The 72,089-nt window shown below is 38.6% G+C and overlaps 1 long non-coding RNA gene across 1 annotated transcript; it reads right to left on the bottom strand.

The window, feature by feature from the left end:
- Window positions 1-30,928: 30,928 nt before the first annotated feature.
- LOC145996457 (uncharacterized) lies at window positions 30,929-55,306 on the bottom strand. The gene is made up of 3 exons (XR_014442774.1): window positions 55,218-55,306; window positions 48,411-48,529; window positions 30,929-31,044 (listed from the first exon to the last, which is right to left on the bottom strand). It is a non-coding gene; the product is annotated as an uncharacterized LOC145996457 (long non-coding RNA).
- Window positions 55,307-72,089: the final 16,783 nt, after the last annotated feature.

Below are 72,089 nucleotides of genomic sequence, written 5' to 3'. Positions count from 1 at the left end.
TAGCAGTGTCCATTCGGACGATATTGATAATGAAATAAATGCACAACTGGTGTGAAAGTGTAAATCTTCCCCTTAACATTATTTAATCCCCCCCCCCCCCTACTTGGTATAGTTGCAAATTAAGAAAAATATGTATTTTTATTCAATGAAAAACCCCTACGACAAGGGAAACCTGATGCTTGTACTTTAACAAGAGATTGCTTTAATTATTAATGCATGTAAAAATTAATGCAATGCTTCAGACTTCATCCTGGAGGGAAATTGCCATGTTACTTTATTTAATCTTTTTACAAAACTTCACACATACAAGAATGTAATTCTTAAGAAACAGAGTGAACAAATCTTAACCACAACTCCAATACAATTTTAGATTTCCAAGTATTTAATTTTAACAAATCCTAGTACAGGTATAAGTCCTCCTCCGTGGCTGTGTGGTCTAAGGCACTAGGGCCATTCCATATCAAACTATCCAATGGTGGTTGCATGACCATTTTAGAAAAATTTCATTTTTAGTACATACATTTGTACATGTTTCTAGATATCAAAACCAATGTTCAAAAAAAATTATTGTCTTTAGTTATCCTGGGGCAACCATTTTTCCAATATGGCGCATGGCTTTTATTGTTCATGTAGCAGTTTATGGAAACCTTGATATCTCAAAAACCGTTCGAGCTAGGTACCTGAACCAAAATTCATTTTGTAGCTAATAAAGCATACTTCCTGTGATATTCAAGTATGTTTTGCTTAAAATTGCATCCTAAGTATGAAACTTATGGTGGAAATTTGGGTAACTATAGTTAAAAATTTGGATTTTTAAGCCTAATGTTTTTAAATGAAGGAGTTTAGTTTAAGACTTCAATTTTAATTAACGTGTAGACCTACCTGCAGTGTGTCTGTAAATAAAATATCAATGCTTATAATTGCACCCCTTTTTTACAGCATGGGCTCAAACGTGGCCATTCATGGTATTTTGACTGTTTTGGGGGTTAAATCTCTCAGATGGGTACTCTTTAAAAATTCTGAAATTTGGCACAAAGGAAGCCCTGCATGAACCTAACTCTCAGTAAAAATCTCAACTTTTAGATTCAATAGATGTTGGTCAATATGAGGTAATGTATATCACCAGCTACATGTATAGCTAGAAAATGATCTTTTTTTCTTTTTTAAAGTTGGGTTAAAAAAGCCTCAGAAGATATCGTAACCTAGGATATTAATACTTGACTTACCAGAAATTAAAATTACAAGATATGACAATTGAAGATCTGCAAAATCTCATTGCAAAGGGATTGATTTATTTGCTACTCACATCCAGTTGCTTGTCAGCTCCAATTTCCTTTGTGAAATCATGCAGAAATCCTTTTTCTTCACTAAGTTCTTATTCTTACTAAATGATCAGAAACTTCCAGTTCATCACGTATATTTTTTCTTGACCAAGTGGTAGTAATCAAACTGATGATTCTGACCTTTTCACCAATATATTTTGCAAATTACATTTTCCATTTTAACATTTCAATTAAATGATTGTACTCTCCGTGCAAAGGTTTGTCACACTTGCCTTCTTGTTCTTCAGTTCTAATACAGGGTCCGGCAGAGGAGTTAGACTGTTTCGAAATGTGAATAACACACTTCATTTTCAAATGTACAGAAATGTACTGTATTACTACAGAAATACAGGTTATTGTATGCCATTTTTATTTACCACGACAGTTCGTGAAATAAAGAAATGATGCCTTCAATTTACTTCTATACACATTCGAAGGCCTTGAGTCAGCGCTTTGTCCATTTGAACAATTGAAAGAAATTCAAATCAACAATCGGCGATCCGGTGAGAAGTTGGTGGCCTGCTTAATTGTTTGTCAGCCCAGTAAGAATGTGCTGCTGCGGGTTTTCGTTTGACCAATATCTAAAGTTTTGCTTGTTTACAGATCCATTTAAATGGAAATGTGCCTCGTCACTCATAAGAATAATCGTTTCCTCGGACATTTGGAGCATCCGTTCAGCAAATCTTTTACGATTGACAAAGTCATCATCATGCAGCTCCTGCACAAGCATAATCTTGTAAGGGTGAAATTTTAGATCCAGATGTAACATTCGTCATACAGAGCGATCTGAAATCCCCAACGCTACAGCATGTTGGCTGGCAGACCGTCTGGGCTCTTAACGATAGCTTCCCTTACTCATTCTATGTTTTCTGGTGTTCTTACGGTTCGAACACGGCCTATTCATAGCTGATGCTGTCAATCTGAAGTTCTGCACCTACCTGAGGATAGTGTTGTGGCTTGGTACACACTCATGGCGTGCCACATGAAAATGACGTCAAAAAAGATGCTGCGTTTTCAATACAGATTCTCCAGTCTTGAAGAATCCCTCCACAACAAACACTCGACATTCCAGGGCTCCATGCTTACTGGGCTGACAAACAGTTAAGCAGGCCACCAACTTCTCACCGGATCGCCGATTGTTGATTTGAATTTCTTTCAATTGTTCAAACGGACAAAGCGCTGACTCAAGATCTTACGTAGGTCATTTAAAAGGAAAGGAAAAAGGCCTTCGAATGTGTATAGAAGTAAATTAAAGGCATCATTTTTTTTATTTCATGAACTGTTGTGGTAAATAAAAATGGCATACAATAACCTGTATTTCTGTAGTAATACATTTCTGTACCTTTGAAAATTAAGAGCCCGTATGAGCGTCGCTCGAAAAAAGCAGCGGACAGATGTCATTTATTCTTCCTAGTCTTACCAATATTGATTCCATTTCCCCCTTCGAAGGCAAATCCATTGCATTGAGACTTTGCTGGAGGGAGGGGTTGCTCTTTCGAAAGAAGCAGACCACAAGGTTCCCTGTCCGCTACTCCCCCCCCCCCCCCCGCTCAAGAGTCTGACCATAACAGGTTTCCTGTTACAAGACAAAACTTTTTCCGAGTGTCTGAAAGAAGAAAAACACACATTGACGAACATCGCAATACAACTAAGAGCCAAGGACTGTTTAGGGGAGGCGAGGTATCCAGGGAGTCCGAATCTTCCACGAGAGACTTACGAAATACTAAAATTAAATAATGTAAATATGCTTGTTTTGTTTAGCATCTGTCGTATAATCGAGAGATGTTTATTTCCGTCAAACATATTCTAAGGGAAGGATTACATTGGGGTCAAACAACTTTGGATGACTATCAAATAAGATTTATGCACACCACTACTTAAGTAATATGATTAAATATTAAATTAAGAGCTTTTCATTTCGTCAAATGGATCTAACATCCTTTTTCGTTATTCAATAAATATTCAATTCTTTATCTGTTTCACAATCACCTTGCCAGGGCAGTTGTTTTTATACAAATTGAAGCAATCTGAACTATTCATGAGCTAGATAATCAATACGTGCGGTTATATTCCTATTCATATGCCGTCTTTTTCCCATTCATGTAATAACAATATTAATTAATATTTTAATTATTAATTTAATATTACAGTTATTTTAATTTGTTTTTATTATTAGAAGAAGGTACCAACATCATAAGCGTGCGCAGACTCTCACATAAAAGGGGGGGGGGGCAAAAGCCTTGAAAATTCAGTCAGATCGGGAAAGAAAAACCTCATTTTATCTCACTCTTTTAGTTTTTTGCATTGATGTGATATATATATATACGTGTGTGTTCGCGCGCGTGTATATTTATATATATATATATATATATATATATATATATATATATATATATATATATATACCTAGGTATTAACATATTATTTAAATACATTACGTAATCTATTCATCCGCCCCTTAACAAACCAACAGCAAAAATTATATAGATTGTTTCTGAAATGTGAGCGCTCGTTTTCCTCCAAACCAAACTGTTATAGCAGCAACTGTCTGAATTACTTATTTGTTCTTACTTTCTCTCTAGTAATTTACAATGTATTGGAGAAAAGAAACTGCGAGCAAGAAAATTTTTCGATCCAAATTTTTGAAAGTTGAAAACAGTATTGATTTAATAAGGCGCAAAAAATTTCATGGGATGGCATGGCATTCTCTTTTACAATTTTTCTCAATCAGATTGTTAGGTGCCCAGGGCCAACTCCCGCTACTTCCTAGCTACGGCTCGGAAGTTGACAAGACTGCAAGAAAAGCAGGTACCGCGAGTGAAGCGAGAAAGAAAATTTTACGAATTGTATTTTTATTTGTATAAAATTTAAAGTCGAGGGGACAATTGTCCCTCTGTAACCCCCTGCAAGTGATCCTGACCGTCTGGAAGAAATAATGCAAGATGGACGTGAAAACTAATTCCGTCTTGAGTATCCTTTTGTCCTGCTACTAGTATAGATTCTGCTAGTCTTGCTTTTTTTACTTCAATGTATGCCCCCCCTATAATTGATTTCCGTCCAAGGTTGGAAAAAGCCATAAGGCAATGCCTCCCTGTTCCCTTGTGGTTGCGCCATTTCCTTTTAGAGTATAATATTGTTTAATAACAGCGACAATATTGCTCTCCACTAAATTTCTAGGTGAAAGTATAATAATATAGGGGCATGGAACGTCTGGAAGGGGGGCAAGGGTTACCACACCTCGGAAACGAAGGTCAAACTAAAAGTATATATTTCACAAGTATAATTATATTTCAGTCATAGTAATTTACATTAATTATTATGTAATGGGGACGCAGGAATGCGATAATTTCAAATTCAAGTGGTGTTTTTAGAGGGGACAGCACTAGTATCGGGGTAATATGCCCCATGAAAAAAATACCTTTCTTGTCCCTTTGTGGAAAAATCTGCGAACGTCCGTGATTAGGGGGCAATCCCCCCCCCCCGCCCGAGCGCATGCCTATGACCAACATATATGGAATAGTTTATAACATCGAGTAGCAGGATATATCTCCTGTATGGTGCTGTAAACTAGGGAAATAATGACGATGTTTTGTAGTAGTGCATAGCTATTCACCCTGTTGCGACACATGTGCAGAACAGGCGGAAGACATTCTTTTGTGTTTTCTGCAGTTGGTGGATTATCCTAGGTGAGATGATTTTGATGTTCTTTCTTTTCTTAACGTAATAAAAACGTATCTTACAACCTAAGGCATTGTGCTTTGTGCTCTGCCTGAGGATGAATTATATGATGAAACTGATGAACGGACACTCACAAAGAGCATCCATGCCGGGATTCGAACTCCCGGATGTGCTAACCACTCCATCACAGAGGCCAGTGCTAATGCACATGAATATCACTTCAAGTTAGCCATTTGGAATCATTGGGAAAGTCGTGTAGTTAATAAAATGTGTACTTTTAGCATTTTTGATACAATTAAAACTATTTACAGCCAATGCATATTACTCATATTGAACCGGAACGACGAATTTGTGAATTTACTACAGGACTTTTCAAACATCCGCAGATAAGGCTAATACAGTTTCTTGTTCATATCTATCATAGTTATCCTGAAATACACGTATGTCAGTTTTCACGCAGCTTACTAGTTTCCAGATATGCTTGATTCTGTTAACTGTACACTCCTATTATTCATAGTTGCGAACTATCTCTCCGGATCCGAGCATGCATGTGAAAAAGAACTGAATCACTCCGCTCCGGAGGGCTCCTTTAGTACCACCGCGACCTAGCTCCGAAACCCTGCCTGCTGGCAATCGTATAATTGTCAGCGATGTTCTCTCCATCCTTTCATCCTTAGGTTCGAGTCCTCGTTGAGCCTGCATTTTTCACTGAAAATTCTACGTAAGTTATGGTTGTAGCGAAATCCAGGTTGTCTCCGAAATGAGGAGATTACCTCCGAAATCCGGATTCTCTCATTTTTCCATCGGATTCCCGAATAGTAAAAAGAAATCTGGATTTGGCCATCCCTACTTCACACGTCTTGCGCGAACACTGACCTGCTGATGTGTAAGTGGAATTATCAGTGTGATAATTCTTAGTAATTCAGACTTCATAACATTCTGGTAGAAAAATGTGCAGAACAAATTCTCGAGTTAGTAACCTCAAAGTTGTCTTTTCGACAGCACTTGCTCTTTTTTTTTAACTTCGGACGGAAATGCATGGTAAAAAAATCAGAATTTTCAGTTTTCATGAGATAATTTGGAAATGTGTTTACAGGACAATAATACATCATCATCACTGGCACTGAGATATGGATCTCATACAAAAATAATTTAAATACACGAATACAAGAACAGGGGAAGAACACAGAAACGAGCACTGCCGGATCTACAAGCCGCAAGACCCCGCAGTGCGGGGGTGGGGGCAGAGAAAAGTAAGTCTCTAGAAGGCCCTCAGTGATTGACATAGTATAGGGTTCGTACATGCGTATTTAAAAACTAAACTTAATTACTCAGGGGTTCAGAAACGAATACAAGATATACATGTAAAGGCAGTGGTGGCGAGGGGGACAGTCGGCCCCCACTTTTCGCCACTTTTGTCCCCGCACTATTCTAAACCGTACAGTATCTACAATGGGAAATATACTGTTCCCCCCCCCTCGGTTTTGGAACCAAATCGCCGCCACTGGGTAAAGGTAAAGTTAAAGTTCCCTGTGCATATAGCACCATGCCATGACGTCCACTTGGAACACACCAATGTGTTTATATATGAGTTGTTGAGGGACTTTTGAATCACGCTCTAGGCTCTTAGATGTGACTTTGTCAACATGAGATCAAGAACTTCACACACACACATGCATTATAATATACATACAGACACACAAACACACACACATATTATATATAGAGCGTAGAGGGTATGTTTGTGTTTATGTTTGTGCGTGGTAGGTTGGTAGAGGGGAGCCTTTGGTCCGTTGTTGATGCAGATCTGCAGCTGCCACCTCCAACCACGATTTTACGTACAACACGTTGTAATAATCTTGCGATCTTATAAAAGCAGGAAATGTACTTGAACATTGCAATGGCCTTGCCCTAAGGGAAGTTTTATAATGTAAAATATTACATAAGATAGCTTCTACTTCTTTAATTTTCGATAGCAAGGCGTCTACCGTACTATAAAAATCTGGGGGCTACAGGGAGCTTATATCTGTTGTTGGGGTTTCATCCCCCCTAACCTCCTTGTAGTGCCATCCCTGGCTGTATGTATTTCGTCCAATGAGTACAAGCTAGCAAAACTGTGAATTTCAACAAGTTTGTAGATAATTCTGCAGCTGTTCATAAAAACAGACGTATTTTATTAGTTTCTTGCTGTGGTTCATTTTCCCATTTCAGCAAAAAAGTATTCACACTCTTTGCATACGGTGAGTAAATGGGGGGGGAAGGGAGAAGTTGCCCCTTAATAGTCTCACTTAGAAATTTAGTGCAGAGGAATCTAATAACCGTTCTTAAACAACATTATGCTTTTATAGAAATATAATAAATGTAATAAAAACAGTGAGATGGAATGAGGGCTTTATTTCGTCAGCTGAACTCTTATCAAGGCCCTTGCTCCCCATAATCGGAGGATCTGAGCATGCCTAAAATTCCTTATACAGAAATAGTGTTATTTGTCGTATATCCAGAAAGTTGATTGATTTGCTTTATTTTACTTCGCTTTTTGTGCCACTTTTGGCCAATTTGCGAAGATGGGGATGAGTGATGATATGATGAAATTGATGAATGGACACTCACAAACATCCGTGGCCAAGCCGGAAATCGAACCCGGGACCCCTGGCGTCGTAGCGCGATGTGCTAACTACTCCCCCACGGTGGCCGGCCCCAGAAGTTGAAAGTGAATGAAATTTTTATGGCGTGTTTTGTATGGTCATTATCAATAGTAAGTCTGTCATTATTCCACTAAATAATGTCTTTGGAAAAGAAAAAACAACATATAATTAATGTATTTTATTTTACATAAGACCTATGCCTAAAAGTATTTTTGTATATGATGACACAGAACTATCTTATGTTGTGATTTCTTTGGGTCTGACTGTAATATATATATATATATATATATATATATATATATATATATATATATATATATATACAAATAATGAAGGAGACAGTAAACACTTACCACACGAATAGAAATAATTCAATATTTCGCGATCAGAGTCGCATTTTCAAGAAGGTAGATAAAAGATCGACGACACTTTGTCAAAGTGTCGTCGATCTTTTATCTACCTTCTTGAAAATGCGACTCTGATCGCGAAATATTGAATTATTTCTATTCGTGTGGTAAGTGTTTACTGTCTCCTTCATTATTTGTATTTATCCGCCCTTCTGGCACCATTTCAACCCTATTCCTGTGCTTATATATATATATATATATATATATATATATATGTATGTATGTAATTGGTGATAAAATAACGCAGTAAAGTATTAAGTAAATATATATTTTATCCCCCTACTTACAAATCATGAAAGGAGTCAAATTCGAAATTAAATTGAACGGACGTTCAAAATGTTTAAAAATAGCACTATTTCCATAACAGATCATCAAGTATTTTTTACCATTGACCCTCAGAAATATCTCAAACTGACAATGAACGTTCATTGAACTTATTTATGATCGACAGCTAAAAAGTCATTCATTTGCGTGGCTGGTTGATAATCCACCACCAGATAGAATTTACACTATATTTACCTAAAAACTTTGGGTAAAGTCACCTTCCCCCTAAAATATCCCTTTCGTGTTCTCACAAAAAAAAGTTATAATTTGGCACAATTTTTCTTTTGCAGGCAAACCTTTTGTAAAGGTGTACTTCAGTCTGTGCAACCAGCCCTTCCCATTTGTGAACAATATACTGGGGAAATCCCCCGTCCTTCACTGTTGTCATTGCACTACAACCCCATCGTGATTTAGTATTAGGATATCGCGTAGTGAATAACTGTTTACAAGCATCGCCCAAACCATAGATTCTCCCCCAAAACCTTTCCCTGCCTTCTTCTTTCTTTTCCTAGCTCTCAGCATGCGGTTTTCTTGGAAGACTGGCCGATTGTGAAAGAAAAAAGGGACGGCGGAGGAGTGTGGAGGGGGCGGGGTTGAGCGCGAGCGGTACAGAGGGGGAAACGGCTAGCGCGACCAGCTTAGAAAAGTCGAAGTTAAAATTTACATACATTGCTCTGTACGTCGACAAACTACAGACATTCTAAAGAAAATTATGTAAGATCAGTTTCATTTCTTTGCTGTAGAAGAACAGTTGAAGCTTTCTTGCGCTTTAAAATGTTGATTTAAGTTATTACATACAATTGGCGAGCAAGTGAATTTTACGAAATTGAGATAAGGAAAACTACGTAATAAATAATATATTTAAAAAAAGGCTGCGCGACATAACTAACTTCATATTTGATCTTTAACTCAGTAAAATTTAAATGCCACACACTTGACTGTTCGAGCACAGAACGTCGACGCAAGAACCTATTTTTTTAGGTATCGTCACCAGCGGTGATACGGGCTCTTAAGTGTGTTATTCACATTTCAAAACCGTCTAACTCCTCTGCCGGACCCTGTACTTGCTGGAACACAACTTACCAGTTTCCTCTGAACTCCTTGTATGATGCAAATAGTTTTGTGAGCAAGATCTCTTTAGAATTTTTCTGCAATCAGCCTCCTCTGTTTTGAAACAGGAGATACTTTGAAAACAGAACAGACTTCATACACCACCTTCTTGTTGTGGCACAAAGACATCCTTTCCATTCTGGCTTCTATGTGAGCCGCTTTCTACAGAGATGAAAATTTTACTGTAACATGGGCATATTGATTTACCTGGTACAAGACTTACTTGACACTTCTTTTGTTTTGCCATGTGATGCAATTTGTTTGATTGATCGATTTAAAATTTTTGGGTGCATTATTTTGCATCCTTCATTTTATATGGGGAAATATTGCTTGATCTAATTTCAACAATTAACTTACTTATCTTTTTCTGTGAACGGCATTTCAGAAGATCACAGTGTTCTTAACCAAATAAAAAATTATATTTAAGAAAAACATTTTTGATTGGCATTCGCATATTGTCTCTAAGTCATCTATCTGTAACCTCGATCTAAGAAGTGTTTTATCATTTTCACTAAATTGTTTAAGATTAATTGCATAATTACCAAAAGTGTCTGTGACAGTTGTCTCCAGTTAAAAATCCGGCAGAACCCTCCATTTCTAGTCACAAATAACAAACATTCACAAGTCTGTACCTCTCAGCACGTTAGGCAAAGGAAGAATGACAGAAAGGATTATTCACGCACATATCAATTTGACTTGCCTCAAATTCTATCAAACACCACCAACTAGGTGTGGGTACCAAATAAATCAATTCCTTTGCAATGAGATTTTGCAGATCTTAAATTGTCATATCTTGTAATTTCAATTTCTGGTAAGTCAAGTAATAATATCCTATGTTACTATATCTTCTGAGGCTTTTTTAATCCAACTTTAAAAAAGAAAAAGAAAACATTTTCTAGCTTTACATGTAGCTTAACCTTACTTTGCAACATCACAAATTAGGTCACATACGTTACTCATATTGACCAAAACAAGTTGAATCTAAAAGTTGAGATTTTTACTGAGAGTTAGGTACATGCATGGCTTCCTTTATGCCAAATTTCAAAATTTTTAAAGGGGACCCATCTGAGATAATTAACCCCAAACACAGTCAAAATTCCATGAAAGGCCATGCTGTAAAAAAGGGGTGCTATTATAAAAGCTGATATTATATTTACAGACACCCTGCAGGTAGGTATACACATTAATAAAAATTCAAGTCTTAAACTAAACTCCTTCATTAAAAAAATTGGGCTGAAAAATGCAAAATTTTTAACTTGTTACCCAAATTTCCACCATAAGTTTCGTACTTAGGATGCAATTTTAAGCAAAACATACTTGAATATCACAGAAAGTATGCTTTATTAGCTACAAAATGAATTTTGTTTCAGATCTCTAGTTCTAACGGGGGGTTTCCATAAACTGCTACATGAGCAAATAAAAGCCATGCTCCATGTTGGAAAAATTGTTGCCTCAGGAGAACTAAAGACAATATTTTTTTTTCCACATGCAACCAATTATTTTAAAATTCGTTGATTTGATATGGAATGACCCACTGTGCTTTGGACTCAGACTGTAGGATGGCATGGGTTCAAGTCCACCTGGGTCCTCGACCTGTGTATAGGACCGGTGGCAACCCACCATCGTGAGGAAATTGGGGAGCTAAGAGGGAGTAGTGTGACCCGGTCTCGGAAATCTCCTATAATGACTGGGAGGGGGTCAACGTACTGACCCCATGTCACTCCAATATCGGTCAAGATCTCCACACCTCTAGATAGGATTCTGGCAGTCAAGCCGTTATTTATTATTAGTAGTAGTAGTGGTACAAGTATATAACAATGTAAATTCACTATAATGTAAGAAATAGCAAAATTCCTTGACATTCTTTACTGGTAGAGACCCTGTAATATTTAATTTCAAGAGAGCATTTATTAGTGTTTCAAGTTTTAAAAATTAGTTACATGGTGTCACTGTTCTCATAGTGTGTGTTTTATTTTATAAGCATTGTGGGGAGTTCACCAGGCCTGAAGCTACAAGAGGAACTGGTAGACCAAGGCGAACATGGATGGACCATATTGAGAATGGAAAAAACAAAACAAAAACCTATGGATAATAATGGAGGATGCTGCAGAACAAGAATATTAATTCAAAGTGAAACAATGGACATGAAATAGTCATAAGGAATGGGAATACATGTACTTAGTATAATTCCATGACACCTTGAACTTCAGACATTGTAAAACTGCAAAATGTTATTTACTTACCTGTAATATGTTCAGAATTTTGTATGCTCCATTTTCATGTAAATTGGTACATTCGAGAGAGGTCAAGTCTCATTTTGGCAATGATCGAGCCTGTTGGTAAAGTGAAAGGAAATGTTTGGGATAGCATTCTGAACATTCCTTTTCGATATACCAACATTATACTTTAACTCTTACAAATGCATCACTTTATGTGAAGGGAAGCACTTTGGTTGCTCACATCTTGCATGTCTGTTGAATTTGCTAATCAAGTTCACCCACATTACTGCAGTCTCTTATTATCAATATTTGGCCATCAATATTTGGCCAACAGTGTTCAGTAGGGGGGGGGGGGGGAGGTTAAAAAATTTCTTATGTTGAGGGTTTTTTGGGCCAAAAACTGACCAAAATAAGTAAAAAATGCTAAATTTAAACAATTTTCTTACTATATAAGTCTAATATTTTATTAATTTTTTAAGATTTTTTAAATTTAAGTCTACAATTTTCTATTTCAAAACAATAATACAAATTGTATATTTGCAACATATTTTATTAGTTATGAAAATAGATACAATAGAGAATACCAAATGTTTTCCTTCAATCAGATATACTCACTAAGTACGAATAACCTGCATGGATATCTGCAACCACTAAGCTGATCGGAGAAAACTTTGTGTTTCTTCCAGATTTGGAATCTTGCTCTTCGAAAATCCACTGATGCTTCCACCTGAAAAATAAAATTTTTGATCAGTTACTAGAAATTAAAACATTTCGACAAATTAAAGCAATCAGAAAAAGGTTCCCTACAGATTGTGCATGTAACATCACAAATTAAATTATGAAAAACCAAAGGTGCCACTCTCCAAAAATTAACTGACCACCATGAAATATTTCTAAATCCGAAATCATTGAATTGGCATCATAGATCATGAGCACCAACAGAAAGTAGCCAACCTTACTCTAGACCCAGTTACTAGAAGAACATCACAATGGGATAACTACATTCATCCAACATACTAATAGAGAACAAAACAATAATATTTGCAATGAAATTGGAAGCCAAGAAACTTCGGCGAGGTTGGAAACACTGCAATCGGCAATGGTCCATCTGAAAAATATTTTAAGTACTGTGGAAGGTGCAATTTTTTTTTTTCCAGAATCTTCAACAAAAGTGTGATTGTTACATGGGAAGTGTTAACTTGCACAGTCATACACATGCTTTCTGATTGTCTCAGAGCAATTGGTAAAATGCTTGAGTTGGAGCTTTGTTTTCTTTCAATGTGGGTTCAAATTCATAACTCTCTCTCAGTCTTAATTACTATGCTAAAGAAAAAAAAGAGTTATATTTAAGGTACAAATCATATTGTATTTTTAGCTGCTGGTTTATTTCTTTCTGGTGCTCAATTTAACCCTTTCCGATGAGCAACAGGCATATATTATTCCATTGTGAATTAACAATGGGCTATAATTGCACCACGTCTCTTGTGGATGTGTGTTGAAACCACCTCTTTCAAATTTCAATCGCTAGATGTTATGTTTTCTACGTTGCTGAATTTTACTTGCACTCGTGTCAAATTAAGTTGCGCTTTTGTTTATAATCTTGAAAATAGCATTTAATAATTTATAGCCAAATTGTTAAAATTTCTTACAATGATTCCACTTTGAATTTTGCAATTACTGATGATTCCGATTCTAATAGAGTGTTTTTAGACTATTTTTATGAATTAATTTCATATTACCTATTCAAAATATGTTTTCAATAACTTTGATGCAGTGTTATTTCTTTTTTACATTCGAAAATTTATTACAAAAAAAATTCATAAATGAGAAAATTTACAGAGATTTTAGAAAAAAAATGTTAAACATACTTAATATATTTTCTATGACTTTCTGAAAAACAAAAAAAAAAAAAAAAACACTGTCTCCTGGAGAAAACCCAAAATTCGAAGTCCCTTCCGGAAAGGGTTAAATTATATGCAATTGACGAGAAAGAAATCGTATGAAAGATAACATTTATTTCACACCATACTGTGGTTGTCAGATTTAATGTAACAAAATTACAATATGTTTAGAACACTCGGGTTTACACATCAGTTTCCTCAATATACAGTATTTTATCATATAGTAAAAAGAACATACAAGTTATTGACTTTCCTGCAGAAATGACATTTTTTTGTTAAAATACAGAGTTTTCAAATTTATGTATTTTTCCTACTTTTGTGTCCCTTTTCTGTAACTTTTCTAATCATGGCAATGAGGATGCACTGTTTATTTAGTTATTTTCTTATCTATGACCGTTTTCTGCCACTTTTGGCTAATTGTGGGGATGGGGAAGAATAATGAGCAGAGTGGGGAATGGAAAAGCAGGAGGATCCATCTTCTCAACTAGGGAGTCTTTCCTAGTGTTTGTTTTGAGTTCACTTTATGCACAAATCAGCTGATCAAGACTGATACGAACCACCATGTGCCCTCCGTCGGGTATCTAACCTGGGGCCCTTTGAATACAAGGTGACAATTACAATTTCCACTGTGTCTTCGGGGAAGCATTTCCAACAGAAAAACTTACGTAAAGCATTGCTCCACCTGTTTCTCATTTATACCATTAGAAGCATCCCCCAGCTATCTTCAAGGTTTGAGCAAATATCCGCCATCCCCCAAATAACATTCTGTTTAAGTTAAGAAGATTAAATTGCTAAATATCACATTTTTAACTTATTCCCATTTTGTGCAACACGTTCTAGTTAATGTCGATACATGTGATATTCTTCCAATTAATTTTAAAAAGAAGTCTTGTCACATAAATATTTTTCAAATGACAATAAGAGCATCACGGATACGTGTAAGACCTAGTTTTTTGAATTGATATGCCACTTACAAAGGTACTTTATTCTCAAACACTTTATTAAAAATATGTAACTGAAGTAACACTGCTATAAAAATTATACAATGAAGGGAATCATGGTAATAAATAACAATCTATTTTTCAGTACGTACAACTATCATACATGGGCTTCTGAATAGCCATATAGTTGTTTTAAGTTTTTAATACAGAAATAGCGCAAAAGTAGCGAACAGGAGTAGCATAGCGAAGCTACATTTTGGAAGAGTAGCTGTAGTTGTAGCGAAGCTACTTATAAAATGTAGCGTTCTGATCACTGCCTGATTTGAACGGAAAGTTCATGCCTTAAATCGGTCAACCACAGTAGGGTGTAAAATAATTCTTGTCCCTCTTTTAATCACATATAATTTAGCATCACCATAAGAAAAACTAAAAGAAACTCAGCAGATGAAAACATAATTCAATTTCTACATAAAATTAATTATTACAAACAAATTCTGAAACAAAACTCTCACTTAATTACTACACTTCATGCTCAACAAATCGCAGTGAAAAATAAATTAACACTTTCCATTTTGCAATCACATTTTCGCTGACAATTCTGAAAAATATCAAGTTTTGCAACTTGCACAGTAATTCACAAAGTTTTGTTACTTATACTTTGTCTCAACTATTCATAATTATGCACCTCTGTGTTCATACTTGACAGCGATTTCCTTCAAGTGGACCATTACCGATTACAGTGTTTCCAACCTCACCAAAGTTCCTTGGCTTCCAATTTGAACATGTAGAATCGCAAATATTCTCTAACAATATTCCACATGTTTTAAGTTTTACATTTTGTTCTCTATTAATATGTTGGATGAATATAGTTTCTGATTTCACGTTATAAGAAAGAATTTAAATCTTATGCCACTGTGATTTTCATCTAGTAAAGGGGCCTATAGTAAGGTTGGTGCTCAAGAGCTGTTGCCACATTAACAATTTCTGGACTTGGACATATTTCAGAGCAGTCAGTAAACTTTTGGAGAAGTGTACAAAGGCAAGGAAAGATACTGCATATTCATTTCGTAATATCTTTCAACAAGGAAGAAATATTCCGCAAGGTATTATCCTTGCATTCAATCTTATTTGGCAAAATGGAAAATAATTCTTGACTAAAGAACCACAGAGTTGATGTTGAACAGGTCATGTTAAAGGATTGTCTGTAACTCGGGAAAAGAAAAAAAAGCCTCCCTGTGGAGAAAGTATATCAATATGTTGTCAACACAATCTCAAACCTCTCCCGTGACCCCATTATGCTAATTGATAACATGTTCTGTTCAACAACTTGGTGGTTAACACTGCAAAATTTGGCACTGGTGTACGAGAGGGATTGTACTGCATAAAACCAATCACCCAGTAAGATAACAAAGCTTGAAACCATAAGTATAGAGCAGTGGCGTGCGGTGACATTTAGACCAGGGTACACAACATGGGCCCACTGAAGGGAGGGGTTAGGGGAGTCAGACCCCCCAGTCCATCGTGCTATACAGAAAATTACTTTTTCCAAAATTATGTAATCAAAAATTTATCATCCTTGCATCATTTTTAAATAACAGGAATCACTTTTTGGAACGGCACAGCAGCATTTATCACTCCTTGCACCCTTTTGTAAGATCTTCATTCATCCCGCACAAAAGTTGTTGCTTGAGAATACCATATTTTAATTATTTTTTTTACGAGGAACATGTCCTGAAGATTAAGGGGAGCAGAAGTTATTTAAAGCTTCCTTTGTGCACACGGAAACTAATTGAAGCTAGTTTAAAATAGGATGTCAATTATTGAAGCATTAACGAGGAAACTTAGGAATCTCTGATATAATCTTAAACGCTACCAGAGAGATCCAAATGTAACGAGGTAAGATATATGTATGATCTTTTATTTTTTATATTCGCAAATATATTCTGACGTAGCCACGTACAGTCCAACAATTGACTTCGATTAATTCCTTCATGCAGTGCAATGAACATTGAACGCGAACGAACTGTCATAATGATTTTTCGTGCTTTCGTATAGCATGTGATAAATTTGATAAATGTCAGTATCCACCGTATCCTCTACTATTTGACACATCTTTCTCAGAGGAAACCAACGAACAAGGCCAACAATAAAGTTTCCGCTTTTTCCACAATGCCAGTTAACTGTATAGTTCTATTTTTTTTTTCTGAAAATGCGTAACATACTGCTTACCATCATTCATAACTCCTGCTTGAAACAAGTCCTGCAAATCAGGAACTCACACACCTACCATTTCGGATTGTTTGCACTTTTATTATTATTATGCCGATAATCCTATCTTCAGAATTGTCATCAATAACGCCCGAATCCTCTCCTCCTCCCCATTCACTAAACTGACAAACAAGCAAATAATGTGAACCAAACAGTTGCTGCAAATTTCACACCACAGCCCACGGTAACAAACAAGTGTCTGCCGACCCGAAAACAGCGCGACCTTGTGGATGAATGGCTCGGAGTTGCCAGTCGATGAAATATTTTGTAGAAAAAAGATAATCAAGCTCACGAGAAAAATGCGTCTCCATACAATGGTATTGATCCCAGCACAGTTCAAAAGCTAAAAAAGAAATGTTGGGCACAATATACCATCCATATACACCACATTTTTAAATGTCTTGGAGGGGGGCTCATTATCGAATCCCATAGTAGCATTGTGTTTACTTATGTTTTTTTGTTTTTCTATTCATTCATATTGTCGGGTCAACTCAACACCCATCCATCAACTTATAGGCTGAAATGCAAATGAACTTAAATAAAATGTTGATCTCTGGAATGGGATAAGCAGATACTCTGAGTATTGTGTGAAACTTTCAAATTGTTCACATAATTTCCCCCCGAGACAGTAACAACGCCAAAAAGGGGTTCACGCGCAAAACTCAATCCTCAGTCTGTCAGTCCATTCTGCTATCCTCGGCTCCCTAACGCAAAAACCTTGCTAGTGTAATTTTAACCTCACATAAATATTTTATATCTGATAGTTTTCCCGTATATTCTACCACAAAATATCCTTGCCCTCCTCTTAGCAATCATTTTTTTTATTGCAATCGAGCACAGTGATCTACCTACGCGTGACTGCTAAATGTGAGTAAGCTAAACATTCCAGAAGGAAATATATGTTGACTACTGCCAACACTGCAAACGCTGCCAAAATCATTGGTACCCTGGCTTCCCAGACCTCTGTGCTTTGAACAGGGAAACGCAGGATGAGGCGAGCGCGGGCAGACCAAAACATATGGTCGGGGCTGATCTGAGCCAATGGGGTTGCCTTCCGAAATTCTACGGTACTCAAGAGAAGCGGCTGCGTTTGCTCTTGGAAATCTGCAGAAAAGCGGATCAGGTATGGGATCGGGTGGGTCGCCGAAGGCACTTCGGGATCGTTCGGGACTGCATCCAGGAAGGCCAGATGGTGCAGACGACACAAGGCAGTCAGCAGCGTGTTCGTGTGGAAATCTGAATTTCTTCAGTGGAAGTTCGGAACGATAATTGTCGAATTTTTATGTTCAGGGAAGGCGAATAAAATATTTATTATTTTCTTATTGTGTTGTGCACCCAGAATGCACGCCGCTGGTATAGAGCAGGTGCGGCTCGTGCATTATTTTCCAGGGGGTTCACCGAAGTCATATGACACATATTTAGTTTCCGCAAATATACTTTCTTTGCGAAACAAAGGGATCGGGGGGAGGAGGCTTAAAAGATTGGTACATGTTTCTATGAAAGAAATTTCAGGTTTTATTAGAAAATGATGGACGTCCTCAGGATTTGTTCCAGGGATGGGAAGCAAGATCATTTTTTTCCAGGGTGGAACAAACGAGGCACATTTTTCCCTGTAATAATGTTGTTCTCTCAATAAAGCACTCCTTCAGTCCCTGTAATGCCTCTATAATAATTATCATAAATTATTGTGACTGAAATGAAATTATAGGTGGATAATAAATAGTTTTAGGTTGACATTAATTTTCCAGGTGGGTGTAGCCCCTTTTCCCCTTCGGATGTCCATGCCTTCAATTATAAAATGACTAATTACAATGGTCCTACAATTATTAAATAGAAATGACAACCAATGGCATGTGCGTACTAGAAACCTGAGACCCTTTCATTGAAACGCTACAGCATTTTTATTTCTTTCTTCAAATTTGGAATTGGTCAACCAGCACACACATTATCTATAATTTTCTTTCAACATACGAGAAAGTTTGTTTCCGTTAATTGTATGCATTTTATTTTCCTGTAGTTTACGGTTATTACAAGCACAAGAAAACAGTTTTTCTTTGTGACGTTTCAGGAAAATACACTCTCCTTTCATCAGACATTCAGATGTGGAAACCACAGGAATATATAATATAAGTTGTTCATGTTCAAAGGATTATGTGGGACAAACAGAAGGAAAATGGCAATAAGATGGCAAGAACACGATTTGGACATTATAAATCTAAACCCAAGAACAGGTTTGTCAACTCATATCATCGAAGAGAAGCATTTGATTAAAAAGAGAAGGGTTTTAAAAAGATTAACGGGAAACACAGAGTTGAATGTCTGGGAAGCTTCGTTCATTGCAGAAGAACACTGGAATAAATTAAATAATGAAAATGGTAACATAAATCCAGTATGGAGTTTTCTTTTTCACAAATGGAGTAATCCACCATCTTTAAAATTTAATGTAACAGAAAACATCAAGAGACTTTGTGAAAATAATGATGAATTTGAATTACCTGATGATATTTGGGATTCATAATTTTAAAAAAGCCTGAAATAATAATAAAACAGACTGCTTCTTTTCACAGTTACATTGCTATATTACAACAATGTAACATTGACAACATCCATTATATAATGGATTCTTTTTGTTTAAAAATTACTAACCATTGTTATAACTGTATCTTTAGTCAAAATGAAAATAAATGTCTGATGAAAGGAGCGTGTGTTCTCCTGAAATGTCACAAAGAAAAACTGTTTTCTTGTGCTTGTAATAAGCGTAAACTACAGGAAAATAATTCTATAATGCAAGCAATGCGTACATACAAGAAAAACTAGTATGCATTTTAGTGGCCACTTCTTACCTGCGCAGACAGCAACACCTACATTGCATCAAATGACGTAACGTAGTCCATCCTTTGGAGCATCAATACTTTGCAACAACTATCCAAGCACTTCGAAAACTTACAAACTTGAAACTTTGACACCGACAGGGTTTGTCACGTCTTCCTTTCTTGTCTAAGATCGCGCCATTCTTTTACTTTCACATATCTGAAGTGTTTCCATCTTTAAGGAAAAAGTCTGAATGCATGCACGAGTTATTTTAGTAATGTATTTATTTTATTTTAATTCATCGTATATAATTCCAGTTTTCATTCATTTCTACTCATCCTTCTCTGCCACAATTTTGCATTTATGCCAAGAAGTTTGGCACAAAAGTTATTCAACAGAGAAGATTGAATATGTAACGAATGCGCTTCAAACTTGAACCTCACAGGGCAACACTTGAAGGGAGAAACCAGCTCGGTCTCACTCACAGCGAGGACGGTGCCTTCCGGCTTCTGCTGCACCTTCTGAGAGAGCACGAACTGCGCATGACTGTTGGCTGGAGATCGAGGGTTCTCAGTATCCTCTGCCATGTATTTTGCCCATATAGCTACCCCGACCTTCTGCCTGCCGCCCAAACCTTCACTATGGAAGGAGCTCTCCTGTGTGGGTTCGGCTGAGGGCCTGCACGAGGGTGGCCGACTCGTGGTTTCTCTTTCTCAACAAAAGAATTTGCCGTGTTACGGACACAAACACATGACTTCTTGTGTAGATATTTTAGTGAAAAATTGTCAAAAGGAAAAGACATTGTTTATTGTCAATTCTCGAGGTAAATGCCGTATATTACTGGGGGTTCACTGATCCTGTGCGTTATAGGGCCAACCGCATCTGGTATAGAGTTATTCAGAAAGAATGGTGCAAACATGACTCTGATGATCATACTTAAATTGAGATCCTACAACCTTCGTTGTGTGAGTTGACGGAACAACTCTTACATGCGCATTGTAAGTATTTGATGGGGCACTGTTGGTCAAATGAACTTACTGTATTTCATTGCATCAGATAATGAAACCAAAAATAGCAGTGCAGAATCTTCGGACACAGAAGATTAAATTTTGTTCTGCACTTTGCAACACAGTAGCAGATTTTCTGGACTGTAATATTTTGAGTATAATAAAAGTAAAATAAAGTGCTCCCTTGTGCTTAGCACCTAGTCATGAAGGCATATGGGGGTGTGGGGGTAATGCCCCACACTTTCTTGATCCTGTCATGAGTGGGGGTGATGTGCTCAGCATCACGCCCCTGACCACCTTTACCCCCCAGGGTTTCCCCCAGGTACCCATGTCATTCGACGCTGGGTGGGTGCCGGGGCTGCTTCCGTTAGAAAAGTTCCCGGATTTGAACCATCGGGGGATCGAACCCGGGACCTTTAGCATGGTAGTCAGATGTTACCGACTGAGCCACCGTGGCCACACATTTTGAGTATAATACAAAAATCAATAACGACTACCTGGTAATGTGTTAACTTTTTTCTCAGACTAGAAAAATGTTTGCTAAACTGTCAAAGAAATTATGTGCATTGATTTGTACTATTTAATTTATTTGAACATATATTAATTAGTATTTTGTGAATTCTAATCTTGCACTACAGACAGTTTAGTAATAAATGTACACTGGTACAGTTTTTTCAATAAAGCTTCACATAATGGTTGCACCCAAACTTTTTTTGTAAAAAAAAATTGCATAAAATCTGTGATGATTATGAGGTGAAACACTGTATGTGAAGATGGCATTTCAGCATTGTACAAGCTTTTAAGTCCACTTTATGCACAGGTAAGCTAATCAGGACTGGACCTACAACTTAAAGTAGGGATCCCACTCAACCTGTGCCTCCACCAGGTTCCAAACCCACGACCCGTACATTACAAGGTGATGACGTTCCCATGCCACCGGGAGCTCCAGTACATCAATTCCTGGGACATTCGACCTGCTTTACCAATTTGAAATTAGTTACTATGCAGTGTACTCTTGCGCTGCACTGTCATGACAGCCCCTATTGGCTTCTGCTTCTTTGATGTTGCTATTGTACACAGAGTGCCACTAGCAGTTGTAATCTATACATGCACAGACAAGAACTTCAGTCTGTGAATAGCCAGTTTATAATTGAAGGGCTCGGGAGTAAAACACAGTAAGTGACATTTTGGTCATTATTGAGTTACAAAGTACTTCATGCAGTCCAACAGTACTCGTATGGTTTTGTTTCGTCAATACATAACAGAGATAAACGTGTTTTAAGTTATGGTATCTACAAGTTGTTCCGTGTAAAGTATGGTAAGTAGCAAAGATGGCGGCAAAAGCGTGGTTGTCTCAGAAAGTTCCGAGTATTTAGGCTACAGCGAAGATGAGAATGAGCTAGAATGTATATATGATTCACATAAAGATCCGGAATATGTACCACTGAAAAACAATGAGGAGAACACACATGCAGAGCTGAGTAAAACTGTTCATGGCCAAATATATTATATTTCATGTAAAATGTAGTATCTACTGTAGATACCATTGTTTACATGCAGCAGTGCTCATGATGGTATTTTTGCAATACATTTTACACTCGTACCTGGATGTGAACTGCAATCTAGTAGAGAAGCATATACTTTTCTTATACTAGATATACATAACTGTAGTCACATAGAAATTTGTTTGATTTTCAATTAGATATGCATATTTAATGCTGCTTTAAGTTACCATGCTTTACGTGCAACATCAAAAATGTATTGTACTTGAGGAACATGTGAAATGATTCTCTGATTGATATCAATGATTCGAACGATTCAAAATGTTTTTTTCTTTTCAAATATTTATTTCGTAAATTTGTAATGCACATTTTAAACATTACATTTTTATGGTTGACCTAATTACCTATTTGTAATTTAATTAACTTTCATATTTATGATATTTGTGACTTTGATGAAAGCAAATTATTTTATTGTTCATATTTAATTGCAATTGTGTGTTTTTCTTGGTTCAAAATTATAACTATTTTAATCGATAAGAGCTAAATTTCAGTGAAATTTATTAAAAACATAAACGCTATGGACATTTCAAATCATTCTTTACAAATACGTAAAGTTAAAGAAAAATATAACAGAAAGCTACAATGGGCATACTTGTTGTCTTTAAAATAGAAAAATCAACCTTATGTATAAATTGCCATTGTACACAATTTGGATAGTCTACTTAACAGCTATGTTTCTCTTTTGTATGTGTTTGGAGAATCACATTCTGGGGTAATAAATAGAGCCTCGATCTCTCTGTGTGTGAGGTAGATATGTGAAGCTGAAGAATCATTCATATACAAATATTTCCTTTCATTCAGAACTTATTTTTTGAAAAACTAATGTAATAAAACACAGAAATATACTTTTCTGATGGTATTCATTTCAATAATAAACAAAACAAAAAAACGTGACAGGAAAACAAAAACTTGTTAGAACAAGTAGCTCGTGTTATTGTGTATTGAATGAAATTATTAAAGGCTTTCATTTCTGTATTACAAATTCTTATGGTTGATATAAAAAGTCTAATGTCAAAATATTATTGAACTAACACCATAAGTCATCTTGAATAAAGCAGTATCTGATCACTCATTTTGATAGTATCAATGCATGTAAAGTATGGTAACTACAACAATTCCTTGAATAACCCTGAAACAAATCTCATGTGGCACCATAGAAAGAAATAATTAGTATGAAATATCATGTCCTGTGATGATAAACATACTCTATGTGATCAAAAATATCCGGACACTCACTGGAATTAGGGTGTGAAGTTCGAAGCATCCTCCATCGGATGCACTGTCAATAAATACCATGTGGGGCTACCCTTGGCCTTGATGACAGCCTCCACTCTCGCAGGCATACAGGCAATCAGGTAGCGAAAGGTATCTTGGGGAATAGCAGCCCATTCTTCGCGGAGTGCCGAGATGAGAAGAGCAGTAGATGTTGGTCGGCATGGTCTGGCACGAAGTCAGTGTTCCAAAACATCCCAGAGATGTTCAATGGGATTCAAATCGGGGCTTTGTACAGACCAGGCCATAAGTGGAGCGTTGTTCTCTTGAAACCACCGTCCCACACAGCCCGCAGTGTGGATGGGTGCATTGTCGTGTTGAAACACGCAATCATCATCCGCAAACTGTTCTTCGATGGTAGGCAGCATGAACGTTTGTAAAATTCAACGTAATGATGTGCCGTGACAGTACCGTGCAAAGCAACGAGTGGACCAAACCCCTTCCAGGAAAAACATGCCCACACTGTCACCCCACCTCCACCCAACTTCACTGTCGGCACAACACAGGATGCTAAATGTCGTTCATGAGGCATTCGCCACACCCACACACGACCATCGGATCGCCACATGGTATAACGCGATTCGTCACTCCACATCACGGATTTCCACTGTTCTAACGACCAGTTGCACCTATCCTTACACCATGCGAGGCAGCGCTTCGCGTTTCGTTGGGTGATGTGCACAGTAACGCTGCTAGGTTTTCATCCTGCCCTGGTTTGGAATTCCTGTGTGATGGTGGCGATCGCTGATTGCCGGTTCTCTCGTACTACCCTAATCAACACTCGGCGGTCTCTGTCAACATGGGCGCTTGGCCAGAACGTTTTACAGTTGTACACGTCCCATTACGTGTCCACTTTCCTATCACATCGGCGACAGTGGACTTGGGGATGTTTAGGAGGGTGGATATCTTGCGTACTGACTTGTTACTAGTGTGGCACCCAATCACTTCACCACGTTCGAAGTCTGTAAGTTCCTTGGACCGACCCATTCTGCTGTCTCATGCACTATGCTGCCTGTAGTGGTCCCTTGCTTGCCTCACCTCGCTGTAGATGGCACCACAGAGTGGCCTACTATGCGCAACACACATTTTGACTGGTGTCCGGATATTTTTGATCACATAGAGTACAAGTGAGTTACATTTGCTGTAAATAGTTTAGTAGTTTATTTTAATTTGTAACTCAGATTTTTTGAAACATCAAACTTTCAATATCTTGAAACCTGCATTTTGTCACTTAACATGTTTGAATCCCGAGCCCTTCCATTTTTATCAATCTTGCTCCTTTCACACCAAGCTTTCTGAATAACTCTATATTTGCACTTTCGCATTTAACAGTGATTATTTGTATCTTTAGGATAATTGTAACAATGAGGCAAAATGATGATTAGATCAATTGAAAAGGGTACGCTCACAAAGAATGCAAATGAACATCCAGGGCAAGACTCAAACCTAGAACTTTTGGTGGAATATGAAATACATGATAAGGGTACATAAAGTTAGAATCCAGGGAAAGTTTAAGAATGTGAGTGTCCTCAATCTAATCATCTACAGTAAGAAAATAAGAGAGCTTTATCGAATGGTATTACATTGACATTTCTCATTAATAACAAGCTGCAAAAGTACAGAAAGCAAAAATACTGAAAAAAATATATACACAATACTTCAAGAGGAACAGCAAAATACAGAAGTCGACTAGAGACCAGAATCAAGAAATATAATTCCGTAACAAGAAAAGTTGAGAATGAATGGAGTAAAACTGGTACCCTTGATCCTCTGTAACCTAGAGAAAGTGAAATATCTTGCATGGTTTATGAAGATGATGTTTATGAACGTTTTCAGTTCATTTTAGCCCTCGGAAATGTTATTGTGAAGTAAAGTACATATGTTGCCTTAGCATGTTACTTTACTGTGAAGCGCAAGTGAATATAACACCCAAACGACTTTCCACAACAGCAGCTATAATTTTGCGTAGTTAGGTTAGGATTGTTAGGTTTGGTACTGATAGCTATTTTTGGCATGTTCTTTCGCTATTTTAGTGTGCATAAAAACAGTTTTTAGTAACAAAAAGCTTCGAAAATACTCCAAAATTGCCGGTTTTAACTTACGTGGGCCATTCTTACATTATATAAAACATTGAATCTGTCTATTAAAAGAAGTTTCGATGTAATTCTCAAAGGGGTACAGTGGGTAAACGGCCCCGTAAATTTTAAAAGAGATGCCAGAAGTGGGGTATGAAACAATTGGGATATGAGAAAAGCAAAGCAACAGAAACTATAAACCACCATGAATTATATCAAGGATTGAGACAATAACAGTGCAGAATCTGTAAGAAAGAATAAAGTGTCTCTGGGACGTTCCTACACATCCAAATAATCTGTACCAGTACAGGTAGTTTTAAAAATGATCTCAGCACAATTTCCTTTGAGAAAGCAGCGTGATGATGATCTTGATCACCACCACTTCTGTGTGCATTGAGGTATGTCCCCCTAATGAAATTCATTAACAATTATGGCTAAAACGGTGCTTTCTAATCCTACCAGGTGTGCTGGTTAATAATTCTTAATTTCGTCGCTGGATGGCGCTGGAAGCAAGGGTTGGTGCACAGTCTCAACTGTTACGCCAGGACAGTACCTGTGAAAATGCCGTGGATGTGCAACCGAGTGCGAGTGATCGTGATATTGGGTTTGTGTGGGAAACAGGTTGACCTTCAGACGAAATAAGGAGCATGTGCGACACGTCCTGCTTTTCTTGTTCAATCAAAAGCAACTTGTTCAATCAGAAGCAAAACACGAGTAAAAGCCATCGTATCCTTGTGGAAACGTACGGTGACAATGTCCTAACGCAAGATGCGTGTGTGCTTTGGTTTCGAAAATTCAAAAGTGGTGATTTCGACTTGAAAGACAAAGATCGCCCAGGCCAGCCAAAAAAATTCCAAGATGCCGAATTGCAAGCACTGTTGGATGAAGACGACACGCAAACGCAACAACAACTGGTAGAGAAGTTAAATGTTGGTCGCCAAACCATATCTGATCATCTTCATGCCATGGGAAAGATCCAGAAGGCAGGAAAATGGGTCCCACATCATCTGAACGACAGGCAAATGGAAAAGCGAAAAACGGTGTGTGAAATGTTGCTTTCTCGGCATGAAAGAAAGTCTTTTTTGCATCGGATAGTAACTAGGGACGAAAAAATGGATCTACTTGGAGAACCCAAAGTGCAAAAAGCCATGGGTTGACCCATGACAACCTTCAACAAGACCGCAAAACTTAATCGCTTCAGAAGGAAGGCAATGCTGTGCATTTGGTGGGATCAGAAGGGTGTGGTGGTCCTCCTCCATAGCGAAGTGGGTTAAGGCGTTCACTCGTCTTGAGATCGTTCGCTGTGGGACGGCGTAGGTTCGAATCCGGCTCTGGTCGGAATTTATTTGGCCTACATATAGGGCCAGTGGCAACCCACCATCGTGAAAAAATTGGGGAGCTCCGAGTGAGTGAGCATAATCCTGTCGCAAAGTCCTACAATGGTTGGGGGTTGGTCGGGCTGACCACCCATCCCCCTAGTCTGGCTGCAGATCTCCACGCTCCCTTGGTGACTTGCGTGGGAGGGAGGCCAGCAGTCGGTAGTTAAGCCTTGGCCCGATATTGGGCTGTTGCGCTACTGGATTATTGGATTAGAAGGGTGTGGTGTACCACGAGCTTCTGAAACCAGGTGAAACAGTGAATGCCGTTCGCTACCGTCAACAACTCATCAATTTGAACCATGCATTGATCGAAAAGCACCCAGATTGGGCGACAAAACACAGAAAAGCGATTTTGCAGCACGACAATGCCTCATCACACACAGCGAAAGGCGGCAGACACACCGTTTCTGCACTTGGCTGGGAATTCTTGCCCCACCTGCCATACTCACCAGACTTAGCCTCTTCGGACTACCACTTGTTTTCATCGATGTCTCACTCACTTTCCCAGCAACACTTCAACAATTACGAAGATGTCAAAATGTGAACAATTTTTCTGGAATGGCATCCACAATTTGACGGCAGATGGGCACAATGTATAGCTAGCGATGGCGCATACTTTGAATAAAGCATTTGTTACCTCTCTCCCCATATACACTTGTTTTCTTTTGGATCTTAAAGAATTATTAACCAACACACCTGGTATGTCCATAAGTGTTTCTTTTGCTTCCCCAGAAATCAGGTAGTCTGTATAATACTAAAGTACCAAGCATAGCACTGACTACTAAAAATTGATTGATTAGGTTTGTTTTTCTGCCTCTTTTGACTAATCGCAAAGATGAGACTGAGTCATATGATGAAATTGATCAAGAAACACTCCCACAGAACACCAGTTTGGGATTAAAACCATGTAACCTTCCATGAAGTCATTCAAATGTTAATCTCCTTTTCCCGTAATACATGCTTGGCTGCATTTTTCGCAGGGGCTTGTATGCTGTCATCCATATTAATTGATTGATTGATTGAGTTGGTATTTTAAATCCATTTTATGTACAGTAAGGCTAATCAGGACTGATTTAAACATACAGTTTAAAGTGGGATCCGAAACACTATGTGCCTACACCGGGTATCGAACCCAGGACCCCCTGATTACAAGGTGACGATGCTATGACTACACCAACAGGGAAGCTACAATTAAGTTGTCCATATGTATTCTCACTTCATTCATTTTCTTTTATCATCATTCATTCCAATCGTTACAATTACCCAAAAGTGGCAGAAAGTAATGTAATATAAACTATATCAATGTACGACACACATGTCAAAAAAAGAGCAGATAATTTTTTACTTGGGACTGGCAACACTGACAAAGCTGTGAGTGCACGGAAGCATGCTTTTGTATTCTGTGCCTGCAACAGAGGTATATTTCTCAGTGTGGAGGTGCATACATGCGAGTAGCCGGTGATTAGATTTCTCAACGCAAAAGGTCTGAGTGCAGCTGACATTCATCGGGAATTGTGTGCCATTTACAGTAATGAGTGAAGGAAAGAAAGGTCAGACAATGGTGCCGTGATTTTCAGGAAGGACGTTCAAATGTTCACGACGAAGAGTGGATCAGCAGGCTTTCAGACGGACGACCTTGTACGTGTTGATGAGAAAGTGCGATCCAATCGCCGTTTCACCATTACTGATCTGGGCAAGGAGTTTACTGAAGTGTCTGATAAAACATTGCACCGAATTGTAACGGACAATCTGGGTTATCGCAAACTATGTGCGAGGTGGGTGCCAAAAATGTTAACAAACACAAAGATGGGGATGACTTCTTTTCTCACATAGTGACTGGAGACAAAACCTGGATATTGTACGTCACTGGTGAGTCGAAGCAGCAATCCATGCAATGGTGTCAATCCGGTTCTCTGAAACCGAAGAAATTCAAGCAAGATCCGTAAAATCATAGAAACCGTGTTTTGGGACCAAAAGGTGTAATCCTCGTGGAATTCCTGGAACCGGGACGAACCATCACAGCAGATGTGTATTGCCAAACACTGTCTAATCTGCAAAGTGCCATCCAAAACCGGCGAAGAGGAATGTTACGGTCTGAAATTCTGCTTATTCATGACAACGTCCGCCCACACACAGCTGTTGCAACAATTCAAAAATTCCGATGGGAACGTTTTTATCACCCACCACACAGTCCCGATCTTGCACCAAGTAATTACTTTCTGTTCCTTCACCTCAAAAAGTGGCTTGCTTCGCAACGTTTCGATTATAGTTAAGTTCTCAAGACATCAGTTCTCGACTGGCTGAGATCCCAGGCGGCAGATTTCTACGCAGAGGGTCTACGTAAACTTGTTCCATGGTACCAAAAATGCTTTGAGCATCATGGTGACTATGTAGAAAAATAGCCAGGCTATGCACTTGTATAGCATCAAAATAAAAATTTTCTCGCTTGATTTTATTTTCTGTAATAACCAATCAGCCCTTTTTTATGACATGCCCCTCGTATATGACAATGAATGGTGTAATGGTTAAGGAGCACATAGGATTAAACATCTCTGTCTTAATCAGGAACTGAATTTACATGAACTAAGAGAGAGAGAACTACTTTTCATAATCCCCAGTGTCATGAAACAAACATACCAAGTTGTTCCTTATTTTGAATAACACTTCTTCAATGTACCAACAAGAGTTGGTAGACAGTAGGGTTAAGATGATACCAGTGGAAAGTATGATGCTTTTCTTCGTCCATTAAACTCACAAAGTCCGCAAAATGTCATGTGACACTTTCGAGAAGTCTATATATCCTGAAAATTAGGAAAAATGCATACCTTTTGTAACAACATTATAGGGAAAAATGGATTGTGATTAAATGTTAGCTCGTGTGCATGGATGTTCGCAGGATTTTTTCCAGGGAGGGGCAAGGAAGGTATTTGTTTCCGGGGGAGGGGGCAACAAGGCACATTTTCCTCAACAATAGTGTTGTTTCCTCAAAAAACAGTGCTTAAATTTGAATTTATCATAGTCATGCAATAATTAACACATATTATAGTGGCTGAAATGAAATTATATGAATGAAAGTTATAATTTTTGGTCGACTTTAGTTTTCCAGGGGGGTGGGCACGGCCCCTCATTGCCCTTCCGGATGTCCATGCTCGTGTGAAATTATAAATATTGTAAAACAAAAACTCTATTAGATTGATATTGAATATTTGCAATCGAAAACATGTTTTTTAACTACTTTGAACTGTTACGATTTTCAAGTATTGGTATGAGTATTTGTCAGTGATGTGCCTAAGGGAAGGTTGGTGGGTGTCATAACCCCTTTGGTCCAGTATACCTAAAACAAAGAAGTCAAAGGCAGAAAAATATGGCAAAATGAGGACTGACTACTGGAAAAAGTATACATAAGCCTCCCCTTCCCTTTCAAAAACCTTGGGCACACCACAGGTATTCATGGTGGCATTAGCTTAACCCTAGGGCTGATTGTATAAAGCAGTTGATCATTGATTATACAGTAAAATTGATCTGCAGTCACGCTGAACTCTCATTTTGTGTTGTATAAAAGTCGAAATGAGATTAAGACCCTGCGATCTACAGTCAAAGTTAATCTGCAAATTTTCTCCAATCAGCAGACTTTGACCGTAGTTCAGCTGTTGTGACATGGCTGTAGTAACGTACATTTGCTTATAAAATGTGTTGCAGCCAAGTGAACGTATGCAGCAAGATTCATAAATCCTGTTTCCACAATAATAATAATAGAGATGCACCAAGCATGCACAAGATTAACATTCTTTCCATATTATCGTGTGTCATTCTTATTTACTGTTTGAACTACAAGAAATAATTCAAGAGACAACTGATTTTCTAAATTAATACAGATTTCATATTTTGGTGGATGTCAATTATTTCTTCAATTGAACTGTTTAATGAGTGTCCTCTATCTTAATTCACAATACCTAGGTCATGTTTGAAACTATAAATAAAGCCACTCCTATAAAATGAACATACTCACAAGCAAACTGAAGCTCTGATGATTTTAACTGATGAAGGATGCTGCTACCATTTTCCATCAAAACCAGCTTCCACTTGAGGGAGTCCTTGGTGAGCCAGGTCAGAGAACATGGTCCTAGAAAATAGGAACAGTTTTTTCTATACATTTCGATAAGACTTTATTTTAAAGTATAAAAAATCAGCTACAGTTGTGTACCATTGAATGTGAGCTGACCATGGACGTCCGGAAGGGGGGGGGGCATGCTCCCCCCCTGGAAAATGAATGTCCGGCAAAAAGTATATATTTTGCACATAATTTCATTTGTCAGTAATTTATGTTAATTATTATAAGGGCGTTGAAGGAACATGATAATTTCAGACTGAAGCAGTGTTTTTTGAAGGGACATCACTATTATGGGGGAAAATACGCCTCCTTTGCCCCCCCGGAAAAAAATTGCCTTACTTGCCCCTCCCTGGAAAAATCCTACGGACGCCCATAGAGTTGACATGTTATAAATACAGCATTCTGGGAATTATTTTAGTATTCTGATTACCTGACACATAAATCTATAAATATTTTAAGATAAAAAGGTACACTTGTTTTGGCATAAGAATAGAATATACCTAGGTATATTAACATTTGTCACTAGTCTAAACTTTACTACCATGTTCAAGCATTTGTATTACACACTACCAACATCGAAACACCATGCCTTACCCTGGGTTTAAATCTCGAACCTCTGACTTCACAACAGAAATCCATACTTTACATGTTGAAATCCATACTTTACAATGTGCTGGCATGCAGTTTAAAACGTTGTTGAACAATTCTTTTCACATGTCCATAAATTAAAGATCAAAGGGTCTTAGGGTCAAAAATTGCAAGACACATTTGTCCTACTTGAAAACGAAAATTGAGGCTGTAATACTCTGCTGCACTTGATGCTTTCAAGGAACACGTGATGACACTAGTAGTGTGATAGAAGATAGTTAAAGGAGCAAGGTAGGAATCATATCTGTCTGGTAGTCTGGGGAACGTGCATGTTGGGTCCGTGAATGCTGTGTAGGTAGACAAGTGGGACATGGCATACCACACCCATCTGGATGGCGTTTGACAAGGTGTAAAACAACAGACAGTGGTCCAGGAACTTCACATTCCAAAAAATGTGTCTGAAAGGATGTGGCAGAGGTTCCACGACTGGAAATGTAACCCGACAATACAGTGCAGGTTGACCACAGAATGCACTACTAGGAGTACTACCTTGGATTACTTGCCAGAAGACTGCATAGTACAGCAAAGGACCCGAGTAGAGATCTTGTAGCTGCAACCAGAGTACACATGTTCCGGGAAACCACCACTTGATAACTGCATGAACATAGTGTGTATAGCACTGCCAGGTGACATAACAGACCATCTCATAGGGTGAAGGGAACATAGTGTGCGGCTCACAGCATGTATACATATGGTGGACAAGTGTAAGTCAATATAACTAGGAGAACATCATCAAACATGATCATTCTGTGATACTGGGATCCTTTTGTGGACTGGCATTATGGTGGGTTTCCATGTCTATCCTAGGGGTTCTGTCACTGGCAGGATATATCGGGATGTGATTAATCCAACAATACGTCAATCTCCTTAACACTGCAGTGATTGTGCAGATCACAATAGTGATCCATTCATATATTTTCACATGCTACTGCAGTTTCACAACACTCTTGACCTTGGCTCCCAGTCTACCTTCCTGGAACAGTCCAGGAACTATGTTCATGCAGCCGTTACTTCAAATTTACCCATTGTTGACTTGTTACTAGTGGTCATATTTCAGTGCATCACAATAGTGATCTGCGCGACCATTGACGGGAGTGTTTTCGGATATGTATGTGACGGTCAGATTTACTGACGTCATTATTATTATTATTGTCCATAGCAGTAAAAAATGTGTTGATTCAAAGCGTTGAGAGTTTTAATTTGTAAGAATACATATTTGATTTTTGCCAAGCCGACGGGAGGAACGAGACGTTCGCGTGTCTTAAGGGTGAGCACCTGAAGGGTCACGTTATGCATCTAAAGGTTAGGAAATTTGACCGTAGTGACAAACATTTAAATATCTCGGTTTCCAGCTGTCAGATTCATGTGAAACTTATACCAGCGCAGCAGCATGTGTGCAAGGACGGATGTGTGGAGTTTCGTCGCGATCAAGCAACAATTACGGATGCCAGATCAAATCGGTTGTAATTGATCAGTTTGTGGACACCGGTTGCAATTGAGCTATGGGCGACAGCGAGGCTGAGGCTTAATCCGCAGAAACTCAACTTCGAGCACGGCTCGTCCCAGTTGGGAGACAATAGAGCAAAGTGGAATGACCTCTTCGGAAGCGTCACTTCAACGAACGCCTAGCGTCTTTTTTCAAAATCTAAATAAAACGAAGGACATGGTTTTTCGATACACAGTCTTACCGCGATCCTTGTAGCGAGAGCAGCTCCGTGCTACCTTTCCGTGTACAGTTTTGCCGCGATTCTTGTAACGAGAGCACCTTCGTGCTACCTCTTCGTGTACAGTGGACTTCGTTGTGTTTTGCGAACACCAGTGTGTGATAGCCAGTAAGTCTATACGAGTGTGCCTACCTCAACCGCTGGGAGAAGTTGAAGCGAGACCGTGTTTCTGTGATTACCTTACGCCGTTTATAATTTTTGAGAAACGAGGAACACCGGAAACTATGGCAGGCTAGAGGAAGAAGAGAGATGAGGGCGTTACCGTCGATTCGCCCGATGTCAGAAGAGACTACGCCACCGATGCCTACCAGCCGCCGCGGAGAGAGAGAGAGAAACGACGAGCCACGCCGATGATGCCTATCCGCCGCCACGGAGAGAGAGAGAGAGAGACATCGAGCGCCGCCCTGTCGACACTCCGACGACGCCTACCAGCCGCCACGTTGACATCCCGACGCCCAGACCACGGAGATGTTCACCGATCCCGAGGGGGAGAAACTGAGGAACCAGTAGTATGAACACTTTTCGCATCTTCATCGTCGCGACCAAGGAAACCTTTCGCGTGAATACTATGTGTTTTCAATCACCCATAAAGATGCCAGGATGCACCTCGGAAGCTGAGAGATGGTAATGTATTCATCTGTGTGATGGTCAGCACGTGACGGCCCGATTGATTTAGAGAACGCCCTTGAAATTCGTCAACATTTTTGAAAACGCCCACTCAACTTGAAACTTCATATCAAACTCCCGTCGCGCTTGTCACTTGTAATCTATTCGTCTCAGGTCTATTTTTCTTATTCCTTGTGATATTATTTTTAATGATCTTAAATTCATTGTTGTTTGTGCTCCTTTGTATTTGTTTAAAGTGCGTACCATTAGAGTAAAGCGCCGCCCACTTAATTGTTTAATCTACTTGAGGTTTGTTCATTTTTATGTGTCAGTGCTGTGTCGCTGCTAGCTATGTCAGGTCGCATACGTGATTATTTGTTAAAAGTATTTGCCTGGTAATATGAATTGCTCGTCGCGGCGAAGTGTTTAAGTCCCGCCTGCTAGAGAGTATATGTTTTTGTCACTCAACGGAGGTTATTTGTTATGTTTGAACCACGTGATGTCTTGTAAAAGAAAAACGTCTGCCCACGTGAATGTAATTGCCGTTGAGATGCCTTTGTTTATGCTGGTCAAATAATGTATTGTCACCGCGCCGACTAGTTTCTTTTAAAAGGGTGAACTTAAGTAAGGGCTGGCTAGGATTTGAGTAGCACTGGAGCAAAATCACAAATGACCTGATTAGACAAAAATTCAAGGTAAATTTAAATACGAATGCAATAATTAGGGCTTATCGTCATAACACCTGTACATGTCATGTATCATTCTTTGTGTCGATGACCCCGTGAGGATTGATTCTGTGAGTGAAAGTGAGAGTGAAAGGTGAAAGAGGGGGAGATGTAGTAAATTGATCTTTGTTGATTATGAATAGAATATACTTTTTATTTTCATGTTAATTTTGGGCTATATCATTTCGTACGCATGTCGCTACCCGTGATTTTCAGGTATGCAGCTAGCCGCTTCCCGGCTACAGGTAAAGAGGTGGTTATTTGAAAGTACATATGTCTTTGTTTTTATTCGATATGGCTTATCACTATGCACTGTGGGTCACCGGTTCCTACACACGAACTTAACCTGGACCGTAACGCTATTTCGCTTGTCCGAGGGAGATTTTGCCGCCTCTATCTAGGTAGTGGTAGCATTTGTTTTCCCGGGCAAGGGAGGGCGTTTCACATTTTTGGTGCCGCGAACACAGGGACCGGTATATGTTAAATCGAAAGCACCCTCAGTGCAGAGGTATATGTCGTTTTTGTAAGGGCTACGTCAAGCGTATTTTGGTGTCATGTAACTGTGTTTCATTGTGAGATTTTATTGTTCTATTTTTGACGTGAGGTGGTAATGGAGATATTAGGCGTTTTTTTTGTCAAGGTAGTAGGGCAGCTACTTAAGGCGTTAGGCATTTTAAAATTTTTGTTTGGCATACGGCATTAGATGTTAAGTTGAGTTCTGGCAAAGGGGGAATCGACCGCCCTTATCTTTTTTCGTTGTGAATTGTTTAAATATATATATATATATATATATATATATATATATATATATATATATATTGGTATATATTGTGAGCGCTCACGTTTACGCTTGTCAGCGAGCATTGAGAATCGACCGAGGGTTGAATATTTGATTTCATGAAATTGCGCAACCGCCGCATCGAGAACTTAAACATGAGTGACGTAAGGGTGATTTGCGATGTCTGCAGCGAGGAGTTCCCAGAAAGTGAAAACGTCGGCACAGCTAGGCAGGTTTGTTCCCTGTGCGATGTCCCGTTAAGTCCACGTGAAAAAACCAGTCTACCGAACAGTGGGGGGCAAGTCAATGAGACCAGCGCGCAACAGGTATCTCTGGGAGAAGCAGAACGGGTCAACGAAGCAGCTAGCCTCAGTGGTACCAACTCCCAACAGATCATCGAGATGCTACTGCGGATGGAAGCCACGCGAAGCGGAATCGAAGCCAAGATGGAGGCTACGCGAAGCGGAATCGAAGCCTCGCTAGAATCAAAGATGGAAGCTACGCGAAGTGGAATCCAAGCCTCGCTAGAATCAAAGATGGAAGCCACCCAAAGCAAGATAGAGGCCATCAGCACCCAGATGCGAGTGACGGAAGACCGCCTCCAGGAGACCATCCGTACTTCCCGTGAGGCGATTACGCAGGAACTCGTCACGCTGGTACAGGAATGCGAATCCCGGGTCGAAGCCAAGATCGCCGGAATCAACGTGCGGATCGACCGGCAAGAAAACCAGATGGCAACACTGTTTCAGAGCGTGCAGCTGGAAGCGACATGTGACCGTGGCATAGACACCCTGGGGCGACAAGTGAGGGAAATTTCAGTTCGAGCTGAAGGAAATTCCGAACGGATTGAGGACCTCGAGATGAAAGTGCGTCAACTGAGCATAACTAGCAGCGGCACTTCACAGTCGTCGCGGGAGCCCCGAGTGACGTCACCACCGGCAGCCGAAATCGCCACGTGCTCGAACGGGGAAAGCGACCAGCGAGCTCCAGAAACGCCCCGCCCCCTTCGAAGAGAAAACACTGCGTCACCACGGTTGAGTCCGCGCCGCGAGCAGTGGGACGAGGATTTACAGTTAGACCCACCGGTCGCCAGGAGGGCTGTTTCCGCCCGAATACCGGAAGCACTTCAAAAAATTTTCGGGTGCTGACAGAATTCTTCCTTCCACGTACCTCGAGGAATTTAATTCTACCGCCCGAGAGTTAGGTCTGACGGACGAGGATAGGCTTCTGATTCTGAAAGGTTTAATGCAGGACCGGGCTAAGAACTGGATGGACAGGAACGAGGGGAACTTCAATTCATATGAAGAGTTCAAAGAAGCGTTTCTCACTTATTTCCAACGTCCCCTGCAGGTAGAGAGGATGCTGATGCAGGTGAGAAACGAACGATACGACAGGGGCGGAGGACTCACGTATGCCCAGTACTTTTGGAAACGGTACAATGAGTTCAAGTCTCTGCAACCCCAAATGACCACGGCGGAGATAATAGCCGCTCTGGTGTACCATTTCCCACACGAGATTCGTCGTCATCTCAATGGAGCATGCGTGTTTGACGCTGACGCGATGTCCCTCACACTGGAAAATCTGTTTCAGTGCGAGGAGGAGAGGCAGAAAACCAGAGGTGAGAAGTTTAGCAAGCGGCGCCGACCGGAAGATGATTCGTCGCACCGGAATAAACACCCGCGCGTTCATCTAGTCCAGCAGGGATGGAGAGGACAGCACCACGCTCCAGGTGCTGAAAGGAACCGCCAGCTGCAAGATCCACCTTCACCGCAACGAAGACGCCCGTTCAGAGGCAGGAGACGGCATGGAGCGACAGCTTCTTTCAGAACGGCCAAGTCCGAGATGGCTTTTATCAGCGTCACGCGGATAGCAGGTCGGTCAGCCCGGAGTCAGATCGGGGAGATGCAGGACGCCGTGGAGCGAGGACGCAACGGAGCCCAGCGAGAGAAGAGACCAGACCGAATTCCAGACGCGGTTCGCCCAGGCCAGGACCGTCGGGATACCAGCATCCGGGAAAATAATAAAAGTCTCGCGTCAGGGCTCGGATGCGGGGCAGACTACACCTGATCCACCTTCGCTTGAGCCGAACCACCCGGATGTAACAAAGACCACGCCGATCAGAATTCGTGCTGCTTGGCTGGACGAGGAGATCCACGCTGACGAGGAAGCCGAGGAAAGTCACGAGGACCGCTGGCCTTCGAAATCGCCACATGTACAACTGCGAGTGGTCGATGAAATTGTGATGGGGCTCCTAGACACAGGAAGTGAGGCAAGCTTATGCTCGGAGGCAACTTGGCGGCACGTGACAAAGGGAGTGCGCAGGCCACAACTTCGGCACGTACGAGACTTACTCATCGATTTCTTGGGCAAAGCGAGAGAGAGGCCTCTCGGTCACACCATTCTGCAGGCAACGCTGGATGAACATCATGTTGAGGTTGAGGTTCTGGTGGTCCAGTCATTGTCCGTGGACCTGCTGCTAGGAATGGATTTCCTGAGCCGGTATGCGTCTGTGCTTAACATCGGTCGACACTTTGTAACCTTGAATAATCGCGACGAAGAGTTTAACGTCGAATTCTGGAGGTCATGCGCAGGAGAAGAGGGCGAGTTCCAGCCCGTCGTCGCTTTATGTTCGGAGGTCGACCGCGACAAAGGAGTACAGGAAAGATTGCACGCTGCAGTTGCTTCATGTGAGAATCTCTCAGCGAGCCAGAAGCAAGTTTTCGCCAAACTTTTGAGGGAGAATGCCGTCATTCTTGATGAAAGGCCAGGAAAGTGCCGGAAGTATACGCATGAAATCCGTGTCGAGGGAGAAAGTCCAGTTGTCAGTAAGCCTTACCCGATAGCGTTTACACATCGACCGGAAGTGCGTCGGCAGCTGCAGCAGATGCTGGAGTGGGGCGTAATTAGGAAATCACGCTCCGTACATTTGAATCCTCTTTTCGTGGTGAAGAAATTTGACAATAGCCTCAGAATTTGCGGAGATTTTCGCACGCTAAATACGAGGTGTAAGCTGGAACGCGTCAGAACCTTAAAACTACAAGACACCCTACAACTGTTCCATGGCAAGCACGTGTTCTCAAAAATCGATATGTTATCTGGATTCTGGCAGGTCCCCTTGTGCGAACAGAGCATGCCTTATACAGCCTTCGGATTCGAGGATAACTTATACGAGTTTACCGTCGTTCCGTTCGGAATCTCTAACGGCGTGCAAGCTTTCACGAACGCCATGGCTGAAGTGCTCGGAGACGAAGTGAATGATTTCTGTCTGTGGTATGTTGATGACATCTTGTGCTTTTCAAGAAACGTGGAAGAACATTTTGAACATCTAAACCTGATCCTCACTAAATTACGAGATGCGGGAATGACAATTAAACTCGAGAAATCGGCTTTCTTTCAACCGGAAGTGCAATTTTTGGGCCACATCATAGATGCGCAAGGCGTGAGGCAGGACCCAGTGAAGTTTGACACGATAAGGAAGCTCGAGCCCCCGACATCAAGGAAAGGAGTCCAGCGCCTTCTAGGGATATTTACGTGGCACCGGCGCTTCATATAGAACTTCAGCGAACTTGCATCACCCCTCTTTGAACTGCTGAAACAAGGAAAGGCATGGAAGTGGACAGATCAACACCAAGGAGCCCTAGATAAACTGAAGGACACCGTCTGTGAACAGCTTCGCCTCTACCACGCTGATTTTTCTGACGTTTTTTATGTCCAGTGCGACGCTTCGATCACGGCCGTGGGCGCAGTACTGTATCAAGAAAAGGAGGGGGAGAAACGTGTGATTCAGTACGCCAGTCGTTCCCTGTGGGGGGCGGAGAGAAATTACACCGTCGGAGAACTCGAGTGCCTGGCCGTGGTGTGGGCCATCGAAACCTTCCATGTTTATCTGGCCGGAGGCCACTTTGTTGTGAGAACTGACCACAGGAATCTCCAATGGCTGCACCACGCGAAAAACTGGAGTGGGAGATTAACCAGGTGGAGCAATCGCCTTCAGCGCTACTCGTTTGAGGTGGAGTATGTGAAAGGGCAAGAGAATGTTGTGCCTGATGCCCTGTCAAGATACGTTGGAGGGAAAGGATTAACAAAAGTGCACGTAAATTTAATGCAGTTCGATTCCCCGTACCTGACCACCTTCAGCCGCGGGCGGTTTGCGGAGATGCAACACGAAGATGCCGAGCTCGCACAGTACATCAGTATCCTGGAAGACCAGCGACGTGTGAAAAAGCATTTTGTCGTCGCGAACGGGATCCTGTGCAAGACAGATGTCCACAACCCGGAGCGCTTGAGGGTATATGTGCCAGCTGAAGCGAGAAAGAAAATCTTGGAGGAAGCGCATGACAAATCAGGTCACTTTGGAGGGAGGAAAATGTGGATATACCTCGAGAGTACCTATTATTGGAAAGGGATGCGGAAAGATGCTAAGAAATGGATGCGCGATTGCGTCATCTGTATGCAAACTAAGCCTAACCACGTCAGAGCAGCAAAAAACCCAACATCGTTTGTGGCAGAGAAACCGCGGGAAGTGTTGTTCGCAGACCACTCCCGAAAATCAAGGACGGTATGAAGTACCTATTCACAGTCATGGATGGATGCAGTCGTTTTCTGGTTGCGTATCCAGTCAGATCAACCGCGACGAGTGTGCTGCTCCGTAAGCTTACGGAAAATTACTTTGTACACCTCGGAACTCCGCGTTACATTCTCACGGACCGCGGAGCTCAGTTCACTAGTAGCCTCTGGAGGGACACTTTGGAAGCATACGCAGTGAAGCCCATATGGACCCCGAGCTACACGCCGCAGGCAAACAAGGTCGAACGCATGCACTGTGAAATGAACCGCCTCTTGAGATTATTTTGCCATAAACAGCATCAGGAATGGAGCAAGCACGTCACCTCGATTGTACTCCTCCTAAACAACACAGAATCCGACACCCTTGGGTTCACACCAGCACACCTCGGAGAGACGTAATTCGTCACTTTGGGTTGAAGGAGAACAACCGCGACCCAACTGTCAAACAAAAGATCCTGATGGCCGTCGAACGGACGAGAGAAACCAGGAAGAAGGCCAATGAAAGACAGGCAAGAGACGGCGCCGAGATTCGAACTGGAGACCTCGCATTTGTAAAAAATCACGGACTTAGCTCTCAAATCGAAGGAAAAATCAAGAAGCTCTTTTTCATGTACGATGGTCCGTATTTCTGCAAGAGCAAGCTCGCCGCCAATATTCTGGAGTTAGTGGACTGCACGTCCGGGAAGACCATAGCACCCCAGCATATAGAGAACTGCAAGAGGTGGAACTGTTCCGATGAGAAGCGCAGAGAGTGGACAGCACTGTGCGAGAGTAAGAGCGACGTAAGAGTGCAAGCTGACACGTAAATGCTCGCATCTTGTTCTTGTTTTGTATATATAATCTTCATATTATGTTTATATTCAGGGTGTTATTATATATGTTATGTATCTGGAAGGTCGCAGTGTCCGTGCAGTTCAGAGTAAATTTTGTATACAGGGTGTTCATGTATTTGCTTGTCAATTTTTATATACAGGGTGTTAATGTATTTGTTGGTCAATTATATATACATTGCATTCAAGGATTTGTAACAAAAAATAATCTGTCCCTGCGTAGAGCGAATTTTTCACGCTTACGAAATCCTTGGAAGAAGAAGGGGGGCGAGGTTGTGACGGTCAGATTTACCGACGTCATTATTATTATTATTATTATTATTATTGTCCATAGCGGTAAAAAATGTGTTGATTCAAAGCGTTGAGAGTTTTAATTTGTAAGAATACATATTTGATTTTTGCCAAGCCGACAGGAGGAACGAGACGTTCGCGTGTCTTAAGGGTGAGCACCTGAAGGGTCACGTTATGCATCTAAAGGTTAGGAAATTTGACCGTAGTGACAAACATTTAAATATCTCGGTTTCCAGCTGTCAGATTCATGTGAAACTTATACCAGCGCAGCAGCATGTGTGCAAGGACGGATGTGTGGAGTTTCGTCGCGATCAAGCAACAATTACGGATGCCAGATCAAATCGGTTGTAATTGATCAGTTTGTGGACACCGGTTGCAATTGAGCTATGGGCGACAGTGAGGCTGAGGCTTAATCCGCAGAAACTCAACTTCGAGCACGGCTCGTCCCAGTTGGGAGACAATAGAGCTAAGTGGAATGATCTCTTCGGAAGCGTCAATTCAACAAACGCCTAGTGTCTTTTTTCAAAATCTAAATAAAACGAAGGACATCGTTTTTCGATACACAGTCTTACCGCGATCCTTGTAGCGAGAGCAGCTCCGTGCTACCTCTCCGTGTACAGTAATGCCGCGATTCTTGTAACGAGAGCACCTTCGTGCTACCTCTTCGTGTACTGTGGACTTTGTTGTGTTTTGCGAACACCAGTGTGTGATAGGCAGTAAGTCTACACAAGTGCGCCTACCTCAACCGCTGGGAGAAGTTGAAGCGAGACCGTGTTTCCGTGATTACCTTACGCCATTTATAATTTTTGACAAACGAGGAACACCGGAAACTATGGCGGGCTAGAGGAAGAAGAGAGATGAGGGCGTTACCGTCGATTCACCCGATGTCAGAAGAGACTACGCCGACGATGCATACCAGCAGCCGTGGAAAGAGAGAGAGAAACGACAAGCCACGCCGATGATGCCTATCCGCCGCCACGGAGAGAGAGAGAGAGAAAGAGAGACATCGAGCGCCACCCTGTCGACACTCCGACGATGCCTACCAGCCGCCACGTTGATGTCCCGGCGCCCAGACCACAGAGATGTTCACCGATCCCGAGGGGAAGAGAAACCGAAGAACCAGGAGTATGAACACTTTTCGCATCTTCATCGTCGCGACCAAGGAAACCTTTCGCGTGAATACTATGTGTTTTCAATCACCCATAAAGATGCCAGGATGCACCTCGGAAGCTGAGAGATGGTAATGTATTCATCTGTGTGATGGTCAGCACGTGACGGCCCGATTGATTTAGAGAACGCGCTTGAAATTCGTCAACTTTTTTGAAAACGCCCACTCAACTCGAAACTTCATATCAAACTCCCGTCGCGCTTGTCACTTGTAATCTATTCGTCTCAGGTCAATTTTTCTTATTCCTTGTGATATATTTTTTAATGATCTTAAATTCATTGTTGTTTGTGCTCCTTTGTATTTGTTTAAAGTGCGTACCATTAGAGTAAAGCACCGCCCACTTAATTGTTTAATCTACTTGAGGTTTGTTCATTTTTATGTGTCAGTGCTGTGTCGCTGCTAGCTATGTCAGGTCGCATACGTGATTATTTGTTAAAAGTATTTGCCTGGTAATATGAATTGCTCGTCGCGGTGAAGTGTTTAAGTCCCGCCTGCTAGAGAGTATATGTTTTTGTCACTCAACAGAGGTTATTTGTTATGTTTGAACCACGTGAGGTCTTGTAAAAGGAAAACGTCTGCCCACGTGAATGTAATTGCCGTTGAGACGCCTTTGTTTATGCTGGTCAAATAATGTATTGTCACCGTGCCGACTAGTTTCTTTTAAAAGGGTGAACTTAAGTAAGGGCTGGCTAGGATTTGAGTAGCACTGGAGCAAAATCACAAATGACCTGATTAGACAAAAATTCAAGGTAAATTTAAATACGAATGCAATAATTAGGGCTTATCGTCATAACACCTGTACATGTCATGTATCATTCTTTGTGTCGATGACCCCGTGAGGATTGATTCTGTGAGTGAAAGTGAGAGTGAAAGAGGGGGAGATGTAGTAAATTGATCTTTGTTGATTATGAATAGAATATACTTTTTATTTTCATGTTAATTTTGGGCTATATCATTTCGTACACATGTCGCTACCCGTGATTTTCAGGTATGCAGCTAGCTGCTTCCCGGCTACAGGTAAAGAGGTGGTTATTTGAAAGTACATATGTCTTTGTTTTTATTCGATATGGCTTATCACTATGCACTGTCGGTCACCGGTTCCTACACACGAACTTAACCTGGACCGTAACGCTATTTCGCTTGTCCGAGGGAGATTTTGCCGCCTCTATCTAGGTAGTGGTAGCATTTGTTTTCCCGGGCAAGGGAGGGCGTTTCACATGTAGTATTTCTATATACAGGGTGACGCATAAGTCTGTTGACCAATGGAACTAATGATCGAAATAGTTCACAGATAGTGTTTTTTCGTGATCACTTGATAGGTTGGGTTACCTTGCAATTTCGCTTTGTGAGGAATGGTTTAGGAAATGGTGTACAACTGACAAATGTAGCATCATTGTGACTGTTTTGGGAAACTGAATTTTGCACTGCCTTGTGTGTATATATATATACACACAAGTCTGCATATAACTGAGTTTTGAATTTTTTTGGAAAGAAAATAAAAAAGTATGATCCCAATATTTGTTTTTTTCGTTAGGTTTCATCACATCCAAACTGAATGCAATTAGAATTTCCTCTCTGCCATAATGTATTGAGTGCAATCACTTATGATTTTATGTTAAGTGACCCAGAATACTTCAAAAAGGACATTTTCGCTATAAAATCAGATACATTTTGAAAATAATAGGTAAAAACAATACTATTCTATGGATCACAATAGTAATCTGTGCGATCAATGAGTTTCTTTCAGCGCAACCACTGCAGTGTTAAGGTGCAAGGAGACCTGCCATCATGTTTATGGATGATAATGCACACCTGCATTGAGTGGACCTTGTCGATAAGTGCTTGCAATTAAAAGACAATCTGGCACATAGACTGGCCAACATCTAGATCCACCATTCTCAACCAAATAGAACATGCGTGATATATGCTATGTTGACACGTAGGAGGAGTAGGATGCCATTTCTCAGAAACAGGTCAATACTCTTACCTGCAGTATGCCACATTGTTGTACAGCATGCACTGCTGCTGGGGACATCATATTCCATATTAACATTTCTGTGGAGCATCCAAATTTGCTTTCGTACTGTGTGACTACATTTACTTTATTCTAAAATTTTTTTTTTTTAATAGTTTTTCTTGTATGTACGCATTGCTTGCATGATAAAATTATTTTCCTGTAGTTTACGGTTATTACAAGCATAAGAAAAACAGTTTTTTCCTTTGTGACGTTTCAGGAGAACACACGCTCCTTTCATCAGACATTTATTTTCATTTTGACTAAAGATACAGTTATAACAATGGTTAGTAATTTTTAAACAAAAAGAATCTGTTATATAATGGATGTTGTCAATGTTACATTGTTGTAATATAGCAACTTAACTGTGAAAAAAAAAAAAAAAAAACCGTCTATTTTATTTTTATTTTAGATTTTTTAAAATTATGAATCCCAAATATCATCAGGTAATTCAAATTCATCATTGTTTTCACAAAGTCTCTTGATGTTTTCTGTTACATTAAATTTTAAAGATGGTGGCTTACTCCATTTGTGAAAAAGAAAACTCCACACTGGATCTATGTTACCATTTTCATTATTTAATTTATTCCAGTGTTCTTCTGCAATGAATGAGGCTTCCCAGACATTCAACTCTGTGTTTCCCGTTAATCTTTTTAAAACCCTTCTCTTTTTAATCAAATGCTTCTCTTCGATGATATGAGTTGACAAACCTGTTCTTGGGTTTAGATTTATAATGTCCAAATCGTGTTCGTGCCATCTTATTGCCATTTTCCTTGCCGTTTGTCCCACATAATCTTTCGAACATGAACAACTTATATTATATATTCCTGTGGTTTCCACATCTGGTAGCGAGTTCCTCATTTTGAATTCATTAAATGTACATTCCAAACTTCTTGGTGATTTAAAAACAATTTTGAAATTAAAACTTCTAAAAATTTTTGCAATTTTATGTGAGAATCCCTTGTGGAATGGAATGCACACAAATTTCTTTTCAACAGATTTTTCATCTTTGTCTGTATTTCTCTTTTCCTTTAGTTTTCTTGCGACTTGTTTTTTGATTTGGTTTATTCTGTTAGTGTGAAAGCCATTTTCTTTTGCTATATTAAAGAGCCTTTCTTCTTCATGTTTGATATCCTCATTATTAGAACATAGTCTTTGTGCTCTCAGGAAAAAATTTAAAAATATGTTATCCATTGTTATACGCGAATGTTCTGATTTGGCATGGATGTATTTTTCCCCCGCTAATTTTTTTCTATGGACTGATGTTTGAATTGTTGAGTCAGTTGTCTTAATTTGCAGATCAAGGAAAGAAATTACATTGTTATTCATGGGTTCGCAAGTGAATTTTATGCGACGATGTGATTCATTTAACGATTTAAATACGTCCATGATGGTGTTCTCATTTTTAGCAATAATTAGCACATCATCTACATATCTGATGTAGAGTTTGATATCCGCACCTATCGCATTAACAATTGGAGATTCTATGTAATGAAGGAAAATGCTGGAGATGATTCCGGATACTGGGTTTCCCATTGATAGACCATTACTTTGCTGATAGATTTTGCCATCAAATATAAAGTAATTGTAATTTGCACATACAGTAAACCATCGAACCATTTCCCATGATTCTACTGGGTTAACCTTCATCTCAATAAGCCATCTGTGTAATGCATCTGTGGCACCTTCTATTGGGACACTAGGATATAAATTTTCAACATCAAAACTTGCAATACGATACTCACTATTCCAAACAATATTTTTTAGTTTCTGTTTCACTTCATATGCATTTTTAACACTGAATGGTGTTTGTTGTTTAATTATAGCAAGTCTTTCAACTAAATATTTGGATAGTTTGTATGCAGGATGTGTGAAAGTTGCAATGATGGGTCGTATTGGAGTTCCCGGTTTGTGAGTTTTTGGTAGTCCAAAGGCAATCGGCAGGGTTGAATTTTTGACAATGAGTTTTTTCTTCATTTCTCTTGGTATCGTGATACTGCTTTCAATTACTTTCTTTACCTCATTTATTATTTTAGTTATAGGGTTTCGAGAGGTTTCTGTGAAATTGTTTAATTTGAAACATTCTTCCATTTTTTCTTTATAGTCCTTAATTCGGATAAGGACAGGTTTATTTTCCTTGTCCGATTTTATTAAGAAAATGTCGTTTTCTTTCAACCAGATCTTGAAACCATGAACTTTTTTTCCCAACCTTATATGCTCTTTCTCCCGTTCTGTGTATTTTGGACCTCTGTTAGTTCTTCTGTTGTATTCAAAACTTAAACGTTCATCAAGAGCATCATGTGTGAGACTTCGTAATTTTCTTTTTTCCTCCTCATCATCTAAGAAATTCAGTGCTTTCTCTATTGAAATCACGAAATCTTCCTTGTGTATATAAGCACTACCAACTGAAAATTTCATTCCGAATTGAAAAATTTCTATATACTCATCAGGTACCTCAATATCCGTAAGATTTATAAATAATCTGTTGTCAATGTTCTTAGTTTCTATTTTACCAGTGACATTAACTGCTTCCCTTCTTTCATTGTTGTTTCATTTGTGAAAACAATGATGAATTTGAATTACCTGATGATATTTGGGATTCATAATTTTAAAAAATCTAAAATAAAAATAAAATAGACATTTATTTTTTTTTTTTTTTTCACAGTTAAGTTGCTATATTACAACAATGTAACATTGACAACATCCATTATATAACAGATTCTTTTTGTTTAAAAATTACTAACCATTGTTATAACTGTATCTTTAGTCAAAATGAAAATAAATGTCTGATGAAAGGAGCGTGTGTTCTCCTGAAACGTCACAAAGGAAAAAACTGTTTTTCTAAAATTTTGTTGACAATTGCTTTCCGCGACTATTGCTGGTTTCTTGCATTATCAATATCAATTGTATCATGCATATGTAAACCAAATTAGTGCATACTAAATAGCAGTATGTGTCCAACATGCCATGATCCTTAATTTATGTACATGGGTGCTAATATTCAATATAAAAGCTCGAGTTTGAAAGAACAAGCAATACAAATTATGTACATTTTGAAAATTTGTGCGTTTACTCATTAAATATATTCACAGTATAAAAAGTATAAAAAACTTACGTGAGTGAGTATAATAGTCGTAACACTCCTTGCAGACAATGTTTCGCGAAGCTACGCTTCGCTTCTTCAGGTATTTCTTTTCAGTATAAAAAATACTTCGTCATATATGTAAAATTAAATCCAGGATTAGGTAAAAGAGGGTATTGGGATATAGAATCTAAAATTACATGACGTTAAAAGTGTCATGTAGGCTAAAAGATAATTCTAAAAGAATGGTGTACTCATACTACCATACAGAATGAATGACTACTGTAGCGTAGGAGTGCTACATCCCTTCCAATGTGAACTCCATAGATTCCGAAGCAGCACGAGTCACTTTCGGCATGACAATGAATTTAACAGACTCTTCACTGTTTTTCCCCATCATTTAAACATTTTAATCCATGCCTCATCCAAGTTACCGTCATCACTATTTAGTTTTTTCCCCCTATCAACACAAATGTCACTTTTAACGTCATGTAATTTTAGATTCTATATCCCAATACCCTTTTTTACCTAATCCTGGATTTATTTTTACATATATGATGAAGTATTTTATATACTGAAAAGAAATACCTGAAGAAGCGAAGCGTAGCTTCACGAAACATCGTCTGCAAGGAGTGTTACGACTATTATACTCACTCACGTAAGTTTTTTATACTTTTTATACTGTGAATACATATTATGTTCCCCAGTAGTTAAAAGCCTAAGGCATTTATTGTCCATCTGTGTCAAGTGTTCACTTACAACTTCTAGAACTACAAGTAATTCAATAGTAAACTGATTTTCCAAATTGATAGAGATTTGAAATTTTGCTGGCTTTCAAATACTACTTACATTGAACTGAGTTTATTGAGTGTCCTCAATCTTAATTCACAATACCTAGGTTATGTTTGAAACTATAAATAAAGCCACTACTATCAAATGAACATACTCCCAAGCGAACTGAAGCTCTATGATGATTTTTACTGATGAAGGATGCTGCTACCACTTTTTCATCAAATTGGCTTCCACTTGAAGAATCCTTGGTGAGCCAGCTCGGGGAACATGGTCCTGGAAAATAGGAACAGTTTCTCCTATACACCTCAAATTCAATACTTTGCTTTGATATAAAAACAGAGTCGTGTATCATCGAATGCAAGCTGATACTTTATAAATACAGCATATATTTACATAAAAAAGCAAGATTTGATTTGACATAACTATAGGATACATATATACTGAAGTTTGTCTAAAGTACTATTTCAACCACTATGTGCCTTCATTGGGTATCACACCCATGACTCATTGATTACGTTACCCCTATGCCATCAGGCAGGAAAAATAATTAGAGCTGAGTGGATACCGATGTATTGGTATTGGCAAATGCCAGTGGTATCGGTATCAGAAAATATTGGTTGGAATTTATTCACAGATACTGGCTGATAATTTTTCGGAATTTTGGTCTTTCAAGGACTACGCAAAAATTATCCTGGAATTTATGCAAAATTCTAAGTTTCCTTTTATTTTGAATCAATTTTGAGTCAAAATCTGAATTTTGTATTAACATTGTAATATGTAATTTATAATCTGATTTAATTATTATTTTGAAGCAAAAAAAGTGTTCCTACATTGATGCAAATACGTGGGTTGGAAATTCAATAGTGGTAACTATTTATTCTCAAATGTAAAATGGAGCATTCTGCAGAAAGTGTCCCCTCTTCTTTCACAACGCAGGTCACACACAGGTTATGTTCTAAAAACAGTAATACTGAGCACTGATGGTCTATCCTGGAGGTACGGCGAGAATCAGCAGAACTTTCACATTAGTTGGGTTCTAACTACCCAACTTTAGACCGCCAACTCGAACGATACTCTATTCCTCTCGTCACTGCGCATGCGCCTAGTGTTGGAAGGAAGAGTCCATTTACTGGGAGGTAATTTAGGTATCAAACTAACATGTGGTATAAGTGAGAAGCATCGGTTCCATTTCATGGCGTATATACAACAATATTGCCACTATTAAAATCCAACCCACGTAGTTAGAGTGGAACACGTACACACACATATATTAATCAATATTTTGAACAACTTTCAATTTTCAAGTATCGGTACATGGGGGAAACTGTTCCGAGTATCTGTATCGGTTCCAAGTGGTATTGGCTCAGTCCTAAAAATAATACATACATACATACTAGGGTAAATAAAAAAAATACACCCCCCTGTATAAAACAAACAAAACACATTAGAAAGAAAATAATTATTGTACGAAAATGTATGAACATTTAACTTTTTCGATTTTGATTTGATTTAGCTTATTTTACTTCGTGTTTTGTGCCTCTTGGCTAATTTGCGAAGATGGGGATGAGTGATGAAATTGATGAATGGACATTCACAAACAACCAAGCCCGAGCAGAATTCGAACCCTTGGCGTCGCAGCGCGATGTGCTAACCACTCGGCAACAGGGTCTGGCTAACTTTTTTCATCAGCAAAGTATTCCAAGCACTTTTTGAATCGTGTGATCACTTTTTGTTATTTCTTGTGTGTAAAAATTCCGTCCAATTTCAATTGAGTTGACTTTTGTGATCATCGGTTAACAATCGCGGCACCCAGTGAGAGCACAGTTTACGATACACCCAACTGTTGATGAATCAGCATCGACACACTATCGTAGGATATGTTCAGTTCACTTGCAATCTCTTATAATTTTCACGTGGCGGGTGGCAAGGATGATTGTAGTCAAACGCTCCGTTTTGTTAATAGTGTTCACAGTTGCAGGCTGCCCAACACACTGTTCGTCTTTCACGTTTGTTCTTTCCTCTTCGAACATCTGGCACCATTTCCTGATCACTGGGTGTGACATTGCATTCTCACCATACACCTCGACAATTTGGGATGGATTTCACTCTGATTATGCCTTCGTGTCCACAAAAGTCGGACAACAGAGCACACCTTAATTTTGGATGCCACCTCAATATGATGTGCCATACTCATATGGTGACTACTCTCATATCAAAGCAGCTGCAGCATGACTGCTTTGGGTATGGGGAGATACATTCCAGACAGTGTTGCCACCAAACGTGATTATTTTATCTCTTTTAGTACAGGAACACGACTCGGGTGTAACTTACTTTTTGATTCGCCCACGTATATATACTGCTGGACAAAAAAAACCGGACACCTTAATATTTGACATCTGAATTGCAATTACTTATGAATTACGCTCTCAGTTAAGTATTGAACAATTGAACATTCATTATTGAACATTTTCCACAGTTTTCCCTTTATTATTTATCTATTTATTTATTTATTTACTCGTATTTACTTATTTGGAACACTTAGTAGGCTCAAAATTAATTTCATGCAATTTTGTTTTAATTTATTGATTTTCAATTCCTGTTGATGTTATTTTGTTTAATGTCTAGAGAGGCATGAATTTTGGTTCATAGTAACATATATTATTGACATTGTCATTGCTGGTATTTTTCTTGCAAGTGTATTGTAAGTTTGCTGCTAGCTTGAAAATGAGACGTGAAGAGGTAGTGTAAAAGCAGTAGCTCTTCGCGATGATGGTCGTAGTGTACACTATATTGCTAGGGTGCTAAATATAGCACGAAGTACTATCCATGAAGGTCTCAGACGGTATGACGCAACCGGTTCCTATGGTAGAAGACCGGGTTCTGGTCAGAAACGATGCACAACAGCACGGGAAGATCGTTTAATGCGTATCATAGTCTTAAGAGACCGTCGTACGACTTCAAATATTGTGGCACAGCATTTGAGAAATGTTCATAGAACTGTGGTTTCTTCACGAACAGTTCGTAGAAGACTGAATGAAAGTGGTTTATCATCTCGGAGGCCGGCTGCAGGTCCCAGGTTGTTAGCACGTCACCGGAAGCGAAGACTGGAATTTTCTACAAAACACTTACGTTGGAATGTGGAGCAGTGGGAAAAGGTTTTATTCTCTGATGAGTCAGAATTCAACCTACGTTCATCAGACGGGCTTGAACATGTGTATAGAAGACCTAATGAGCGTTATGCACAATGTTGTTTCGTTGAAATAACACCCTTTGGAGGTGGTGGTGTCATGGTCTGGGGAGGTATCTCTTTACAAGGACGTACAGAGTTGGTTCTTGTAGATAATGAGGCAATGGCAGCTTGCAGGTATATTACAGAATGTGTGGCAGATCATGTAGTACCATATGCACCATTCATAGGCCCTGACTTTGTTTTTATGCATCACAATGTGCATCCTCACGTTGCGAATATTGTCACGGAGTACTTGGACGAAGTTGCGATTACGCGATTAGAATGGCCACCACAAAGTCCGGACCTAAATCCGATAGAGCACGTCTGGGATCAACTGAAACGACATATCAGAAACCGCGCAATAGTTCCAGAAACAATTGAAGAGCTAAGACGTGCTTTTCAAGAAGAATGGGAGCAATTGGACCAAGAAGTGATTGCCAACCTTATTCGAAGTATGCCACGGCGGTTACAAGCTGTAATTGATGGCAGGGGAGGTAACACCCGCTATTAGACCCCACCAGTACCAGTTAACAATATTAAAAAAAAAATATTGCTAAGATTTTTTTTGGTAGTTTTCTGTAACTTTCGTTTATGTTCTAATTTAACTTATTAACAATAAATTTTAATTTGCTTTCTGTTGAATATATTCAGGATTTCTTATTTCCAATAATTTCTGCAACATTTACTTAGCCTTCGAATCAGAATTTATGCGTTATCACAAAAAATGCAAGTGTCCGGTTTTTTTTGTCCAGCAGTATATATTAACATTTGCAACTAGTCTAAACATTTATATTACTATCATGTTCAAGCATTTATATTAGTAAGATTCAGAAATAACTATTCGTACTGCCAGCCTATTTGTGAGAAATAAGCTTGAAAAAATTATGAATTCTGTTGTCTGACGAGTGTGTAGAAATCCTAGGCAATCAAACCTAAATATATGCTGTAGTACAGCGCATTCGGTTTAGCCTGAGCTTTGGCATGCACAAAGCGGGAAATGTTTGTCGTCTGCAGAAAAAGTCACGTGACTCATAGGAGCAGTGTAGCAATTAGCGGAAGTTACAATTCTACTAGACATGAAACTGGCAAAGACTATATGCTGTTGTCTCATTGAAAAGAAATTCTTATGAATCTAAAGTAGGTCGCTGTTCTTCATGATCATGAAATTTGTCAATTGTTCTACGAATAACACATTTGTCAAATTTGTCCACATAACTTTTACATTTCTTTCTTCTGCGTGGTTTGTTAGGCATTACTAATCCCTTCCCAGTTACATTGTTGCGATGATTTTCGTTAAAGATGCATTTCAAAGTACTTACTGACACATCAGTAGCTGCTGAAACATGCTTTTGAACTTGTTCAACATTACATTCAAAGCAGGACCACTGTCAGCTTCTTTCTTCATAAACGTAAGGTCCAATCACATGGAACTGGATATCCAGTTCGTTGGAGCTGAACTGGCTACCTGCCTGGATGTGATGGCTGCCTGCTTGACTGGTTTGGAGGAATATGACATGTTTTAATTGCTACTGGCTTTCCTCGACTGGCTCCTTCTTGATAAAAAAAAAAAAATAGTAAATAGATGACATGAAGTGCATTCGTGTTCAGTTCATTAATATTTAGGTATTTATGCAAAGCGATGAGATGTGTACATGACAAATATGATTAGCTGAAAATGAAAATCCTTATTATTACAAGTGTATGACTTTTTTTGTGAATGAATCCTGCGAATCTCATGTATGAATATGTATACCCAAGTTCATCAAAAAGCTTGTTCGGTACACTTTGATTACCATATTTTTTTTTCGAGCCAATCTCTAGTCCATACTTTTCTTTCCTAATTTTCAATAAAAGCACAAAGCAGTAATTCTCCTACAGCATTCTTCAAATTGCTCGTCCATCTTTACAGATTGTCTGCTCTGCGCAATGTCTTATGGGAACAAAAGTCTATCGACAAGTATGGTAACAAGTATCGTGTGAGGCGAAAACTAACAAATGGGTAGCCAGTCCAGCGCCAACTAGGGCATTCCTACCAGAAATCCAGTTCCGTGTGATTCTGGCTTTATGCACGTTGAGATAATTTCTCTACTCTGACGGTGAATCACTTTGATTTCTCCAATATTCTTTCTAGTTTTCACCTCAGTTTCCGTTGAATAAAAACACCTCAAGCAACCCAGGCCAACAATCACCTTACCGTTGGTAACACATTCTGCCCCCCTTCCCTCCACCCAAGAAGGAGAGGGAGGATGCCTCTTTCGCCGAGGGGACTTAATCAATGGGGGTTTCACTGACAAAAAAGAATCTTCTGTCATTCATTTCCTTGAACTATCATCATCTCAAACAGTCGCCAAAAAAAAATGAAAAAAAAAATGCAGACACCAGTAAGTACCGAACATTCATACCAATAAGCTCTGAAGTCAGATTATGGATATACGAGGGTCGTTCAAAGAAAACGTTTCCCTTATTTTTTGGAGCAAGTACAAGCCAATTAAATGAAATTAAACTAGCAATGTGTTCTTTCATCTTTCCTCTACATTTACACACAATGCAATGTTCGTGCGGACCACCGCTCATGTGCGGCACGTGATTAGTATGAGTCATGTAGTGAGAAACATGCCCTGGTCATAAGGAGTAGCAAGTCATGGCGGAACAATGTGTTTTGGTGGTGTGGAGTAAAGAAGAGATTCGTTCTGTGATCCGGTATGAGTGGGCAAATGGTCTTGCTCCTACAGACATGCATCATCGCGCTGGGTCCCATGACAACTCACGACGCGTATGATATGTTGCCTGGATTCTCTGACCCGGTACCATAATGAAGGGAACAACTTTCTCTGCTGTAATGTGACTCAGGATGAGAGCTTTGTTCATTACTACACTCCAGAATTCAAACGGACGTCGATGGAATGGAAACAGCAGTGAAAAGTGTTCTTCGTTCCCTGGACCCCGAATTCTTTGCAGATGGCCTTCAAAAACTTGTGCAACGATGGGACAAATGTTTTTGCCGCCTTGGAAATTATGTTGAAAATTGAGAAAGGACCATGCTACTTGGTGCAACTTGATTTTTGTCTGTAACTTAAGAAATAATTCTTTTGTAACATAGGGGAACTTTTTCCTTGTAGGTACTTTGTTAAGGTGGTTAGCAACTCTGATCTCGGAACTCTCGCTTCGTGGCGCTGACGGCAGGATTCTGCGCAGCTGAAGGCCAGAGCTCAAGCTAAACCGAATGGCCTGTAAATTGTGTTAATAAATTAATGAAAAAAATCAGTGCTACAACCATATTTAAAATTCCTTGGATTGCCCAGGTTTTTGCTTTTTAAAAAAATTTAAAAAGAACCTCAATGCCAGTTTGGGTAATGTATTAAAATTAAAAATTATTTGCATTTGTAAAAGAAATAATGCACATGACAGAATTCTGATCATCACATGTAGACAACAATACTGATCAAGCTTAATCGAGGGATGATGATGAAAAGCCTTTAGTGTACTTGAAGTTTGAAATAGTGACTGTTAATGTCATAAAACTAACATGATGAATACATGTTAAGATTTAATTTCCATGTGCACATGGCATTTCAAGTATGATAGAAGAGAATAATAATAATAATAATAAACAAGATTCTTCATGGTATAATACCATGTTAATGATGTGCTTAACTTTAGTAAGTAGATAGCTTAAACTGTTCCTAATTTGTTTATGGAAATAAATTCAAACATAAAAAGCATCACAGTTACCTAACAAACAGAACAGGTGAGTCTTGAAACTTTATAATGATTTATCTGATGACAATCCATTTCTGGTGTTGTGTTCTGGTTAATATCAGGTACCTGAAATGTAAAGCATGATCTTAACATTCTACACAAAAAAATATAACATTAATGCAGTTTTTGTTACAAGTCTCGTGCAATATTTCCAAAGATAGCTATTTGTTCATTTTTAAATGAATTTTACATGATTTGTATCATGGTAACATTGGTATTATTAAAAGTAAAAGTAAAGTGCTCCCCTGTGCTTTGCCATGAAGGTGTATAGGGGTGTGGAGTTAAAGCCCAACACTTTCTTGATCACGACCGAAGGTGGGGGTGATGTGATCAGCACCATGCCCCTGGTCGCCTTCACCCCCCAGAGTTTACTCCAGGTACCCACTTTATCCTATGCCGACCCAGCCAGAGGCAGGAAACGGCAAAGGATGATGATGACCCACTTTAGCCGACATCCATGGTGTTGTTTAAACTCCGAAATTATGTTACATACTAATAAATTGTTCTGGGATTTTCATATTATTAATATTAATTTATAGGGCTAGGATTTTGATGACCTAAAAATTCGTAAAAAATGCCCTTAAAAAGATGCATTTATGACCTAAAAATTGCCAAAAAATGACTTTAAAAATGACCTAAAAACCGTTAAAAATTCCAAAGTAAAATTTTATTTGCACTTCAAATTACAGCAACTCTAGCATGCAACTTTTGACAAATTATGAGAGGTTACTGTTCAGTTTTGAGTTGCAGTGTGTAACAAATATTTTCTGTAAATTTTCAAAAAGAAATGAATGACGATTGTCAGCTAGCACACTTTTATATATAGAAAAGCTCCTTTCAACATCAACAGAGGTAATAGGGGCATATTTAAAACATACAATGTCACTTGGTTCTAATTCGGTTTCAGAGTCTGGCAATGAAAACGTTTTGCCACACAATACATCACGAATAGAACATATTCTTGTGTATCCTGCATTTTTCCCTAGCACTTTCTGCATCTTTTCTCTCACTTGTATTCCAACAGTACCTGGAACTGCTTCCAAATTATCCTGAACTTTGTTAAGGACATTAACTTGATCAACCAATGTAGCTCCAGATGTCTAGAGTGAAGTTATGGCAGAAGGTAGGAAGCCGAAGTTGGACTTTATATAGCATAATTTTCCCTCCATTTCGGGATCAGCCAAGAGTTCCTGTGCTTGTCTTATACACAATGCTTCACTGCTGTCGAACGAGGTTACAACTTCTTTCACAACTTTATAATTTTCACAATAGTAACCACAAGCCTCTAACCATGTACCCCATCTAGTAAGAATAGGAGCTGGTGGCAAAGGCACATCAGGTGCATGAGACCTAAAAGCTAACACTCGTGATGGGGACTTGAGGAAAATCATCTTAATGTTTGCAATCAGTTGGTCTACATCAGGAAAGTGACTTCGCAGTTCTTCAGCAATACGGTGACACGCATGTGCAAGACATGTTACATGTACCATTTTCGAGTACAGACCTTTCAGAGAATTCCCTGCTTTAACCATGTACAGTGCCGCATTTTTTTACCATGAATTTTCTGCTGAATTTGATCCATTGTTTGGTTGTAGCATTTCTTGACATAATTTTTCCTTAGCGTGGAAGAATCTGGTATCGATTTCCCAGTATGTTTTTCCAAAAATGTCGAATTTAAGATTATTTAGTTTACTTAGAGGAATGTCAGCAGAAATAAAAGCGTCGCACAGTTCTTCAGAAATAACAGAGGATTTGGAGGAACACTCACCCATTACAGCCATTCCGGGTAAAGAGGGAATTATACAAAAAAAAAAAATAATAATCAAAAATATGTTCTATTTGCATGCACTGAGTAGATAAAACTTGTCATTTAAGCATTCTGCTAAGATATTTTGAAAAATAATATAATTGATATGTTTTATTGTTACAAGAAATAGCTGCTTTTAGTTGGCAATACATGGCCAGTTTCATTCACTAAAGTTGGCAGCTCCCTTCACATTCAGTTCAACTGTTAACTCCATTCTCAGGAAGTTTACTGCTGAGTTTATGTTTTGAGAGTCTACACACTGAATTTCAGATACCAAGGTGAGTAAATTTATGAATTAATTGTAAAACAGTAATCAGATGTACATGGTGTAACATCCATGACAAAAAAGAAGATACTTTTTAAAAATACAGAATTGAACTAAATTTGTTTTTGTCAAAAGTAGATAATGTTGACATTCTAGTAAAATACTTGCACCCTACCATCTTAAAGATATTATCTGAGTTTAAATAAGAATAAAATAGATGTCACGGATGTTACATTTCTGTCACCACTGATACTTTTAGGTTTGGGTTGTCTAACTTTATGAACTATAGTCCATGTTACATAACCTATTACTGGTATAATTCAGAGAGATTTAAAATATATTATTGATGTGTAGAACTTGATTATATTAAGTCATAGAGTAAAATGAAATTATTTTTCTTCGTTCCATCTAGAATTAATTTTTTATGTTATAATGAAATGTCCTTAAAATCAGTGGTAGGTAAACAGAAACATAAAATAACCTATAATTTGCTCCAAGCTTATGTTTTCTCTTGTTGCAGATAATGCCACCTGTAAAGTCTGCTCCTAGAATGGCAAAAATGAGAGCTAAAATGAAATCTGAAAACCCAGAGAGATGGGCTGCATATTTGGAAAAGGATACAGAAAGAAATAGGTTAAAAAGGCAAAAAGAAAAGGAAAAGTGTGTAAAAGACAAAAACCTTTTAAATTTGAGGAGAGAAAAGACTAGGTTGAGGGTACAGGAGTGGAGGAGGAAAAAACCAGAAGCGATGAAGACCAATACACCTTTAAACCCTTCAGCTTTGGGCTCATATTCTTCAACAAGCACACTTCGAAAAGCTGTCCACAAGGCACGTAAGGCTTTGCCATTTAGCCCTTCAAAAAAACAGGCTGTTGTCAGGCAGCTTTTAAAAGAAGATTTCCCGAAGCCCGACAACCAAGTTACGAAAGTTATAGTGTCTCCTAGGGGACGATCATACTCAAAAGAAGATTTGGAAATAGTGAAATCATTTTTTGAAAATGATGACATCAGTTGGCAAACATCTGGCAAAAGAGACTGCATTGCAGTAAAAGATGAAGTCACTGGGAAGAAGGAGAAAAGACAGAAACACTTCCTTGTAATGAATGTTGCAGAAGCTTACCAACGATTCTTGGAGATTCATCCTGAAGTAAAGATCTCTCTTTCAAAATTCTTTGAAACGCGTCCCAAACATGTGAGACCAGTAAAAGAAACTCCACACAATGTATGTGTCTGTATTAAGCATGAAAATGTCAGATTTACAGCTCATGCTATTTCTTGTTTCTGTGTTGATTATCAAGGATATATTTTAACACCAAGGGCACTACTAGAGAAAATGTGCTGCAATATTTGTGAAGAGCGTTGCATGACAAATGAATGCACAGTTTGTTATTATGATGTAAAATGTCTGCTGGAAACTGACTGTGACTTTTCAAAGGAAGTTAAATGGAGACAGTGGGTCAAGACCAATGGGCAGATGGTTGTTGAAGAGAGAACAACAAATCTAGAGGAGCTAGTTACACAAATAAATACCTCACTTCCCAAATTCAAGATGCACTTGTACGTGAAGAATAAGCAAGCAAGCTATTTTGAGGACAGGAAGAATAATTTGAAAAGGTGTGAAGCAGTGATGCAGGTGGACTATGCCGAGAATTACAGTGCCTTTTCACAAGATGAAGTGCAGTCAGCTCACTGGCAACACTCTCAAGTCGCAATTTTCACGTGTTGCTTGTGGTCTGATGACAGAACATTTTCGTATGTGGTTGTAAGTGATGATGTAAGTCACTCTAGACATTCAGCTTGGACTTTCATTAAGACAATAGTATCTCATTTTCAGAGTAGATACCCTGATGCCCCTTTACGTAATCTGATGATATTTTCAGATAATTGTTCTTCCCAATTTAAGAGCAAGTATACAGCTTTCAATATGTGCCACTTGCCTGATGATCTCAGTGTGGAAACTGTAGAGTGGAATTATTTTGCAGCTGGCCATGGTAAAGGAGCAGTTGATGCCATTGGTGGGCAAGTTAAACGAATGGTCTGGACAGCAGTAAAATCACGACATTGTACTGTTCAAAATGCTGAAGAATTCTTCAAAGTTGCTGAAGCTCAATGTAAGTCAACTGAGGTTCTTTTTGTAACCAAGAAAGAGACAGAAGAAACTTCAGTATTTTTGAACAAACGATGGGAGTATGTGCGAACGGCACCAGGAATACGAGAAATACATCACATCAAGAAAATTGATGATGTACATGTAGCTGTTAGATTGACTTCAAAATCTGTCAAACAGAAAGTACAAGTTGCCTTTCCAGAAATAGTGCCACACAGTATGAACAGTAAATTGCGGTGGCGTGATGTGTATTCATCTGATTCTGGCAGTGGATCTGAATCATATTCTGATGACGATGATGATGATGCATCTGTTGAAAACAACATAAATGAACTTGGACATACCTCGAAAACAGAAGAATTAGACCTATCTGAACTCAATGTGAATATTGTACCTGGAGTATACGTTGAAGTCTGCATCACTGGTCATGGAAAGACTCAGGTTAGCAATAACTATGTTGCAGTGTGTCAGACAAGTGTTTTGCGAAACAGTGGTGATTTACGTGTGATCTTCTTGAAGCAGTATGGAAAAACTGGCAATTTATTCGTACCTAATGAAGAGGATGAAAAAGAAATAAACATTAAGCAGGTGGTCCGCATTCTACCTAATCCAACTATAACGGAAATTGGAATTAGAGTTATCTATGATTTCAAAAACAAAATCTGCTTGTAGGAGTTTTATTTTTAAGAAAAGTCTTTAAAATCCTATTTATGTTATAATAATTACAAATTGGATAATGACCACACAGACTTTTCTTCAATCCATGGTTTCTTCCAAATAAAATTATTTGCTCTGATTTCTAATTAAGAGACCTAATTATGTATCACTGCATAATTGTGTTAAATATACCATGTAATCTTATTAATTTAAGAAAGGTAGAACAGTACAAATCTACTGTTTGTCATACATCATGTCAGATGTAACAACCGTGACAAATTCCATGTAACATCTGTGACATGAATAAAGCAATTATAAAATAAATTCCTTTTTGTTTTTGTGAATTAATAGATCAGAACTAGAACCTGTAAAGCTTGCAGATCAACACAATGAGTATAAAATGAATTTTGTCTCGGGCAGTAACCTGAATTTTTAAATTTTAGTTCACAGCCTGTAATGTGAGTTCACAAATTCTGTGACATCCGTGACTGAACATTTTTTTCAGTTTCCGGAATAGTAATACATTTTACTCAACATAGTTTCGTCTGTAGGGAGGTCATCACCATTTACTCTGTTTCATGTTAAAAAAGTTTACAAAGTACATTTAAATTTTAATGTTAAGAGCTTTAAATTAGTAAAACTGTAACGTCCGTGACAACTGGAATGGCTGATTAACAATTGCACCGTCCTCTTCTGATCTTGAATTTGCTTCAGAGCTGCCTTGTGTTTCTCGCTGTTGACATGTTGCTCCACCGTGAATTTCTTTTCCGCAGCAACTCTTACACCACAAAGCTGACAGAATAATACTGATCCGTCTGTACTGAACGTATTTTCACCATGCTGGGACACAAACTGTTTTAATTTGTACTGTGTACTTTGCGGTTTTTGGCATCTTGTCCAATGCTTCGAAAACCTGCTCTACTGAACACTGCACCAAAGTAAATTCTCGCAATAAACAGGAACTTCGACAATGGCCAGATCACACGTCCCATCCATTCACTTTCAAGGAACACAACAATTGGTCTGAGCAGATTAGAAGATAAGATTAGGCAGGGCAACGACTTTCTTCTCCTGGGGCAAAATTGCGAGGTGTTTTGAACTTCTAACAATTGAATTTCATTGTAAGGAAATCGTTATATTCGTGCTGTTTATTTTCTTCTGAGACGGATGGAAGGTAGCTGCGGTTTCATATATTTTAAATTGTCTAGGGAAGATATGAAAAAATAGGATATTTATTCATCTTAATCCTTTCACGTTAATGCTGCCCATGCACTCGCAGTGTACAAGTGTTCTGGAAAACTAAGAAAATAAAAAAAAATGATTTAAAATGCCAAAAAATGACTTATACAACCCATAATGGCAAAAAATGCAAAAAAATGCCCCAACAAATAGTGCTTAAAAGTTTCAGCACGACATGAAACATAAATATTAAAAGATTTGGGTTTCTTATTCACCAGAAAAAAAGATGCAATTTCATCAAAATCCTAGCCCTACTCATAACTCAACTTGAAGGTACAGTGATGGACAAATGAAAGGCATACACACTTTATCGGCAACAACCAAAAATAAAACCCCACCTGAGTCCTGAAGGGTTAATGATACAGAAAACAACACAAACATGAAAAAACATATCTGTACCGAATTTGAAAATTCAGCTAGCAGGTGAAAATGTTCAGGTGCTCTGTTCTACAAGGAGGGCAGTAATGCAATTGGCAAATTTCTTCTGTCTTGTCCACCTTTACAAGCCATCAAGATTTTTTTCTAAATATATCGAAAGGTAATGCCAAAGCAATTTGCGGTAACACTTTACTATACCAGAGACGGATTTCTTCAAATTTACAGGAGAAAGTTCTTACGCAAATCATTTTCTGTAGCGTTGTTGATGTTCGGGAATGTAGTTTTGATCCATTTTAATGCGAATGTACGAAAATCTATTTCCGATGCTCTATTGCTGCTGTCACCACTTGCTTTCTGCACAAGAGCACAATACACCCTGTATTGTCCATATATGCTAAATTGAATGAAAGGAGTGCTAATGGAACCTAACCTAACAGGCCTAACCTAACCTAGTAGGCATACCTCATTCCCGTTATGGTTCATGGGGCTATCGTGAATTTTTGGGCTAATGTCAATGGTTTTTGGGGCTACCCGTGGATGGATGTGGGAAATAAGGAACAACAGTAAGTACTCGTTAATGTAAGAAATAGACATTATTTTCGTTAGAAATTCATTATTTCACCTAAATAAATGTTCTGCAATGCAGAATAGTACGTTAGCAATGTAAAAAATTGCAAAATAAATCATTGGGTACTACTTTACTATACCGGAGACACCTATCAATGATTTATTTCGCAATTTTTTACATTGACAACGTACTATTCTGTGTTGCTGAACATTTCTTTAGGTGAAATAATGGATTTCTAATGAAAATAATGTCTATTTATTACATACGATAGCCCCACGAACCATCACGGGGACGAGGTATGCCTACTAGGTTAGGTTAGACCTGTTAGGTGAGGTGGAACGAGTTTACAATACCGGACCACTCTCCAATTTCTATGAAATGTCGCCTACTCACTAATTGTGAACTCCTAAACACGAATCTGCATGTAATAATTGGCGGTCAAGTATGGAAATCAAGAAAAAAATTAAATAAACTATGTTTTCTTAACGTAACGTAATCCTACCATGAGAACAATAGCTCCACGGAAGATGCCATTTTCCCAACATGAAGAAATCAACAGGCAAGACAAAGTATAGTTCTCGTAGCTAAAATATTAATTTTTCTTTGTATTTATGCTAATGGAACCTAACCTAACAGGCCTAACCTAACCTCGTAGGCATTCCTCGTCTTACGTCAGCAAGATTGTTGTGCATAAAGGAAGACCATTAACGAATTGCGAAAGAAAGATTGTTCCGAATTGCTGTGTAGGGACAATCAGCATGGTAAATCGCAAGGTTATTTTACAATTTCTAGACGTAAATGTACAATTTTAACAAGCGACCGCCAAATATGAACTACAGTTACGTCATCAGGACACCGAAATTAGTAAGTAGGCGAAATTTTATAGAAATTGGAGAGTGGTCCGGTATTTTAAACTCATGCCGGTGAGGTTCCATTAGCACTCCTTTCATTCAATTTAGCATATACGGACAACATCGGAATTACAAATTCCACGGCATCTTACACACCCGGCAACAACTTCACGACGCATCCTCGACACATCATGTTGTAGCAGCAGCAATAGCACGTATTGTGCTCTCGTGCAGAAAGCAAATGGCGGCAGCAGCAATAGTGTGTCGGAAATAGATTTTCGTAGAAAACCACATGCATTCACATTAAAATGGATTAAAACTACATTCCCGAACATCAACAACGCTACAGAAAATGATTTGCGTAAGTACTTTCTCCTGTAAATTTGAAGAAATCCATCTCAGGTGTCTCTGGTATAGTAAAGTAGTACCCAATTTGCTTTTTAATTCATATGTGGACTTTCGATTTCTTTTTTATGTCAATTTTGGTAAAATTGATCATATTGATACAGTAAACTTAGCATTTGTGTAATAATTTGAAACAAAACAGCAAAATGTAAAGACATGGAACTGATTCCCCAAATGTACCTCGTACAAGAACAGAAATACGATGACTAACAATTAATCTGGATATATATGCAGAATTTACTATGGAATCATGCTTCAGCACTGCATCATTCATTTTTCCTAAGCCAAACTGAACAATTTCTTCTTGGTGAAAAACGTTATGAATTTTGTGGCTGGAGAAAATGTGACATACGTTGCTCCATTGAGGTAGCGTTCATGAAATTATTCAAAGTTGTGATAAATGTTAAGTCCTTGGATGAAATAGTGACATACTTGAAAAAATAAAAATATCTACTTGACCTATTGCCAGAAATAGTAAAATATTTGACTCTATGCTCTATAGTAATATTTTTAAGTCTGCGCCTCTGCACGTGCGCAAAGTAACTTTGTCTACCGCATTTCACCAAAACATTTAGGTATTTTGCAGTCAATAAAGTATTAATTACACATCAAAACATATCTGTTTTAAGACTTTAAAAAACTCATAATTATTTGTAGCCAAATCAGCTGAACACACACTCTTGATATTCGGCGCCATTTCCCTTGATACAGTGTGGCCACAATCTGAGGGCATAGTTTCCCTTTCCAAAGGTCAAAATATATCTTTTGTACCCTTCACCTGAAGCAGTGATTTCCAACCAGGGTGCCGCGGCTCCTTCGTGCCGCGATATGGGCCTAGGGGTGCTGCGATATATTTTAGGGATAAACGAAAAAAGGTAGTTTTAGGAAGTAGGTAAAACAAATATTAAGAGGAATTAATTACTCTCATTCCCAACAGATGGTGACACTGATCGAGCATCGAGGCAATCATCAATCGAGTGATTTCCATTGTAGTCAACTGTATTGTCCTCTAGTGTTTGTTCATTATATAATAATTGAGTAACGTTAGTACTGGAGTAGGTATTTATTTGGTACGTTTATCCTGGTACTTGCTTCCCCCCCAGACAAGAATTCGTGGTTGCACCTCTGTTCTGTATTGTGCAATATAACGCAGTTTCGACTATCGTTAATCTGTTGGAATACTAACTGAATTTCATTTCTCTTATTAACAATAAAAATAACAATTATTCTGGTATTTTTAAACTTGAAATCAATTTTTCTAATTCCAGGGGTGTAGCATATGGACTGGTTCGATTCTCCCCTCTCTTATATTTACCAAACAATATTATGCGAGTATTCAGTCACTATGCACTATACAGACATGTGCTTTATGGGATTGCATAAAGGTTAAATGTATACATTACCACATCAACCGCTGGGTGGAGAGTGGCGAACGTAATGTGCTACAAAGCTGGAGATCCAAGGTTTGAACTCCTGTCAAGCAGGATTATAACCTTAAAACGTTACCGAACAGGGAATTTAAAGGTCAGAAAGGTAATTTTGGGACAATCAATAGCAAATTTTCAGTCTGCACCAGGAGACAACATTGGAAAGAGGATACAGCAAGTGAAAATGGAGAGGTCGGGGACACTGGCGTACGCAGAAGGGAAGCTGATCGGGCTACAGCCCCCTCCGTAATTTTGAAAAAATCAACATTGTTCGATACCCGGTGGAGGCACATAGTTGTTCGGATTCCACTTTAAACTGTAGGTCCAGTCCCGATTAGCCTTTCTGTGCACAAAGTGGACTTAAAACACCAATTCAATGAATCAATCAATCAACATTTTCAAATAAAAGCAGAGAAGAAGTTGGGATAAACCAGAGTGGTAAATGCATACCTCTCTTAAAATGATCCACACTTGCCATTTTTGAGAGTGGAAAGTTCTAAAAATACGAAATATCATCACATGATATCATACTGTGTATGTCGCCCCCATAAAAAGCATCTACCGTGCGTCCATTTCGATCTGCAGCCGAGAGATCGGGAGAAGCGTGGCGGGCGGCACTGATGGAGATGCCGACATTTGCGGCCTGAAATGCCCGCTTATTTTTATGGACATATGCAGACATTTATATAAATATTGCAAAACGAGCACTAACCTGTGTTATAAGAGTATGGTTTTAATTTTAGTAGCTTAGTGACTGTATGTGCCGATGATTTTGACACGCCCACCTCTTGTGAAACACGGCGTAGAGGTTTGTTTGGAGAACATTCTAACGCTGCACCAATATCATCGAGTTTTGCTTCGGTTAGAATCCGTCGTTTTTGCTTAGGTGTTTTAAAATTTAACGATACAGTTTCTCGTAATTTAAGGACAAGATGTCTAACCGTATCTCTGTGTGGAGTTGAAACGCATGGGAATTTCTGTACAAATTACCTACACACGTCTCGACACGAGTTTGTTTTCACGTAGGTACGTGTCATACATAAAAAAATCTTTGTTCTAACGTGAATCTTGCGGCTGGCATTCCAATCGTCTCACTGACACGTCACACATACACACTACAATAACATACAATAACACAAACAAGTAACTGCAAGTAACCAAGAATAACACTCTTGCGCTCAGTACGAAATTAACACGCTCTTGGTTTACATTGCTCGCCACTATATTTACAACTCTGTCTTCATCTAGTCGCGAAGGAACAAAAAACTCGAGCTCGGAGATTTCGGATTGCAAGGAAGCTCACGAACACTATTGACTTTTAACGGTTTCTTCTACAGCGTAATCTTGATACAGTGTTGCACATTCAAAACCTCCAAACGATCCCCATCGGCACAAAACTCTTTCAAGGATATAAACTTAAGCAGGACGTTACTGGTCAAAACTATGATTAAAATGTTTTATTATCTGTGGCTCTTAACATCGTTTCTAAAGCGTATTTTTCTGTGTATATAAGAGCAGAACTTGGATGAATTACAGAAGAACTTTTGCGTGTTATAACACAGGTTAGTGATCGTTTTGCAATATTTATATAAATGTCTGCATATGTCTATAAAAATAAGCGGGCATTACAGGCCGCAAATGTCGGCATCTCCGTCAGCGCCGCCCGCCACGCTTCTCCCGATCTCTCGGCTGCAGATCGAAATGAACGCACGGTATATACTATGCCCTCCCGAAAAAAAATCCTGGGTACGCCAGTGGTCGGGGGGCTGCGAAAATAAAGACTATTTCGCAAAAGTTTCTAGAGTTCCAAATATTTGGAAATTCTACATGAATCATCTCAGTGTTGTCTCCCTGTTGTATTTTTGTAAAGCTTTGAATATTTTTTTTTGAAAATGAGTAACTGATTTTGGTTTCTGAACTTCCATTAATACAACATGCCAAACTTTTGGGGGGCGCCTAACACACCCCCTCTAATACGACCATGATCCTTGGGGATACTCTTCTACTGGATCAGATGAAAGATCATCCAGCTCTACTGTTTTTCCTAATTTTGTGCTTTTGACGTAAATACAGTTATTTACATTTACAAGTTTCGTGTAAGAAAAATCTTTGAAAGTCAAGCCCGCATCACACGGAACTGGATTTCCAGTAGGTATGCACTTGCCATCAATTTGCTAGTTTTGGCCTCACACGATACTTACCAGCGTACTTGTCGATAGACTTTTGTTCCCATACGAGGGAAGTTGTAATGGCGGCCGCGTGAGATGTAAACAATGTATCACTTCACATTTTTAAAAGCCAATAACATCAACCGAGAGGAATAACATTTCGTGTAAAACGTTATTAGGTACAAAACAATAGCACTGCTTAAATACATACTTTACAACGTTTTCTGTCCACTTATGGGAGAATACTTTAGTTGTTTCAAATGTAAACACCGTACACTCAGCATAGATGGTGTAACTGAACGCGCCTTTCATGCTGTATACGTTATACATTGCTGGAGTAACACTCGGAAACCACAGACAAAAACGCTCCTTTGCACACTCACAGATTATCTTCGCATGGCGAAACTTTGCTCTGACTGGCTGTTCCACAGAATCCAGTCGAGGAAAGCAAGTAGCAATTAAAGCCCCTATCACACGGAACTGGATTTCTAGTTGGAATGCCCTAGTTGGCGATGAACTGACTTTCTGGGTAGTAATCATGGCCGCCTGGCTGACTGCTTGACTGGTTTTGAGGAATAGGACATGTTCTAATTAGGGATGGCCAGATCCGGATCCGTCTTTTGGATCCGGATCCGGTACTTTTGGATCCGGATACGGAATTTTCGGATCCGGATCCGTCTTGCCATCAGTAGATGGTATCCCAGCCAACGTCGGTCGCTATTTAATATTCGCAATTCATTTGCACGGGTGTTAATTAATTTGCACGTACTTAGAACTAATTTGCACGTACTTAGAATTCATTTGCATGTACTTAGAATATTTTACATTTATGTATTTGCATCTTTATAACTTTTTATGAATATATAATTATTTATTTTATGAAAAATATGTATATAAAAGGTAATTAGAGGTACTAAATGCTATGCATATGTTTTTATATTCATTACTGCAAAGTATGTAATGTATAAAATGTTAATATTAATGTTTATAATATTGAAAATAAGTTTTCTATGGTTTATGAACCGCTATGAACGGTGGTAATGGTACGAAAGAAGACGGTCCCGGTACTCGAACCCACGATATGTAATATTATTAATTAGTACTATGCAATTATTTCATTATGTTATAAAAGACGGTGGTTTCACACGCTAGACAGAATACTGTCTCCGAATCTCGACTCGGGTGTGAAGGTAGACAGAGAGAATGAATTAATATTCAGCGCAGGTAGAGGAGAAAGGAATTTGGGGAGTGTGCATTCAAGGTCAAATGACGTCAGAACGTCAGAACAAAGAAGGAACCCAATTGACCAATCAGAGAACGCGTCGGTAGATTTTCAGAACCGGTTTTTTTTCAAGGTTAACCAGTACGCAAGAACAGAGGAAAGCTATGCAATACTATAGGGCAGGGGAGGGATTCAACCAGACAACAAAGGATGTCTGGAAATGCGCAGCAAGGGTCAAATTTTTTGAAGCTATGCGTCGCTTGTAGAACCGGTTTCCGCCGCCAATTAATATTCCGCTCAGGTTTGCCTCCAAGGCACAAGACGCTTTAGCGCGTGTTTCAGGGTAGAGCGCTTGCATGTTAGAACAGGTTTCTGTCAAAGTAGCCCAAGATTACCGAGAACACAAGAAAAGAGGATTTTGGGATATCCAATTAGATTGGAGCGAGAACTTTAATTTGAACAAGGAGAACGAAGCGTAAGGGTTTTAATCTGTACTAGGAAGAAGGGAGAGCTATCAGGGACTGGGCCTACAGTTTTCACTATTTGCTTTTATCACGGGGTAACAAACCTAGGACCCTTTGATTATTGATTTAGGTAGTAAATTTATGTTACTGTGTGCTATTTAACATAACATTGAGTTTATTTTTTTACCAAACTTTGACTTTATGTCAAATCTTTTACAAGTTTTTATGTATTTTTACCAAAATAACACTATTTATACTATTCAGGCAACATTTTTTATTAAATGTTGGACTCGCAAAGACATTTTTTCAACTTTTAACTTATTATTTTACAACTTTATGTTAATTTTTACCAAAATAACACTATTTATACTATTCAGGCAACATTTTTAGTTATATTTTCGACACGCAAAGATATTTTTTCAACTTCTATCTGTTTATTTTACAATTTTATGTTAATTTTTTTACCAAAATAACACTATTTATACTATTCAGGCAACATTTTTTATTAAATTTTGGACTCACAAAGACATTTTTTTCAACTTTTAACTTATTATTTTTCAACTTTATGTTAATTTTTACCAAAATAACACTATTTATACTATTCAGGCAACATTTTTTCATTAATTTTGGATTCACAAAGATATTTTTACAACTTTTTAATTTATTATTTTACAACTTTATGTTAATTGTTTACCAAAATAACACTATTTATACTATTCAGGCAACATTTTTTCATTAATTTTGGATTCACAAAGACATTTTTTTCAACTTTTAACTTATTATTTTACAACTTTATGTTAATTTTTTACCAAAATAACACTATTTGTACTATTCAGGAAAGATTTTTAGTTACATTTTCGACACACAAAGACATTTTTTTACAACTTTTATCTGTTTATTTCACAAATTTATACCTATTTTTACCAAAATAACACTATTTATACTGTTAAGGAAAGACTTTTAGTTATATTTTCGACACACAAAGTGTGTGTTCTCAATTTTTATTTGTTTATTTCACAAGTTTAGCCTAATATTTACTCAAATAACACAATTCAATCTGTTCAGGAAAGACTTTTAGTTACATTTTCGGCACAGAAAGTTTGTGTTCTCAACTTTTATTTGTTTATTTCTCAAGTTTAGCCTAATATTTACTCAAATAGCACGATTTGATCGTGTCTTTTATTACATTTTGGACATACACACACACACACACACACACAGAGAGAGAGAGAGAGAGAGAGAGAGAGAGAGAGAGAGAGAGAGAGAGAGAGAGAGATTTTTTCCAAGTTTACAGGATTATTCTCTAGTTTACTCAAATAACACAATTTAGATGTGTTTTGAATTATATTTTGGATGCAAAAGTTTGTTTTGACAAGTTCTACCCTTTTATTTTACAAGTTTAGGCTTATTATTACTCAAATAACACAATTTAATCCAGTCAGGAAGGATTTGTTATTATATTTTGGATGCACAAAGAGAGGTTTTCAACTTTTTTATTGATTTTTTGCAGGGTATGTATTAATTTTTATTTATTTTGTTTTGTATCATATATACATTTACAAATTTTTAACTTAGAGTTTAGTATTTATTTAATTTTTTCAAAAACACTAAAAAAAAGTACTTTTAGCTAAAATGTAAGCCACAGAATATATTATTATTATTATTATTATTAGGGTTTACTGATTTCCACTATGCTATTTTTGGTTCTGTATTTCTATATGTATTTATTTAGGGCAGGTTACGCCTGCCACGTAGGAAAGTTTGTTTATTTTAGAGTTTGCTGAGTATTTTGTTACTGCTATACTAGGTAAAAGTTTTCTAAATATACCAGATAGAGCTCTATATACTTTTGTTTTTGCTATTTTGGAGATGATGCGATCAGCACCACTCTCCATCTGCTTTTTATTTTATGTACCCAATATTATTTTGAGGCTTAGTGAATTCTAGAGCCTATTTATGCAGGAGAGAGGAGAGAGGACTTGAAAATTTTGATCTCAGACAACCCACAACTATTTGTCAGAGTATTTTAAAGGATATTTTATACTTATTATGTGCCACTAGAATATCAAAGCTTGCTTAATTTTTATGTCTGTAACGCATTTATTGTATTTCTAGCTAAGGCTTACTGGATAAAGTACACGAAATGTTTAACATTTCAACTATTTGCTTTTATACGAGGGCAATTTTTTAGTGTAACGAAAATTATGATGTGTCTATGAGGTCTGAAACCCCTTTACCGAGGGTCCATATTTGGACGCTTACTAATATTGTTTTTTTCCCCTTACATATAACAATTTAACAATATAATTACAATACGAAGTTAACAGACGGCTTAGGGGCCTAGGTCCACTTTCCAAACTTTTTTACTATTCTAGAAGAATTATTTAGTTTTATAGCCTTTTTCAAGGTATTTTTGAAGTATTACTGGCTTCTTTGGGTGCATCAACAATTGGGTTATTTCCATTTGGTTTATTATACGAGGTTTATTTTTTACTCTAAGATCAATGTATGTCTCCGAGGACTAAAATACATTTATTGAAGCTAAAAGCTTAGGCTGTAACTAGGGACTTAGCATGTATATCGACAATTTATAGGACAACACGAACCTTACAAAGGATTATAGGTGACGTAGGACCACACGCCAGAGCTTTGTTAATCTGCAAGAAGCATTTACAGCTAATATTACGAGGAAATGAGGTTGATTTTTTACTGTATCACAAGAATGCTACCTTTTATACACCCAATATTTGCTTTTTCAAGTAACTACTTGTACCAGAAGCACTTACAGGCCAACTCTAACTAGACTTCGACTTATTCTATATCAGGTGCTAAATTTATAAAGAACTATGATTGTGTATATTTCTGAGGAAGTACGCAAAAGCAGATTACCCGATTAAAGTATCTGAAAAACAGATTGTTCTATGCAAGTATATTTTTATTGACTGGATTATTTAACAGATCAAACAGAAAGACTGCAAAATTCATTAAATGTAGTTCTATAGTATAGGTGGTTTCAGAGATATAAAAAGAACAAATATAAGATTTCGCTTTTTTTGCTTCTGAGGCTAATCGCGACGTTAAGGGTAAATGGCGAGGAAATGTAACGGAGGAGAAACAGTCCCAAAAGTTATGGGCTGCGTGTAAGTTAATACCACAGAGATATTACAGTAGGTGTAGGTTCTACCACCAGAACTTTTCTATCATAATTATACTGGTTATGCTGTACTGTTAGCTAAGGACTGAGACTTAGGTTGTTTGCTTTTTTTCTTAGATCTTTATTTGTTTAT

This window comes from Lepisma saccharinum, chromosome 12 (genome assembly GCF_977018435.1).
Source record: "Lepisma saccharinum chromosome 12, izLepSacc3.1, whole genome shotgun sequence".
Lineage (NCBI taxonomy): Eukaryota > Metazoa > Arthropoda > Insecta > Zygentoma > Lepismatidae > Lepisma > Lepisma saccharinum.
This window is presented reverse-complemented; position numbering and strand designations above follow the sequence as displayed.